Below are 71,035 nucleotides of genomic sequence, written 5' to 3' on the forward strand. Positions count from 1 at the left end.
TTCCTCCTCGGCAGCAAAGCCGTCCTGCCCGTGCCGCCCCTTGTAGTCCCCGCACCAGCCCGGGAGGTGCTGCCTCGCCTGGGCTGGTCCCTGCTGCTGGCTGGTGTGGTCCTGTCCCCTGCCCACATCCCCCGCTGGTGACCCCAGCACAACGTGCTGTGGCTTCACATCCTCTAGATAAAGCTTGTCGGGGAACGCAGCACCTACAGAGTAAAAAGCGTAATTGTAGTTCCGCTATCTCCCGTGCACGTGCAAACGTGAGTGCCTAAAGGTGAGCCATTGCCAGCTCCCACCCCAGGACAGCAGGATGGGACCGCGTCCCAGCGAGGAAGGATTTTCCCTTGTTTGCTTTGAGTGCCAATGTGTTTTACCGTTGCAGATACCGACCTTGCAGCAACGACTTTGTAACCAAATAAAATGACTCGGCAAATGCCAAAATAGCTGCAGTTCACCCAGAGGCTGGAGGCAGCCTAAAATACAGCCTTCCCGTCGCCCTGGGCAGTGGCAATGAAAGTGTACCTCTCTTCAAAGATGAGTGTAGGTGCTTTGGGTTTGTTTTTTTTTTCTTTTTCTTTTTTGGAGATACTAATGGTAGGGAAAAAGTGTTTTTCTACCCAACAGGCCTCCTGGCTTAGTGCAGACTGGTGATTTGAGTAATTTTTATGGCCCTGCCTAAAAGGAGTTTGGAAGTCTGTGAGCAGTCTTCAGAGAGTGATTGTCCCTCTCCAAAAGCCCCCATAAAAATGAGTCAAATGTCTGTTTAAAGGATGCCCTTGAGACCATTAGCTGTGCTTAGGAACTGCAGTCCTAACCCATTAAGATAAAAATAAATAGCGCTTATTTTAGGAAGAGGGAAGTGGGAACCAGCCCAAGCACCAGTGAGCCACCGCAAGCACAGTGCAGATGTGTTAAGGTTGGGGTTTTTTTTTTCTTTTGTCTCATGCACTTTCTAATTCAAAGTGAAATTCAGCAACCTTTTTGACTTGCTACAGTTGGCTCCTGCCTAGGTATCTAATAACACAGTTAGACAAGAAAAGACTCTTCTGAAAATGCCTTGTATTTCCCAAAATACAAAAAAACTCCAGCCCCACTTCTGGAGTCTGTAGCAGCAGCAATCCCAGTACCTGGGGACAGAGGCAGCACTTGCCCAAGCCAGGAAAGCCGGCTGCAAATGTCACTTACCCGTGTCACAGTGCAGTGCCTCTAGCCTTCAGGGCAAAGCAGCAGCCCCCAGAGACAAGTGAAAAATTACTTCCATTGCGTGCGAGCAGTGACAGTCTGTGCAGATAGTGACAGCTACAGATAAAATCCTCTCTCCTGCTGCCGCTTTCCAAGCAGAGAATTTTGCATCAGAGCTGGCTTTTCTGTTCTCAGAGAATTGGTAATTTGCTAAAAATGGTCTTTCAGCTATTCCTAGAATATTGAGAAAATATTAATGTATCAGCAGAATACGCTGTGGGGCTGTGCTGCCTCTCTGGTGTCAAAACCTGCAGCCCAGTGCTTTTGCTTCTGCACATGCTCAGAGTGAGACTTGTTAAAGCAAGAAGGGACAGCCAGGCAAAACCAGAAGCCAGCTGAAGGCACCATTTTCCTCCCCCGGCTTGGGTCTCATGCAGCCCAGAGGCCGATGGCATAACCCCTTCCCAACCAGGATGTGCAGAACCAGGAGCAATGCCAGCGCGAGGGAACTCCTCCTTCACCCGTGCTGCTGTAACAGCCGCCTTGCTAACGGGGCACTACAGCAGGCGACTTCAACCTCAGGCCTTGTGCTCCAGCATCCACTTCCCTGATGCGCTGCTAGCATACGTCGTAGCAGCTTGTGAATAAAGAGCAGCAATGGGATAAAACTCTGCTGTGAGGTGGTGTTGGAGCCAAATCTGTAGTTCTTAGCTGTGTATTAAAAATCAAGAACAAATTCATGTGCAAATGTGCTACTGGAGTAAATGCATCCGAAAAAAAGTCCCACTCTTAAGAGGTGTGGTGGGAGATTATAGAGCAACGGGCCAAGGACTGTGCTTAGATCCAAATGCAGCGCAAATGCAGCGGCTGAGGGAACTGGGGTTGTTCAGCCTGGAGAAAAGGAGGCTGAGGGGAGACCTCATCGCTCTCTACAACTACCTGAAAGGAGGTTGTAGCGAGGTGGGGTCGGTCTCTTCTCCCAAGTAACAAGCGATGGGACGAGAGGAAATGGCCTCAAGTTGCGCCAGGGGAGGTTTAGATTGGACGTGAGGAAAAATGTCTTTACTGAAAGAGTGGTGAAACATTGGACCAGGCTGCCCAGGGAAGTGGTTGAGTCCCCATCCCTGGAGGTATTTAAAAGACGAGTAGATGAGGCGCTTAGGGACATGGTTTAGTGGGCATGGTGGTGTTGGGTCGACGGTTGGACTTGATGATCTTAGAGGTCTTTTCCAACCTTAATGATTCTATTCTACGAGTGGCTGGGTGGAGGCTGTTTCTAAAATGCTTTGGAATTACTGGACTTACTTTTAAGACTTTGTAGCTTAGAAATTTTGGGTTTGATAATCTGTCCGCTGAGCAAGGTTTTCTTAGGCAAAGTGAATTTTTTCTCTGTTCCACTGAGGTCTGAAATGCATTTTGCAGAAGCAAAAATCATCACTACCTACCACCCCGGTGAGTTTCTGCTTGGGTCATCTAAGAGAAGTGAACAAATTTGTTTTATGTAAAATAACTAGTCTAAGTTAGAATGACATTTCTGTCTCTTCCTTTGTTGCATCCGGCAAAATGAATGCAAACAGGAGTGCTAACAGAACAACGAGGAGTTGCCTGCACGTGGTTCAGGCCGTGGTGTTTTGGCCTGAACAGAGTAAAGTTCTACCCAAAAGTGGTACGGAAAACTGCAGTTATTGGGTTGCACTAGTGGGCACAGAAAATCCTGTCTCTTCTGTTGTTTTTTCTTTTTCCTGAAAGTTGAACTCCATTTCATCCTTAACTAATTGCTATCATTCCTGCTTCTTTCTGATCCCTCAACAGCCTAAAACAATTATGCTCGCGTAGAACAGTGCATCTCCCTCGTTAACCCACTCAGGAAAGCTATAAAGATCCAATTACAGAGAAATGTGGAGACAGTAAAGAACTACCTTCTGGCGTGTCTTGAAAGATAACACAGAATGCTAAACTTTTCAACAAAAACATAAAGAATGTTTTAATCTACACGTTTTAAAAATGCAAATGTCTTCAAATCAGCTGGCTAGTGCAGAGTTTGCAGACTGAGCGTGCCTCCAGACAACCAGTACTCAACAGGATGAAAAATGAGGCAATCGAAGCAAGTGTTGAAAAGGGAGTTAGTTAAGAAAAGAGTTTTTGAGCTTTGTCAAGGGCAAGATTCGGCGAAAGCTGCCCTGACTGTGCTGGGAGGGCCTGCCTTGTACTACCATTTGAGAATTTGACTAGTCTGTGTGACCAGGCTAAGGAATTTCCTCTCGCCTCGCTTCTGTCTTTGTGCATGCAAGAAACTTCAGCTGCCTCTGCTAGAGTATGCTCATTTCATTATATGTTTATTTTTGTCCAAGCTAGCCTACAAACTTGTTTCAACCTCATTTTAGAAAGGAAAAATTCTTCTTGTGCAATAGGAAGCTGTCTTTGGATACGGGCAGTTACATTGCATGCCAAATCCAAGGGGAAGCAGATGGAGGAAAATTAATCCTCGTGATCAGATCCACAATGTTCTTTAACATTTAACCTTTATGACATAAATAGGACAACGTGTTTTAAGCTTTATTTGTCCTTTAACTGTTAAGACTGATCCAGATGAGATCTACTCTGCATCATTCACAGGCTCACGGAACTGTATTTGGAATAAAACATGCTTTTTACCCTGGAGCTGCCTTTCTGCTTCAACAGAGGAAACTGGTCCCTCTTCCCCATAGGCTCTCTCTTAGCAGAGCGAGACAGGGCATGCCAGAAAGTAAGTTACAGTCATGTCTTCAGGTATTGAAAAGAAAATCCGTCCACATGAGTATGCTTAAGGTGGAATTCAGTATGTTTATTCGTAATAAACTCTCTCTCTCTCTAGCACTGAGCACGTTATATTGGCTTCTATAATACATGCACCTTTAACTCCCCATTTTTCTCTTGAATGTAAGAAAAATACTCACTAAATGAGTTTAAATCTGAACTTTACGGGCTGCCTAGACTGGTGAATTACCTGTTCTTCATTCTGAATTGTTCTTTTCAGTGTTATTTCTGAATTGCCTCCTTTACTCTATAAAGAATCAAGTCTCCAGCTACTTTTGAAAGGTATCTAAATAGCTCAAGGAACTGATAACATGGACCCTCCTGACATCTCATCCTCCTTCAAATTGAACTTGGCACTGACTAAGACAACAGCAGTTGGTATCTCTGCAGCTGGAGGTATGCTGGCCAGAACTTCAGATGTTACAGCCCTGAGAAGAATAATAGTTTACAGTTCAGCTAATTCAGAAAAATCCTCCAAGGACAGTTTGCATTCAGGTCATGCCAGAGGATCTCTGGAACACAGCAAATACTCAACCTAAAATTTTGATCATCAATGAGAGTATCGCAGATAGTTTTAATATAGAACTACATTGCAGATTAATGCAGAATTTCCATTATTAGCATTTCTGTATGCTAAATTAAAATATTCAATCCTCAAAGCGGCTGTGAAATCACACACGAGACTTAAATGTATGTTTATTGTATGTAATTACTCGTGGAAAAGAGCAGTTTTCCCTTGAAATTATCCATAACCTAGAAAGGTCAAGACATGAGCTGATGTGGAAACCTAAAACATGAGTCACTAGTATAGCAGAAGGAAAACTGTATCCCTAATATTTTTCCCCTTCTGACAGTCTAAATCCACATTGTTTGTGGAAACATAAAAGCAATTTCTGCAAAAGCTGATTTCTACTCTGAAGTTTTTCCTTCCTGGTACTTGGTTATATTAACAATTCCACCCCCAGATCTTTGATCTCACTAGTTGGTTATATTTTTTTGCAAGTGCTAGGAGGATTTTAAAATCCAAGGTTTATAAAATAAAAGTCCGCAGTCAGATTTATAAGTCTTATAAAATAAAGTCTGCATTCAGAATTAGTATTTCTGTAACAAAAATAAAGGGGAAGCAGACTTGGAGAAAACCTAATAGAAAAAATGGAAACCAGCTTTACAGGTGGAAATGACAAGTACAACATGTTACAGGCATAACATACTGTTTCATTTTCTTCCCGTAACTTTAACTTCCTTCATTGTTTACAAAGCAGAAATTGTAATCAGGTTCCTAATTTTAAGAAAAGCCAGGATTACGGAGTCTTCCTTGTCCTACCATTAATATAACCACATTTAATGTGGTTATAAAAGCCATGTTTAATAAGACAGTTTAAGCCATAACAGAAATAATTCTCGAGCCTCTCAACTCTAAAGTCACGCTGTGAAGTTTTTCACCCATTTCTTCAACTTTTAATAGTTAAAGGGGAAAACTCTCAGTTTAAGGACTAATATTGCCAAACACAAAGCAGATGCTGCTTCACATTATCACAAGGTATTAGAGCCTGACACTTGGTATTACACCATGTAACAGGATTCTGAAATTATAAGGGTAAGATGAATACTGTTATCAAACAGAAAACCAAAGAACTCAGATCTTTGCAACTGAAATTTATATGTTAACATCTGCAGAAACAGAATTAGAATTTAAAAGTTCCACAGTCAGCTTCTCCTAAGCTCTTCATTAAAAAGGCTGGACAGCATTTAAGACCTTTATATTAATTTAACCAAAACTGTACAAAGCAATCAATTTTTACATTTCCAAAGTACTTACTACAAAGCGATCAAGAAACTATTTCTCCTTTTAAAGCCATGTGACAGGCACCTGCCTTTACAAAGAAGAGGCTTCAGTAGCTGTATCAATTTTTTTTCAACAATTGTTCTGTATTAAGTGACACCTGCTGACCGTTTTGAGTAGTCAGTTTTACTGAATGTATCATGACTTTATGCATATATTAGTTGGCCAAACGAACCTAGAATTCCAGCCAGTATCGGATCTTTTCCAATAAAGAATTTACAGAGTAGGTATATCTATTTCATATGTACATATGATTTTATATATATATGTGTATACATATATTTGTGACTTTGTATGTGTATACACACATATAAAAAACTGCTGTAAGCGTTGGACTGCTTAAGCCTGCCAAAAGAAGTTTTCACCAACGTCGTTGGTGCAAAAAAAGGTCTCTGCTATTTCTGCCACATATTAGACACGTGGAAGGTAAGCAAGTGTCTACAGAGTTGTAAACAAGTATAAAAAAAAGTCTTGTGTATTGGAATGATTTTCACCATGACTACTGTCCAAGAAAAGAGGCCATGGGATCATCAGGTCTCTGACGTTTCATTCTATAGGCTTCCATCTCCTCTTCTGTTGGCTCCCTGGTTTCATACACGCTGATGTATGGTCTCTTCCTCTCATCTAACTGCATGATTTCTTTAACGTGGAGAAGACGAGCCTCTTCTGCATTTAGTGCCTGAAATGAAAGCAAATTAAAAAAAAAAAAATCAAACCCATGATGAAAATTAAGCAAAAAAAACCCCAATGAAAGTTTGTATTAGCAGCAGGCAGAATGGTGGGATAAGCAATGCACGTCTGTCCGGCCTGCCTACAGCACACTTCATTTAATGCTCATTTTTTAGTGTTTAATGTAAAATGATGGTAAAATGATATTTAGCAAACAAGATACTTTAATCTCTTTCCAATTGCCCAAATCAAGTAAGAAACTCCTTGGCTTTACCTAAAATGTAATCGTGATCCAGCAAGTACAAAAGCAGATAAGCAAGCACGTGATCTTAGGGGTCTGGGTTTGTTTGTTGGTTTTGGTTTTTTTTTTTTCCCAGTCAGGGTGCGTTGTTTTTTTTTTTTTTTTAAATGCTTTTTGAAATACATGTTATCCCATTCCTCAAACTACTACTATTGCTCCTTCTTGCTACTGAAAAGAAGTTGCATTTGTACAATACTTTGATTAACCACAGTTTAACATTAGTTTCACACTCTGAATATCCAGAGGCAGGCTGCTGTGCTTGTGGAAGGGCTGTTCAGCCGCAGTCAGTAGATAGCTTGGTGGATGGATTTATTCCATCAACTGTGAGACTGGGCCCAAGTCTGGGACAAAAAGTGCTAAATTAAGCTTTGACAGTGCCTTTGATCTCTCCATCTTTCTTCAATACCCAAATCATTGTGTTCTGCAATGTCTTTTATAGACTACAGCTGTAATAGGTGCCTAGAAAGGAAGTGTTCTAAATCTTCTAAACTATGTCTTCCAAAACTGAATATTTATTGCATGTTTGCCTGAGAAATAGGGCATGTACTTTAGAACATCTACCAGCATTTTAAATTTGCTTTTGTTCAAAATCAGCATCAAAGAACATCCCACAGAATACCACAAGAACTGCATTACAGGCTTCATAAAACTGACACCGCTGTAAAATATATTTCAAGATCTTTTTGCCACAAAACCACTGAAGAATATAGTGCACCTTTTTAAGTTTCTCTTGCTTCTTTTTCTCTTCACCCTCACTATCTGAATTTGAGCTCTTCTTGTGCTTCTTCTTTTTCTTCTCTTTCTGTTTCTCTTGGTGGATCTGTAAGGTGGAAAACCAGCTACTGTTAAGATTCAGCTTGCAAACATTAGTAATGTTTAAGCCATTAAATCCCAAGTGTCTATTAATGCTATTTGAGAGCTCAGTTTTCAGTAGAGATGTTAATGATCTAATAATGCAGCCTAATAACTTTCAGACTCATTATGACTTACATAATTTTGTAGTTATATGTTATCTTTCCATCTCTTAAAATGCTGAGGAAAAAAGATCTGCCTTCTTGAGAAAGGGAAACAACCTACCTCCATCAGTGTTTTGGGTTTTGTCATGTGTTCTTCCTCCCCGGGCTGCTCTTCCAGTAAGCTTGCTTCAGTATTCTATACGATAGACAAGAAGAAGGATACCCATTTACTAAGCACATTTGAAAGGGGAAGGACAAAAAAAACCCCCAAAACCCACAAACCCCCAAAAAACCAAAACCCCCAAAAAAACAAAACGGTCTAAAACTTAGGTAGGAAGATGAATGCTTTTTAGCTCTTTCCAAGTGACTAAATAAGACAATACTTACAGCAATTTCTTTCCCAGCTTCTCCTGTACAGTATGAGTACTTGACAAATGAGTGGCAGCATTTGTAACCCCACTTGCCTTCTTTCCAGTATGAACCCCAAATGCACTGCAAGAGAAGATACCATAGCAGTTATGTCCACAACGATACTCCCGTAAGAGGCAGGCTGCAATTTATTCTTGAGGTTATATCCTGATAAGTAAATTATTCAAACAATCCAGAAGGGAAAGTTATGAGAAATACTTTTGCAATTTTACATTAGCCTTACAGGTACAGTTTCAAAAAAGAGAAAAGCAACAGGATGTGGCCAACTCATATTCAAAGTCGAAGGGAAATACAGTAACTCCCCGTTCAGTTTAAGATTGCCATCGCTACTCCTCAAATTGACATCGCAACCATGACAACTTGAAATTCATCCTTAGTAGGAAAGGGAGTGTCACATTTGAGACAGGAGAAACTTATTTGCTGTATTAATTATATTGTACTGTATCCTACCATTCCTCATTCCCTTCCAATGGGAAGGAATCTCTTTTTTTTATAATTTTTACATAAGCTAGGGCTTACTGTATGGTTGTTGATCTTTACATCCTCTTCATATTTAGAGCAAGCAATAGCTTTCTCTTGTCCTTTGATGACTGTTCCATGTCTAGAGTACTCCACGTAATCTTCTGTTTGAGCTAACAGCAGTTCAGCTGGTGGGGCATCTAGATGTTCTTGTCCTCCATACTAAAATGCATATAGAAATGACATATAACAGCCTTGCAAAAACCCCCACCTTTTATGTAGTTAAGCATACATTTCAAAACCTTCACCTTCAGCACCTTCTGAAGAAGACACAAAAGAAGTGGATGGAGACAGTTTAATCTTTAGTGAACAGTTAAGAGAGAAATACATCTCCTCCTATGGCCACTGTGGTGGTTTTTGGTGGGGTTTTTTGTTTGTTTGTGTTTTGTTTTTTTTTTTAAAATGCTGGAGGGTTACAACAGTGATATTCCTCACTCAAAGCAGGAAAACTTTTCAGACCAAACCAAAAGGCTCTGGTATAACCAGAGCAGTACTTCCTGTCCATCTCCAAACTTGAATGTTGACAAGGTTAGAATCTGAATGGATTATTTAGTTCTTTATCAGTTGTCCAAGAAACCAGTAGCAAAATATGAAATAAATATTTATTTACAAGACTGCACCCAAAACTCGAGCCTGAAAATTCTGCTTTTCACATTTAAGAGAAAAGAAAAATTCAGAAATAATTTTGGGAGACAGTTACTTGGGTATTTTACAAAAGATACCACTTTTAAACAGCAAAAGAATTTTTTCAGCCATTTGTATTATTAAAAAAAAAAAAAAAAATCTAAATTCTCACTCCTCCTACGTACTGCTGTCAGATTTTTCACTTGAGAAATTCTGACAGTTAAGAGCTCCCAATAATCCAAAGAAATGCCAGCAGATCTTCAAAGGTTCCTATATTAAATAACATAATGAATCCAATTGATGAGATAGTGTGTATAGATAGAAAAATCTCTTTATAAATCCAAGCTGCTGAGAACAGCTGATGCATTTTCACACAGCATTAGTAGTCTTATTTGTTCCCCAAGACCCAGACTTCAAACTCAAGAGAATTCTTATTAAATAAAACCAAATGTCTATTACCTTCTCTAGGATGCTTTCTTTCTGCTGTGCCTTGAAATCTTCTTTTTTCACTTTGAAGGATTTGTAAAGTAGCTCTAATTTTGTAGGGTCTGCTTGAAGATGAACTTCAGAGCCTTTGTCATAAGCCTCCCAAGCAAACACTGTGTACACAAGAGTTTTCACTCGATATTTATTCTAAAACTGACATGTGCATTCAAATTACGATCTTTAATTCTATAGTAATTTGAAAGAAAGCCTCAATCTAAAAAGATTTATTTCTCTTTTGCGAGAAAGAAGTATTGTTCACTTAAGTCTTTTAAGTTCATTTCCTTAAAAAAAAGCAAAACCCACTTACACTGAGTCTGTGCCATTGAAATGGTATCTCCAGTGTAGCGAACAAAGTTGTCACCTGCGTAACCAACTCTGCAGAAAAGAACAATACGATTCTTAGTGTTCAAGTAATGTGATCTCCTCTTAAATACAATCATAGAACACCAACAGGAAAGTAAAAATAATTCTTTGTGCCCTGAGAGTTAAGAATGGAGGGAGGGGAAAGCACATTCAAGTCAACACACGAAATGAAAGTCTAGGCTCCCCATAGTCATGAAAATACTAGATAGACATCAAGTATTCCGAGTTGCTATGTTTATATGGAAACATCTTATGACACAGACCTGCAGCTCTGTCTGGGATACCAAGCGCCATGAGTCAAGCTTGGATCTAATTGCACAATAAATACGCATGAATGGTAGGTGATATTCTAGCATAGTGATTCTCAGCTTTTGGATTTGTGAATCTCTCCTCCCACCCAGACCCAGTGTGTTTTACTGGGTTAAAGCCTGGTAATAGCTTTACTGCTCTCAGTTACCTTTTGCACACCCCTTGAAGAGATTCACAATGAGTGTATGAAACACAGGTTGAAAATCAAATAATGTTAACAATCCAATTTCCCACGCTTTTCATCCCTGCTGGAAAATTTACAGTCTGCAATGCTGTGGCAGAAACATAGATACAACAAAGGTCAAATTATGACTCTGGAGAGAAGTGAAAGCATCTGCATCTAAAAAAAAGAACTGACTGGCATTATTCTAGCTGGGGGCAAGGAGAGGTGGAAAGAGCATTATTTGCTAGCATTTAGCCACTGCCATTCTATTTCAGGCAGCGAGCTAATCCAATTACTCTACTCTAAATAAACGTTTCTGCTCACAGCCTGTCTATTCTGTATGTCCACAGCACTACACAGGTCACGGCAGGGTGACAGCTCAAGTGCCTGACTTGGGTTTTAAGCGAGACAGCCTTATGTGCAGCCAAAAGCCAGCCTATGGCATTCTTTAATTAAGTTGTCTATCTAGACAATGCCAAAGCTTTCAGACCTTTTCTATGCAGACTCCATTAATATATGAGGAGCTTTTGCTCCTAATTCAGGCATTTAGTTAGGTACCACAGATACTCCATGCTAGTCTCCAGTGCTGAATGCCTCCCGACAAACAAGGGATGAAGTTTAAGATTTGGTTACTGAAATACTTTACATAAATATCATTACTGTTTACAGGTTATCACCTCTAGATACAGCAGAGTGTTCTAACCCTTGTACATACCATTACACTAAACGGTGGTCCGCATATCCCTGAAGATTAAGGGCCAGTATTACTAAAATACTACTTTTATATACTAAACCAAAAAGTGCTGCTAAAAAAACCCAATTTTTCCATGTTTACTACTACTTCTATCCATAACTAACTAGAGATTCATTAGTAAAAGGACATACAGGTAAAAGAAAATACAAAACTGTTAATCTCATTTTTAACAGAGTTTTGTTGGATACACAAGCATGACCCTGTTTTAACTTACTCATCTGGATTCTTGCCTGTATTGGCATACGGGTTCTCCCTCATAGCTCTTGTTTTGGGATCATAATAAGCAGAGTTTGGATCTAGATTCCTCAAGTACTAGGGAAAGAAAACAGCATACAAGATATTTGATATTTATGATTCTAAAAGAACTGAAGTTACTACTGTATCCCCCAGCTTAGACATTTTAAAAAGGTGTATCTATGTAAAAGGATGACCTTGACGAAGTCATAACATGAGCAAGAATAGAACTGAGAACAGACCTTAACCTCCGAACCCCAAGACCCATACGCAAACATTAATAACTGAGCCTACAATTTTTTGAAATTAACTCTCATGAATACAAAAGAATATCTGTAAAGAATTCTTTACTCACTTTTGCAATATCTTCCCGAATACGTAAATTTCGAACTGTGATACGTCTTTTAGAGTCAAAGTTCTGCCCAGGCATATCAATGTCATCTGCGTATTTATCTTCATCTTCATCTTCACTGTTATGATCTCTTTCCTGAGGAGAGATGGGAAACTTCTAAATAAAAGAGGACATTCACTCCAGAGACAAGTACGAGAATCTGGTTTTAGTGGTTTCATTAAAAACTCTGCAATCCTTGTAGTTAAAAGTTAGCATCATTTACTTGGGCTTAAGCGTGCTGTCATGCTAGTAACATGCTAATCTAACATTCAACCGTTTTCAGAAATACTCTCGTTAAAGGGTTTCCACTTCCTCATATGGAAACAGTTACAAAATTATAACTGTGATGATATTAAGAAAACCGTTATCTTGGGCAAAATACCACATATTAAAAACTAGTTATTTGCTTGCATCTCTAAGGTTTGACAACACGCAGGAGTTAAAACAAAACCAAAAACCCCTCTATGAAACCCAACAACCTCTGCCCAAAAGAATAGGCAGCCAGTGGCATGAACACAACATTGAAACCCTTATGCCACCCTTGTTTCACTGTTCCACTAACTACCGGTCCTTTTTCCTGCCCATGGTGTGATGCAGTGGGTAATCATCTTACTGTCTGTGAATTTGGTTCCTCTTCTCCCCACTGGTGTCTTGGGGAGTTCTGCAGCAAACAAAGAGCACATCAGCAGAGAAGACAAGATAGCGGAGAGAGGAAAGATGGCAGGGAGATAAAGAGCAATCAAAGCAGAGCTTTGATGCCGGATATACAAAATACAATTTACCTGTGGCACAAAATGCACAGACTGCTATATTTTGAACGTTCTAGGAAAGAGATTTTAAGTGTCTCTATTATAGACGCACGTTGGAGACCTTTTCACTGTATTCCCAACTAAATTTCTAAGCCTTTGCAAGAAGGGCAAATTCTAGAACTGTCACTGTTATTTAGAGCTTGCTATGCCTTTGAACACTAATGGTTTAGACTAGAATATTTCATATCATGCAAATATAACCAAGATTAAACTCTGAAGGCTTAAAAAAAATAATTAAGAAGATATGCATATGTAAGTATTTAGTTAGGATTGACAGGAATACTGAGCATGAATCAGAAGCCATAATTTAATCTGGAGAAACATAGCCAGAATTTATTTTTTTAACCTGCTTAGCCTCTAACTTGAGAATACTTGCTGCGGTAAAGATGGAAACAACTATGAGTCCTGGAAGACTGACCAGGAAATTGGCCAGCACTGACTATGCAAATTGGCATCAGTCTTGGTCCTCTCCATCAGAGATAGTTCTTATGTTTCAAACATACTTTTCTTCTTTCAGCTCCATTTTGTAAGGACTAAGTATATGAAACCAACAATGTTGCCTTGTGGTGAAAACAGGCATCCAAAAGAGAAAGAATCTTTTCTATCGGGAAGGTCGGAACGCTGTAGTTTGTGTTGGGTTGGAGCTTAAGTTCACTCCGCCATCTAGTGACAAAATGCAACGTGACAACCTCTGGAAAATGGAGGCCCGATTGTATGTAGTCTTTTGCTTGGTGTTTTCTTTCTTACCACATTGATTAAAAAAAAACTACTTCTGACCAGTCTCTACTTTTTCCCCATTTTATAAACTTAGCATATTATCAGAAATGCCTTTTACAATTAGAATTTTATAAGAGGAGCTTGTAGAAGTTAGTGGAAGATGCAAACTCTGCGGAGTAGTTATAAGCCAGAGGGAAATACATATGCTCAGCCTTCAAATAACCAGAGACACTGCAAATAGTCATAGCAATGACTGCAGAAGAAACAAGTTTGGTTTTAAGAGAAAGAAAATACCTTCCTATTCCAACTTATACTAAGCATTACTAAAACAATCCACAGTCACATAATAGTCACTACCTCAACACTAGTCAGATGTAACAATCTTTAAATACAAAAAAGCATTTCAGTACATAAACAAAACTACTACATAGAAAACAAGTTTTTCTGACTGAAAAATCCCTGTCATTAGTTAGCAAGAATATAATGACAGAGAATTTTTGCCCATAAGGGGAAAACAAAGCCACTGTCATTTGAAAGAAGATGCTTCAAATTCTTGAATGTGACACAGAATATGCTGGTGCTAGGAAAATCTTTAAATTACTGAAGGGCATAAAAAACAACAGCAGACCCTGTATAGAGAATAAAAGCACCAGAGAGCAAAAGTAACCTGTTGCATTTTTATTTGTCCTAAACAAAAATAAATTAGGGTTTAGTTTACTTACCACTTGCTCCAGCTTTCCTGATGCTAACTCTTCCTGAAGCTTCTGGGCTTTCAGTGTACGTTTGGCCTGCGTTATCATGAAAATGCATTTGTTTTAGTATTTCTTTTTAACAGCAGGTGTGTAGTAAGACTTATCATAAGCATCTCTTGTGACTGCTGTCATTTAAATTATATTCCTTATTACAAAAAACTAAGGTTTTAATTCTCTGGGTGCTTGTAAAAAAATCATCAGCCTAGAGCTTCTCTCCTCCACTCCTATGCTTTACCACATTGTTTTTTGAGCTTCAAGGAAAGGAAGCTATATATATATACTAACCATTTTACTATTTTATATTATACTGTTAAATAAAACAGTTTACTAGAGCTTATGAAGCTATACCATTACTACATGCATCCTAATTTAAGAAAGAGAGAGCTTATTTTAGTTCAGTAGTGTTTAAAAGCAAATGTTTTATTATTGTGTCCTCATAATCTAGTTAGGAACTTCAGTGCTTAAGGTTCTTCATGACTAATGCTGCAAGCATTTATGTTTCATCCCAGAAGCACCCAAAGTCTAGCATCTAAAGTGAGATTCTAAAGCAGCATGGAGTGAATTTTTGCATGTGTTTGACATCATAGAACCACAGAACAGTTGATGTTGGAGGTATCCCTGGAGACCACCAAGGACAATCCCCCTGCTCAAAGCAGGTTTGCCTACAACAGGTTGCCCAGGACCGTGTCTATGCAAGTTTTGATTACTCCAAGAATGGAGACTCCCCAGCCTTACTGGGCAAGCTGTTCCGCTCTTTGATCACCCTTACAGTAGAACATTTTTTTCTTCTGTTTAAACAGAATTTCTTGTATTTCAGTTTGTGCCCACTGCTTCTTGTCCTGTCACTAGATACTACTGAGAAGAGTCTGGCTCTGCCTTTAAACACTCCCATTAGACATTTATACACACTGATTAGATCACGTTTAGCATTAGCTTTCCCATGCACTACAGAAAAATACCGAGGACCAGGCACCGGAGGGAGTTAGTTAGGCACCTAACTACTTTTTGGAACTGGCCTAACATACAGTCAAGGTAGCCAACTATTTTTTTTTTTTTCTTCTAAAACTTTAATAGTGTCCACATGGATTTGGTGCATACAGATAGAAAGTTAACTGCAACAGCAAGGTGCCGATCTGCACAGAGACATGTACAAATAGTCCACTGCTCCATCATGGTAACAAAAAGGATTCGTAAGCAAAATAACATGAATGAGGCTACAAAATAGATATAGATTTATCGGCTCTAATACAGCCAGATAATAAATTCCTTTCTTGCCTGCAATTCCATCTGCATCTTGGGTAATAAATTCTAAGGCTTGTCTATTAAAAAGTAAGCAATCTGGAGAGACACTTCATTTATTGTGCAGACCCCTCAGTTGCCAGTTCTGATCTTAATTTTCAGTTCAAGCAAAGTTTGCTATCAAACACAGAATCCACCTCGCTTTTTCATTATGAATACAGCACAAGGTCTAAAGTTAACAGTGCACATAACAAACGTTCCTCCTCCCAGTCAAGCCAAACACCGAAGCTTTTCCCCAGTAAAACATAGCACCTACGTACCAAATCAACCTTGGAATATTCCTCTACAATCTTCATGTGCTCTTCTGGGTTATAACCATTCCAACGATCTCGCTTTCCATCATAATCAAACATCAGCTGAGGCTGCACATGTTCATCTGGTGCAATATTCATGCCTGTATATTTTGCTCCAACTTTCCTGGGTCTCTGAAAGGAAAAAAAATGGTTGGGTCAGTCCATTAGACTTATATATATGTATACACACACACACACTCAGATATCCCTTTAAAAACAGTATCAATTGAGCTCTTCTAAAGCCAGTTAAATTCAGCACTATAAGCCTGTGAATTGTGAATAAATGCAAGTAGTTAATTTCTGTATTTTAAAATAGTGCAACTGACTCCAAACCCCATCAATTTCTAACTCTATTTTCCACAATTAAGAAAGCAATTAAAACACAGTTTCTGGGGATGGCTTCTAGCTGACATGAAACAGAAAGACAGGCACAGCAGCACTTGAGTTAAAGCAAATTAACACGAAGAGCTAAATATTTTCACCTATTATTGCGGTGCTTATCACAAACAGAACTGATGAGCAAAACCCTGAATAGTAACGTTTTTTCCCTTCATTTTTCCTATATAACAATTTCTTTAGAAATTTCCAAGCCACCTTTCCATACTTGTAACCTTTTTCAAAGCTAGTAATTTTTATCTCTAGCTATTTTTCACTAAAATTAGAATTCACGTTGTTTTCAAAACCATTAAAACATCAACAAAAGTCAAGTTTACCTCCATGCAGTCTTTCTTTTTGTGTGTCAATGCACCACAGTTCTCGCAAGCTCCTTTACGATATCTAGTTGCTATAGCATGCTAAACAACAAAAAAAGAGTGTTGTACAAACTTGTGGCAAGATTCATACACACGTCCCCAATAACTAATTCATTTTTTTCAATACGACTAAAGTGTGCGTGGTCTACCCAAACCCAAAACACGTATTTTGATTATTACCAAATACTGTGACTTGCCTGCTGAGTAAGAATTCCCAGCTCCTGTCCCTCTCAAAAACATGTAACCAGAGTTAGGTCTTTATAGGGAGTCAATGTCTCTTTTCTTATTTCCTCACAAAATCAAACCAAATCTTTATTTTATGACAAAACGATTTTGCATACCTCTTGAACTCCTCGTTTGTACCAATCTCCAGAGGAGCTATACTGTTTCTGCTTCTCTGGCTGAGGTCTCTGATGCTTTAGTGTAGGTCTTTTAGAGGGATCTATGTACCATGGTACTGAGGATATGTACTGAGGAATATGAGGATTGATATCTCTGTAAAAGATGTTGTGTAATAAATACACGGCATAGGGAAAAAAAACCCACCACAACTTAGCCTAACAAATAACTCTCACATTAAAGTTCAGTGCTTTAGGAGTGATAATAAAATAATGAAGTTGTTACAATGCATTGCAAAATAAGCTCTAATTTAACTAGATAAACGCAAACTTCCGTTGAGATTTTGTTGCCATCTAATGCACCTAAAATCCTGACTCCAAATCAAATACCTTATTCTATGCAATGTCACTGAGCACAAAAATAGCAACATTTCTCTTCTCAGAAACAACAAGCCTTGCAGAAGCAAGAGAGAGGGAACAGGTGAGGTATGCAGTAAAGTTCCCCAGTACTGTGTTTTGGTCACTTTTAAAATACCACTTGTAATTAGCCGCATAGATGGGACTTTTTAGCAGCACCGTCAGCAGACCACAGTAGATAAACACTGAACCTACATTTTTTTGAAAAATATCTATTTTCTGAGGACAACTGGAATGTTAAAAGCAAATTCACAAAGTTCAACTATTTACTTCTACAATGACTCATGTAGAAATCATGTATCACCCTCATGATTATTCTGTAATCACAACAGGAAAAAAGACATTTTTAACCAGTAGCTTTATAATAACCATAGCTTTACTAAAACTTACTTTCCTTCTTCATCCACTTCAGCAGGTGCATTTCCTAGTTTTCTTTGTTCTTCTAATTCCTTCTTTTTCCTCCAGTCTTCCCTCGTCATCTTCTTTGGCTCCTCCAGGCTCACATCATTTGACCCTCCTGAAGAAGTGGCGCTTGTTACCGTCCCTGATGCCATTTTGTTTTTTCCCCTGCAACAGGAAAAAAAAAAAAAGAAAAATCTGACTATTTGACAAAAGATCAAGACCATTTCACAGCACAGTTCTTCACCGTGATTTTGTATCATTGAGTTAAACCATAACGCTGTATCATGCATTCTTGACGTACGTCTCTTCACAAAAATAAGTACCAGTGCCGAAAAAAGCATTATTGGCGTTTCCGTTCTCTAACTAACGCGGGGGACGAACGGCAGCAGCTCTGCACACAGCCTCGGGACACCCACTACCGGGCCTCCCCCGCCCGCGCGGAGGGGACACGGACTCGCCCACTGCCGCACGGGCGGGCAGGGCCCGCCGACACGCCGGGGCCGCCGGAAGGCCCCGCCAGCCCGCCGGGGCCCCGCACAGCGCGCAAGCCCGGGCCTACGCGCGCCCCGAAGGCGAGGCACGAGAGCGACTGCGAGGCAGCAGGGCCCGGGCCCGGGCCGCGGATACTTCCTCGGCGCCCAAAGCGGCTGCCCAGCGGCCGCCCCCCGCTCAGGCAGGCGACCCCCGCCGCCCTCCCGGACACCCCCTACCTCCGCCGCCCTTGTTTACCAGCGAGGCCGCACCGCCGCCCCACAATGCACCGCGGCCCCGCCCCCAGCTGTGCTCCGTCAGTGCCGGGGCGGTGCCACGCCGTCACCACGGTAACGCGGCGCCGGGGCCTGCGGGGCGGTTGCAAGCTTACCCCTGCCCGGGCCTGCCCCGCCCCCGGAACGCAGGGGGTGGAGCCGCGGGCGGAGCCGCTGAGGCGGCGCGGAAGCGGCGCTGCTGAGCCAATCGGCTGCTGAGCGTTAGTCGAAGCAGCCAATGGACGACGCGGAGACGGTTTAAAAGCTGCCGGCGGTCGGGGCGCGGGGCACTGCGGCTTTGCTTTCCGGGGGGGTGTCTGCGGCTCGGCCCACCCTCTGCGCGACCTGAAAGGAGCCTGGCCCGCTTCCCTGCGGGCGCTGCCGCCCTGCCCGAGCGCTCGGCGCTGCCGGTACTTCTTGAGGTGAGCCCGCGGCTGGGTAAGCGTGGCTGGTCGCGGGGGGGCTGGGAGGGCGGTTGGTGTTACCTGGTTAAAGCCGGGGTCTCCCCTGAGTGGGGGCGGAGAGGGCTTCTGGAGCTGTGACCAGAAGGTGGCTTAAACAAGGGAAGCGCTGAGATCTGTGGCTGTAAGTCTCTCGCTTTGACTCTGCTTAAGCTTTTGACTTCAAGCTGTGCCAATCAAAAGCAGCTTTTTCTGCAGACTCCTCTTGAGTGGGGAATCGCTTGCCCACCCGTGTAATGGCAGCGATAAGCTCCAGGTGGGAGCTGCCTGGCTGTTCGACAGTGCAAGGGAGGGCTCTTGCCTGTTGTCTCAGATAAGGCTGAAACAGTAGTGAAGTAATCTATTTGTATGGGGTGTCCTCTAATGGCTTCTTTTTCTGGTGAAAAGATGTCTCTGCTAGTAAAATAACTGGCATTACTCTTGGCTGTTCAAGTGCTACAAGCTGAGCTAAGGACTGGATTGCTAAGCTAGGAGATGTACTCTTTTCTTGTGCTGAGGAAACAGTTAAACACTACAAAGAAGTGACAAAGCAAACCAAAGGTATTAGATCTTTCTGTGTAGGATTGCTAGTGAGACCTTGCTACTTTCCCAAACTCATACAAGCTCCTTTAGGACTATGAACCTACTGCATGGACTAATAATGCCTTCAAACATAAGGGTCTGTAGCTAAACTACTATGAAATAGCGTGAAGTACGGGTTTGTTCCCCCTCCTCTAGGGACCAGCACATGGCAGCTATGTTGTCTTTAATGTGGTTTGTTTAAAAAGTGTGCTCTGGTGGAAGAAATGACAAGAATTATTTTCTCTTTTTTCTGTATGGACTTTCCAGAGTGGTCTCATCAACCTGAAGATGGCAACACTAATCTTTATTGATAAGGAGAATGGTGATGTTGGTGCTACTAGGAATCAGCTAAGACTCCCTTCAGGATCTTGTGCGTATATGCTGCCCTAAGCCAGTAGGGGATCAAGTGAAGTGCATAAACCATGTTTTGTTATTCACTGTTTTGAACAGTAATAGTTTTCTATTCTCATCTACTTATCTAACCAGTTCTGCTAAGCTCATCAATTACTATAAAAAAATGTGCTTTTGTCATAGATGGGGCTTATGCTCCTGAGTTATAAATGGTGAACAATGTTTTTTGACAACTAGTTTTCCAGGACATGCGCTTACCAAAGCAAGCTTTAGGGTTGATACGGTGCTAAAGTTAAAGCTTTTTTTCTTCCCCCCACTCTCCAGCAAAAGTCTTATCTGAAAGAACACAAGTTAACACTCCACTTCCTAAAAAAGCAATCAGTACATCTCCAGCCACATCTCACTCTGTCAGAAAGGCTCTTGGAAATGTGAATAGAACTGAAGAAGTCATGAGCAAGATGGAAAAGATAAGACAGAAAAATCAGCCTTGCAATGCAAACAAAGTGAGTACAACACACTTCTGTGGGGTGGGAATGCAGAGTTGTGGCTTAATCCTGTCAGGCAGCTAAGCACCACACAGCTGCTTGCTCACTCCCCCCTCAGTGGGATGGGGGAGAGAATTGCAAGGGTAAAAGTGAGAAACTCATGGGTTGAGGTTAAGACAATTTAATTATTAAAAATCTCAAAGAAAAACAAACCCAATTTCTCACCACGAGCTGGCTGACTGCCTTGCCAGTCCCTGAGCAATGACAGCCCTGGCAAACTTCCCCACCAGTTTTCATTCCTTAGCATGATGTCATATGGTGTGGAATATCCCTGTGGTCAGTCAGGGTCAGCTGTCCTGGCTGTGTCCCCTCCCAGCTTCTTGTGCCTCCCCAGCCTGCTCGCTGGTGGGGTGGGGTGAGAAGCAGAAAAGGCCTTGACTCTGTGTAAGCACTGCTCAGCAGTAATGAAAACATCCCTGTACTATCAACACTGTTTTCAGCATAAATCCAAAACATGGCATCATATGAGCTACTAGGAAGAAAAAGAACCCTATCCTAGCCAAAACCAGTACACCTACATAGGCGCATAGGAGTACAACAGCATAGTGGGTACCTAATGGCAAAGAAGTGGCTCTAGAGAAAATAGTCTGAGCTAATGTCTTGTTCACATGTTAAGTATCAGGAATTTAATATTATGAGCGTAAACGTTCTAGTGCAGTGATTTGTTGCCACCATATATGGTACTGCACTACATAAACTCAACTGAAGCATTTGTCCATCTCCAGCTTATTTGTGTTGAAGGTATTGAATTTAGGCATAACTGAGCACTGTATGGCAGGTGTTCTTGTCTGTAGACCTGTATAGCACAGGAAAGCCACTACAAAGGTACTATAATGGGAAACTACAGTAGCTCAAATAATGTGACTTTCTCCTTTTAAGATTACTGAAAGGACTGCTGGATTAGAAAGCTGTGATGCAGTGGCTGAAGAAGACTGGCCAGAAATAGAAAATTTGTTTCCTTTTGATCCTCAAGGTGAGAACTATTGGTGTAATTATTAAAATGAACAATTAGGCTTTCACGAGTGTTGATATTGCTGTAAGACTTTGGCCAAGTTATTGTGGCAAACAAGCTAGCATTGCATTTCTCCGGAGTCCTTTCATAAACGTAAGGGTGCTTGCTACTTCTGAAATACTATCTCAGTCTTGTTTAAATATTTCTAACTGCAATAGCTATGCTCCAGATATGTAGTAGTCTGAGTCCATTATTATGGTGGCAGGAAACTAGTTCCAAATAACCATGCTATAGCCTCTTAATTCATTAAATGGCAACTAGTAGACAAGTATTCAAAAGAATGCTTAAGCAGTACTGAAGAGTAGACTTCTTTTAAGAGTGTATGCCAAGATGGTAATTTCTAACTGAAGAGATTCCTGCTACTGTAGGATATAATAGTCGAAGATGAAACTTCTAAAGCTGTTCTTAGAATATCTGCAATGGGCTGTGCTATCTCAGTCCTTCAAAGTGTGTCCTTAAACCATCCAGTTTGTGTGGAAGTGAGTGTGCAAAAACTGCTGTACCAAAGATGACTACAGTGTTGGTGAAACATATATGCTGTGCTTGATGAAGTTGACTTAGTATAGTGATTGGGAAGAAATTACTAAAAGCTCCTGCTTTACATTAGCAGTTATGTTATGCAGTCTAGTCTTTTGATAAGTGTGAGTGTATGGGATTTTATGGACAACTAAGGTGTAACTGCAAATAAATACCTCATAAGAGGGGACTGTTGGCTTGTGTTGTTTTGGACCTGCTCCCACTTCATTTAATCTAGGAGAATTTGCAGCTTCCTACTGCTACTGTACACTGTTACTAAACTACAGTGTGTCTCTCAAACAGACTTTGAGAGTTTTGATCTTCCTGAAGAGCACAAAGTAAGCAATATCAACCTGTGTGGTGTTCCCCTCATGATATTTGAAAGGACATATGACAGATGTGTGAACATGGTTCCTTCACCTGTGAAGATCGAAGAGATTTCATGGGAGTCTAGTAAGTGGAAACTTAGCATGAGTTTCAGTACATACAGTGCTCATTAGTGGTTTGGGAGGGAAGCTAGTTGGCTGCAGTAGTGAACTGGCACTGCTGTCTAATTACCAGAATAGCACACTAGTATCAAACAGCTTTTGGTGTGTGATCAAGCTGAATTTAACTGGTCAACCCTACTAGTACAGTAGTGGTCTCAAAGTGATATTGCTGAGCCATCTCCTGCAGTGCATTGCTAACTGATTGGTTAGGTGGAATTGGCTTATGCAGTCAAACAGTATTTCCCTTAGTCATTCAAAAGGCTTATGCTAATCCACTGGGAGCTAGCTTATGTTAGAGTATAAATTCTGGGTTTCATAAGAAACTGATTTGCTCTATTTCTAACTTTCAGACTTGATACAATCAACTGCTGACTTCCTTGCTACCCTGGATGAGATCATTGACATGCCACCTCCAAATTATGACCTTTAATGCATATTCTGCAGCTTCTATTGAGTTCAAATTTCATGTAGTTCTGTATTTTAATAAAGGCTAATCTAACCTTTGTAATGCTGGACTTGTCTATTTTTAGTAGGCCCAAGATGTAGGTTGTAAAATAGTGCTTTGAAAAGGCGGCTATCTGACAAGCAATTAAAGCAGAGCCTGGATAAGCTTCTAAGCAAGACTATAATTCACTGTTGTGAACCATGTCCAGGAGTTAGCACCTGCTGACTAGACTGTGTGGTCATGATAGGCTGAGAGGCCCTTATGACCTCACTGTTTACATAACTTTATCCATTGAACATGAAAGGGTTAAAACTAATCTGTATATCTAGTGTAAATTAAGTACTAGAGCTAGTACTCACCTGGCAGTTTTCCTTTCCTGAACTTGTTAGCTCTTCAGTGCTTGTCTAAGATGGTATATGTTGGATTTTTATGCAGCTGTAGACTACTACTTTTAATTGTCACAGCATTATGTGGTGCTCACTGCTGGGTACTGTCTGTGCTCTGAGGAAAGGCTGGTGGAACCCCATCCTTGAAATGATAAGCACATAGGTTCAATAATCTTTTCTCTTGCACTGTAATGGCCTCAACTCCAGTTCTTCATAGCATAAGACAAGTCAGTTGTGGAAGTGGTCAGCCTTCACTTAAGTTAAACTGCTTTATAGTTCCTGGGCAGTACTCTGACCTTGTCAGATTACAGCAGCCTGAGCTGCCTTCAGCTTTTAGCTCATCCTTAACATGAATAGCAATGCTGTGCCTGTGTTCTGGGTCATCTGCTAAGGTAGAAGGCCTTTCTGTTCTTCCATGATGCACCTGAGCTCTGAACAGGAGGAATTGCCATGTCAGATTTATAAGTACACTGTGGCACTACATAACTGCAAGCAGTGGTAAGACCAGCTTTTCAGTGCACGCTTACAGTAGCGTCTGAAGTAACAAGAAATATGCTTTAATGATTGCAAGTTGACTAAAAGATGAAAATGCTCTAGCTAAGGACGGGTTAATCTGGTGTGGGTCAGTGCTGCATCCCACAGTTCTGCTTCTTGGAGGCATACTGTGGCTGCAACCTGACTGCACGTGAAGATGAGATGTGAATGTGTAACCATATGCCTTTCATGCCATCGTTTCTGGGAAACCTAAAAATGCAGGCAGCAAAGGAGCCCTTGTGTTTTCCTATAGGTTGTCTGGTTTGCAGGTGCTGCAGGGAATGCATTTGCCCTGCTGTGATGACATAAGTAATGAAGGCTCCCTTTAGCCTTGAAAAGGATACCAGGCAGAGCAGAGAATACTTATTTTCACTGTTTCCTGGTTTTGGATGTTTTCCTCAAGACATGTTTCACTTCCTTAATGCTTTTTACTCATCAGAAGGTAGCTGGACGTTTTGGGAATTGTCCTATTGCAAATTCTGACCTTCAATCCGTTAGGACTAGAAACTTGCTGTTGCTGCTTCTGAATTATCAGTCATCTGATGAAGTGAAAACAGACATTCTGTTTCTTCCTCAAACTTGTCAGGGTATCAGCCAAAGCGTTAAATTGTAATGAATTCTACAATAGCTGGTCTTTATCTTCAGTTTCTTGTCTTTGGCTTGAAACTTCAAAGAATTCAGAGGAATATCAAACTAAACAGGAAAAAAAAGATACAATTAAGGAGATTCTGTATAGAGATTTCAAGTTTTGGCTGATCCTTAATTGCATTTTAATAGTTTTTGATTCTGAAATAATTTGGCCATCTCAGCTGAGATTGAAGTTTGGGTATAGTCTACCAGCCACAGGAGTTAAGCTGTAGTAACTAGAAAAGGAAATGACAACAAAGACCTTTTGTCTTTACCAGCTCAAATGAGCTGGGAGAAAACAGTCTAAGCCCAATTTTACAGGAAAATGCCTGTAACTAAGGCGCTGAAACTGGTTACACAGTGCCATCATGTGGCTGCTTGTTATGCAGCCACGTAGGTAAAAACAGTCATTGGTATGCAAAACACCAGATAACGTGGTATGAAATACCATAAGGATGTGACACTGAATCAACATAAATGTAGGTTGTTACTTTTTGTATGTACAAACACATCTCATCTGGAGAGAGACACTAGTGCTTTGTATGTGTTATGGAAGTTAATAATGGTAAAAATAATTCTTTTTTGTTGATTTAAAATATTCACTGTGATCAAGCACCTAGATCTATTATTTGAACCTCCAGAAATGAGCTTTTTGTGACATGCCCACATGTGTGTATACATGCACACACGTCAAAACATTTAAAACATGCTTGCTAGTTGTAGGATTTCATACCAAAATGGATGAGCATTGGTATAATGTTTGTAAAGGTGATAATTAAATGATTCAGATAGGTCTCTTGGTACTGATAGACTTTGATCTTGAAGCCCAAAATCTTGTTACTTGTGGGGACAGTGGAATGGGTGTGCACAGCGTGAGTCAGAGATTTGGGAATATTGCTGGGCTGTCTGCATGAGAATGAATGCTGCTGCAGTGTAGAACATAAGGTAATAATGCTAGAATAAACTAAATGAGTTCACACTTGTGTTATCTTATTTGACTTAAATTTTTAAATCCTTTCAAAGTCTAAGGAAAAAGAAACAGTCATAGGTTTTGTGTCCTTTTCTTCGTGTACCCCCAATTTTCTTTTTTTCCATAAAATTATGAAAGGGTGTTTTGGCTGCAGAGGAACATCTTATGTAGGATTCTTTTTTGGGTGTTTCATCCAATTTTCTACAAATACTGTCTCTTATAGCTGCTGGCAAGCAACACAAGCCAGTCAAAATAAGAAGCAAGCAAGGTTTTCAAGATTTTTGTCTGTAAATAGTTGAGATCAAAAAGGTATGTTTCATCATGTAGTCTGTCTCTGAGCCAAAACAGGAGTGTTGCTAGGAATCTTGTGTATGGGATATAAATCTGTATTCAGCAACACAATGCAAAAATCAGTTTTCTTTATACTACCACTATAGCTAATTAATATTTAGTGTTTAAAGATTGATTTGCTTTTTAAAATGTTGGCCATGATCCTTTTGGTTTAAAAGATTAAATAAATGCTCATGTCTGATTTCAAACACATCCATGACAAAACCCAGAGGTAAGAAGTCTCTATAGCAGAAGAATAATGAAGTTAACTTCAATTTTGGTTAGATGTTAATTCTCAGCACCAAATTTTAGGTGACTGGGAATATTTTTCTTTCCTGCAGTAGCGTACCTCATCTGGGGCTTTCTGTTCTCGTTGGGATTTCTGGTTAATGCAGGTCCAAGTTTTTGCTTTTACAAAGCTTTACTTTGTAAACATTCATCAGAAAGATCCATTTGTTTCAGCTGGCTTTTATTTTTCCTATTTCATGTACTTTTCAACTCAGCTGGCCGGGGTTGTATGTTCCTGTGACTTGCACGAGAACAAAGCTGTGACGAGACTCAATCTGTGGATTGAGCTTCCTGTTTGCAGCGACTGGAGGAGATCACAGTCACAAAAGCGCAGTCTGCTATTTAGAAAATGTCAGCTGTCTTAGCCTCAGAGCTGCAAAACTAGCCGGTGTCAGCCCATGAAGTGCTGGCTTCCTGAGACGCAGGGAGCCTGGTCGCTGGGAATTTTGCACTGCTTCATGCCATTTCAGTTAGGCCTTAACATTGACTTCTGGTGACTGAAAAACCAACTTCCTTAACTGTTTTAATGTTGATATAACATACGCAGCTTTTTATACTTATAAAGTTTTATTTTCTGTTGGGGTGTTGTCAGGAATAGATGCAACTTGAGTTCAAAATGGTGTCTGAGCACTACCCTGCATAACAAAAGTCCTATTTAAAACTGCTTGTGATGTTTTGGTTTACTTGCTTGATCAGTTTACGCTTCCTGCAAAGATCTGAGATAATTGGGATTTTAAATGTATGGCTGTGATGAAAACGAATTCTTGCTTGGCTTGTTCTCAGTTTGAATGAGCCTTCATAGGCCAGTGTAACTGTGTACCGTGATTGGGAAACCTGGATTGTAACCAAGTACGCAGAGCAGGTACCTTTTTAGTTGGTTATCACTCTGTAAAGCATCTTCTTTGACGGCGTTCTGGCTGTGAGAATCACTTTAAATCCTTACCTGAATTTCTGTAAGGAGAACTTGGAGATTCATATAAAAATAATCTCTTAGCAGGCTGAGTAAAATTACTTCAGTGCACACCAGATAATTCATCCTATTTGTAATGTTCTGGCAGCGGGTGGCACCATGGTAACAGCATGTATTACGGCTTCTCACTCCCGCAACCTGACAGCTGTGGTGTGATGATGTTTGCCTTTGGTACATCATGCACAGTACAGGCATCTGTAATGGGTTTCATTGCTTCATTAATGTGAAATGGAGGATAAGAGTCAGCACTAAGGAATTCAGTGTGCCTTTACCCTGTGACTACAGGGAATAGTATATCAGCCAAGGGCATTTTTATCTTTCGTTGTTTAAAAAGAACAGAAGTTAGAAGCCTGGAGGCAATTGGTCTCTCTAGGGTTAGCAAAGCCATTAATCTTGTAACTTTTAGTTTCACTGTAGTTTTATTAGTGTTAGCGAAGTACTGTATAGAAACGCAATAACGTCCCTCTAAGTAGCCCCCAAGTGGTACTCAGTGTGCTCCAAGAGACACAGGCACTGATCAGATCAACATGTCTATAATGAGGTTTATATACAGTTTCTATACACAATATATATTTAGTAACTCGTTGTTTGGGATCTGACTCTGCAAGCATGTGTTTTTGCATATAACTTTGCAAAGCATGTAAGAAAAGCATAATTGATAAATTTACCTCTAACTGCAGTTTGGGAGAAGTTAAAAGCATGGTGGGCCCGTTGTGCTTGAATGATCTACAAAATTAGAGGGAAAAGTTGAAAAAATGGCCCTAATGTGCATTTTCTTGCAGTCAGATTATGAATAATGCCAGGATGAAAAAGGAGTATGCAAACAACTTACTGGTGTGGGTGTTTTGTGCTTTTCTAACAGGTGAGGTAATCTCTCCCAGTTAATGAAGTTGGAGTGAGGTTCATGGAGCTGAAGGCATACTTCTAGCTCTAGATACCGTGTTTGGTTTTTTGTGCTAGCCAAATTATTTCCGTAAGCCATATGGAAGGTGGAACCTTTGGAGGCCTTCAGGTGTTGGTCTTCAGTGGGTCAGGCTGGGCTTCCTTTGAGCACTTCTGCTCAAAATACGTAGCCAATGGGTAAAAGCATCTTGTAAATCCCTCTGTATCACATAGCCAGTTTAAGTGAATTGCTACAGGCTCCAGTAGAAGTGATTCCCCTTTCTATTAGTCAAGGGACAAAATTGAGATTATTATACACAGGGAGAACATGTAAGGACTGGAAGAGGGGAGAGCTTGGAGTCTATAATATATATATTTGCTTCGAAAACTGTTCCGAGTCAGTATTTTTCCTGCAGATCTGAATTCTTTGCTTAAGGGCATTTATCAGGTATGTCCTTCATGTGTTTGATATCACCATCTGAAGTGACCTGAACCCATCCCAAACGCTAACTTTGGAAAAGCTTAAACTAGGAACAAGATCAGACTTTGTTTGATCTCATTATGACTAGTAATGATGATTTACATAGCACTGAAAAAGATCTAAGATCCAGTCTGCAAGGATATCACTAACTGAGGTGCTAAACTTGTCTTAAGAGGTGCTGAGGGCCTTTAAGATCAAGTAAGATGGAGGTACTATTTTGGTGATGGAGATTCTTTTTCTCATATCATTTTTCTGTTACTTAAAGCGGAATTAGACATGCTTCCTTTGAGATGATATAATGATTGGTGTAGCTATACACAAAGGGATTTGAATGAGGGGAAGGAATGCTTTTTTGCATGGGACACTGAAGATTCAAAGAATAGCCAGAATGAGGCAGGGTGATAGACAAGATGTGTGCAGAGGGAGAACCTTCTTGGTGACGTTTCCCTCATTGTATCTTAAATTCAATTTCTAGCTCCAGCATGGCCTTACCCACAGCCACAGTCCCTTCAGAAGTAAACCTCCTCCAACATGGCCTTACCTATGGCTGCAGTCCCTCCAGGGGTGTACCTGCTCTGTCGTGGGCTTATCCATGGCCACGCGCTTTGAGGTGCTTTAGCACAACCTTGTGCACAGCCATTGATGCTTCAAGGTGATCCTGCTGCAGCACAGACTTATCCACAGCCACAGATACTTCAAGGTGTACCTTCTCCAGTGTGGACTTCCCTTGGGCCACAATCCCTTCAGAGGTATACCTGCTGTGGCACAGACATAACCATGGCCACAGATGCTTCAAGATGTACCTGCTCTGGTGTGGATTTATTCACAGCCACAGATGCTTCGGGGTGTCCTCCGCCCACGTGGGCTCATCCACGGGTCCCAGTCCAGTACAGCAGCACAGAAACAGCAGCGATGCCCTGGCCATCTGCCAGCCCAGGCGCATCGCCATTGCTGTTATCAAAACATTCCCAGGCACAGTAGAGTAAGATGACAAGCAACACAGCAAGCAGCAAAAGCAAAAAGCAGCCACTAACGAGCACTAGACTCTAATACACAGTGAGGCAAGCAAGCCCCATGGCAAGCACAGGAGCCTGTTGATTAATAGCTAAACAGCAATAACAGCTAAAAATTCGATCTAGCACATTCCAAATAAATCTGTTATCTCGAACCCTTTGAGCCCCATGTTGGGTGCCAAAAAGGATTGCCGTGGTTTAACCCCAGCTGGCAACTGAGCACCACACAGCTGCTTGCTCACTCCTCCCCAGTGGTGGGGTAAGGTGAAAAGCAGAAAAGGCCTTGACTCTGTGTCAGCACTGCCCAGCAGTAACTAAAACATCCCTGTGTTGTCAACACTGTTTTCAGCACAAATCCAAACCATAGCCCCATACTAGCTACTGTGAAGAAAATTAACTCTATCCCAGCCAAAACCAGCACAGTAAGCTTCATAGATCTTAAAACAGCCAACAGAATGTCCCAGAAAACACTGATTTCTGACCTGAGAAAAACCTTTATTACCTTGCCATACCATTGAGGCATGTTCTGGCAGCAGTGCCCAGTTTAGATGGCACTCACGCTTCGGCTCACAACCGTGGTATTTTGGGCTGAATATTTTCCTCAGGAAGCCAACTCCTGGAGAAAATCCCTGACAAACAGCTGTTTTTTGAGCTATTTAAACATTTAGGAAAGAACGTTTTACATTCAGGCATTCAGTTTGGCTTCAAGTATATGCGTTTCGTTTCATTTTCACAATTAACCCTGAGCCTCCTTGATAAAAAAGTCTTTTGGAGCTGAACTGTCAGACAGCCTCTCTTGTGGCAAGAGCGTATTTCCAACTTGAGAAAAGGTCCTGCAGAAAAAAATAAAAGCGTGGTTGGGGCAGCTCTGGAGATAAATTTGACCTCATTTCCTCTGCCCAGCAGTTCAGAGGTAAAACACCAGCATAATTAAAAATGACCCTTGGGGTGCATGCTGTAAATCCAGCCTTTTATAGCACTGCAGCCTTGGCTGAGCCCTACATTCACGTGAGTGCTCAACAACCCTGTGGGATCTGCTCCAGTGTTTCCTAGAGACCAGATCCTGCATCTCCTGCTCTTTCCTAATTCAGACAAAATTTCTGTGAGCGAAACTTCCAGGGAGCACTGAGCAAAACCAGTCAGGAATTTCAAAAGTGCTGCAGGCAGGAGGGGGTAATTGCAGCGTATGTGGACACATCCAAGCTCCCTTTTGCCTCCCTCTAGACCTGTTGAGCCTCGTGGCTTACACACCATAGTCCTCTGGCTCTTCTCCCTCGCTGCGGAGCCTGCGCTGTCTGGCCTTTTTGCCCCTCGCCGACTGCAAGTGCTGGAGGTGAGCGCTGCCGGCGCAGGGCCCCTGCCAGCTCTCCGGGGGAGAGGCTGTGGGCTGGGCAGCACCTGCCTCAGCACAGCTCCTGGCTGAGGCTTCCTGACGGCGTGTGGAGCTGGGAGAAGCCGGGAGGCTGCGGTGGTGGTGGGGTCTGGGTGGCTGCGCCAGCGGCAACATGGCGCCAGGGTGTTTCTTCTGGGACTGTGGCCTCAGCGTTGTCGGTACCTGTGAGGTGTGTTGCACTCATGTGGGATTTTGGATTCTCCTGAATTGTCCTCTAGCATCACTTTGGGAATCCTACCTTTAGTCCTGGCCTTTTCTTCACAAAGTAGTGAAACTGGCATGTTTCAAAAACCAAACTGCTGTACAAAGTCTCTGCAGAGCGAGTGTAGCTAAGCAGTACTCGTGGGAGCTGCCATTTTCCTGGTGCCTTTTTCCCATGTTGCCTGCTGTGGGTTGAAAACTAGTCGAAATTCTCAGGTTTGGTACTGCATGTGTGGTAGGAAAGCCCATGGGGTGAACTTCATGCGTGGAGGCAGAATTGGATGTCACCACACTAACAGCAAGGGGCCATGCCAGGGCTGGCACAGGCAGCCCCTCACCACACCTGGAAAGTGGACAAACTGGGGAGGTGGGACTGGGAGAACTGGGCTGTCCTCACCACAGCCACGAGGTGGGAGCTCCTGATGCTGGCAGGAGAGACAGACCTCATCCCTTCTGCATGGGCGGCCCTTTGCTGTGGTGGCACGAAGGACAAAGCTGCCTTTCTGGAGGAAAGACCCCTCCTGCCAGACTGCTGCCTGTGGGAAAAGCTGGGCCATTTTTATTGCAGTGATGATCATGAGCTCAGTGTTGTGTAAGACCAGTCTTCATCCGTGACTATAGGAGCTAATATGAATTTAAATATGGGCATGTTTGTATGTACTTATTGCAAAGATAATTGTTCATAATTCTTATAATGCCATGACTATGTGCATTGACACAGGAGTCACAAGGCAGGGCATTTGCTGTCTGGCACGGTGTTGAACTTGCTGCTTTGCCATTCAAATGAGTCTCCAGCGGATGGCAGAGCCAGACCCTGAGTAAAAATGGAAAAGTCAGGGTGGGAGCTTTGAAGGATGAGGACAAAAGGCTGATGACATGATTTGGGTTGCTTGAGGGTAACATATTTCACCGGTGAGAGAGGGTGTTATCACTGTGAATGATCACACAGGATGACTGTGGAAGGATCCAGAGACCTCGGTAATGGCATCTGAGGGGCTTCAGCGTGGGTGCTGTGCAAAGACAAGAGGAGAGGGGTAACGACATGGCTGACAGCTCTTGGTGTGAGGAGGGGTAAAGTGGGCTAAAGGAGCCGGGGATAGGAAGCGACACCCCTGTACCGAGCCCAGGGGGTGAGCAGGTGGCAGGAGGGGATGCGGGGAGGCTGAGGATGAGGCTTTTGGCAGCCAGGGATTCCCTGGCTGTCAGCCAGCCGTTCCTGGCAAGCTGAGCCACTGGAGGGAGCCCCTGCTGCCGGATAGCAGGAAAAGGACAGAAAGCAGCTTTTCCTAAATCCCTCTTGTTGTGGGGCTGTATCTCTGAGGCCGCAGCCCCAGCCTCACTGCAGGATGCAGCTGCAGCGCAGGGATCAGCGCTGAGAGAGGCAGGGCAGGGGCAGAGCCTCTGCCTTACGGCTTCTGCGTACATTGCTGCTCCACGTGCTTTGCCAGCCATGCAACCACAGCTCGCAGCCGGGCTTCCCTGTGTTTCCCATTGCCATTTCTTTCCATGGCCACAGCAGTCTGTGCATGTGACGTGGATCCCAATAAGAAGGAGAATTCTCCTTGATCCTGAATTATAAACCCTTGTCTTCCCGGAGGGCAGAGGTTGACCCTTTCTTCAAAAAGCAAACAAACGTATTTTCTTGTGAACTGTGACAGTGTGATTGCTGTGTAACAACGGAGAGTGCCTTTTAATATTTCTCTGTCACTTTTCTCTCCACTGCTGCTGCTCAAATTTCTTCTGACATCTAAGCAAGATGCTGCTGTTAATCTTCTGTAAATAGCCAGCTGGCATACTGGATATTAGTGGGTTTAAGCAAAAATCCCTGGAAACATTCACATTCCCCACAGTGTTTTTTTCCAGCTGCAGCGTGAGCGTGCACCTCAGAAGATGGAAAGAAGATGAGCTGTGCCTCAGCGGGAGCGCAGGGGAGAACGAGCAGAGTTCCTGGGGACATGAAGTGCAAGTCATCCTGTTCTTCCTTCTCTGGTAAACTCCCAGCTATCCACAGAGACACAAAACCAACGTATGCCTGTCCCTGCAGCGAGGGATGTCCCTGGGACTGTTGCAGGGAAATCCCAACCGCAGGGCCCTGCAGGTCCTTACTGCTCTCCAGAGCAATATGCAGTTCTCCGGCCTGTGGGGTGAATAACGTGGCCAGCCTTCCTTCTGAAGCAGCTTGGGCAGGTGTGAGAAGTCTGTGTGGTGAACAGGTCCCTGTTGGGATCTGAAGAGCGGCACCAAATACTTCTGCAGGGCAGCTTTAAAATGGCTGCTCCACACGCTGGTGAATCATCTGGCTCGAGAGGGACGGGCTGCGGCACGCGGCAGATCTCAGCAGGCACAAACACTCTCTGCGCTGGGATGTCCCCATCAGGGGATAGCAGCTTTCAGCGGAACTGTTTCCTCAACAAGAATATTTTCTTTGGCTGTTGTCTCTATGACTCAGTTTTGGAACGAGGGAAAAAACAACAAAAACAAGCTTGAATCAGTTATTGTTTGGCTTCAGTTTTCTGTAAGCCAGGTGAGCAAAGCCATTACAGCTCCAGGAATCAATAAACTAACATCATGTTTAGCTAACCTAGCATCTTGTTCCTTAATCAAATACAAAGTGCTGCCGGAATTTATTAGTTCAGAGGGTTTTGCATTTCATTCAGCATGGTAGCAACCTCCTTTTAAAAATCCGATTAGCCAGAATTGGGGTTCTCTGTACCTGCTGCTTGTGGAAACTCCAGGCAGGAGAAATAAGTTGTGATTCTCTCTGATGGATTCTGTTTATTTTCAGGGAATGTACCAAGTCTGTTCATCTAAACATATGCATCAGAAAACAGTGAGTAACGGTTTCTTTGTTTTGAACCTCTTTTCAGCTTGAAAGCTTTGTCCATACAATTTTCTTCCTAAGGCTGTTTAGGTCTAGTCTGTAAGGCCTAGTCCTTGCCAATCACCTTCATTCTTAAAAAATACACGACCCTTGAGAGCTGTTTTTAGCAGCTGCCTGATCCTCTGCTTGGAGTAGAGCCTATTATGTTTCATCTCCTGGATTTTGTGAAGGAGCTTATAAATTCTTTTTAGGTATTTTAAATTGTCAGTTAAAGTGTCCCATTCTTATGAAACCAAGACTTCTAATTCCAAAGCTGACTTACAAAATCTTACTCTGTAAAACTTAGGAATGAAACTTCATGTTTTAAATGCAATGTCCCCTGGTTCCAGAAGCATGCTGACCTATCAAAGCACGCGTGAGAGAAAAAAATCAAAATGAAAATAAAAACTGAAACATTCCTGTGGGAAGTTGATTCCAACAGCACAGCACTTTTCTAAGAATAATTATTCCACTGGAAGATGTTCAAAACTTGCAAGTTGCAACCAGGTACTGGATTTTGCTTTTTACCTTCTACCCAGTCTTGCCCCAGCCTTTTTTCCAGATAAGAAATTCTCAACAGCTTCTTTCAGTGTTAGTAAACCTTCCTCTGAAGTGTTTTGTTCTTCCGTGCCCATCTTCCCACGCCTTATTCTGAGTTTCTTTTGAAACAAGGAAGGATCTGGAAATGCTTTACATTGCATTCTAATTGCCTCGAGGAAGCTCATATTCTACTTCAGTTGTGTCCTGGTTCCCCAACCTGGTGTATGTGACCATGCTGTGACTCTTAAGTCTTTTGCTACAGTGGTTTGCTGCTTTATAGAAAATTATTCTTGGAAGAAGCAGAGGGGCAAGGGCCTTTTCTAGTGCTGGAACTCAGCCAGTTCTGTCTGTCCTCCAGATTATTTTTTTTTTCAGTTGGAACTAGCATCCTATTTTTCTGATTAATACATAGAACAAAAAATGATTTGTTCTCCTAATAGCTTCAACAGTATGCTTGAAACAGAGGCCAACATGTTAGGAACCTGATGCACTACCTGTGGAACAGCTAATTCTTTAACTATTTTGCCCTATTTAGGAGCCTGAAAAAGTTGGTGGGTGTTTGTTACCAATCTAGGGTCTTGGTGCTTGTGTGACTGTCCAGGCTTAAGGGCTGGGTGTCACTTCCTGGTACTGCAACCGGGAATGCAACGTTTTTGTGTGATGGGCAATACTGTCAAATATCGAGTATAATTTTCAAAGCTGTCTGTGTGACTTCAGAACGCAGGTTCTATTTTTAGATGTAATTTGTGTGCCTGGAGGTGTGTACCTACAAAAGGACGTGGGCCTCTTTTGTACCTATCCCCAAAATGCAGATCCTGAGAACTCCTGCCATAATGTTGCTGAGCTGCAGTGGCACTGACGGCTTATGGCTCTTCTGCTTACTCCAGATGAATTCTCTGATAAGCATTTGTTTCTAGGCAAGCAGCTAGAGTCTCGTTTATGCCTAAACCCTGCTAAGATGTTCCTTGGCCTCCTTGTTCTGTGGAGGCTGATGTGACAGTGTTTTCAGAGCAATTTCTTCTCATGTGGGACGTGGGCAGAGTGGGATGGCAACTGAGGAGGACGTGTTGGTGTTTCTATTTCCAATAGCACAGTACTCATCTGAGTGTGTGAGAGGCCAGCATTCAAATTTCAAGATGCTCGAGGGGACTTGAAATCCCGATCCCAACTGAGTTATTCTGGAAGACTCTTCTCAGCCGCTCCTCCTGAGCAGAACTGCGCAGGAGGCTTTGGTGTGCCAGGCCAGGGAGGGGATGAGCTGGTGGTTTGGTGGTTAGGCTGCTTCTACAAGGAGGAGGAAAACTGGTTAGAAGACAGTTCTCTGCATGAAGAAAATCTTCTCCCCGTTGGGCTGTGGTTGGTGAAGAAGGGTCCCTTTTCCTCTCCGTTCCTGCCCTGCTGGCGCTCTCTGCTCTGAGGTTCATTCACTCCGGTTCTGGATGTCCGTGTCCATGTCCTGTGGCTGGGTGTCTGCGGTGGAAGGGGTTGCTGTTTGCTGTCCCTCCTGCTCAGGGCTGACTCACTTCCTGCCTTTGTAACTCGTTTGAAACCTTCCTGTTTTCTTTAACTTCTGACTGTAAAGCATCTAGTGAAGCCATCTATGAAGCTTGTTACAGAAATTGTCTGTGCTGCCTGTTACTACTTTGCATCATTTCTTTTCACTCAAGCTGGCTGATAGGGCAGCAGTAGGGGTTTTTTACCCATTGAAATGCTGCATTCATCTTAGCGAGAGCCATTTGTCACAAGTGCAGGGTGCATACAAGGCCAGGGCTTATCACAGGCAGCAGCTTTCAGGCAGGAGCGAGGCAGCAGAGGTGCTGCAGGACAGGATTGATGTGCGGCGGCAGATCTGTGGGTGCACTGTAGTTTGTGTGGGGTCTGACTGCGTTGTGCAGGCTCTTGCGGTCTTGCTTTCAGAGATGTTAAAGCCAGTCACAGCAAAATAATTAAGAGAATGATAAACCTGAGTAGAATAACTCTGGCAGGGTTTAAGACACTCGGACGGATAATCTGGCTGTTGTGGGGGACCCTGCAAAGCTGCAGGGGTTGCGGGCCATTCAGGTAACATCCAAGCCCTCTGTGCAACTACGGAGCAAAATTCTTCCTTTAGGATAAGAAATATGTGCATGTACTTGCACTCACGTACACAAACAGACTCTGGGGGGAAGGTTAATGCCTCTGTATGAATCTCTGCAGGCATTTCCTACTGGGAACGCTTCCCAGTTTAGAAAAACATGTCATGGAGGGTAGCTGCAGCTCTTCTGTCTTGGCATGTTCCTCCCTCTTTTGTGAGCCCTGTCCACAAGCAGAGCTCTGTGGCTTCTGGAGGCTGCACAGGTCATCAGGAGTACGCAGAAGGGCTGTTTACCATCCCCTCTTGACTCTGCTGCCCAAGCATGCCTGACATAGCTCTTCACTGCTTGCGTAAGAGGTGGGAGCACCGTGTCCTAATTTATACGCCCATCACAGTGCAAAATAAGAATTGGCTAATCAAATCCTACCTGGCTTGTGATATGACTGTAGCCTTTGTAAATGTGCAAAGTGGTCTATGAAAGGTGCATGATTTATAAAGCATTTCCTAGGTTTCTCTGGCAGCCCAGTCTCTTTTGAATCAGTTGTACTGGATATTAAAGCAACGAGACAGAAATCAGTAGGAGAGCTCATAAAATTTGTAAGTCAGTTCAGCTTAACGAAACCTGACAACTAGATGCACAAAAGTAGAAAATTATATATATATTTGTATAAGGCTCTCTATCATAGAAAAAGACCCACAGAACTCATCTCTCAAGGGAAACCAAATGAAAATTTGCTTTTAACAGTATTGAGGGAGAAATTGCAGTTTCTTCAAAAGTAATGTGGATTTTGCCATAGTTTTCAATGGGACCAAGTTCCAACTCCTCTTGGAATTCGTAACTCACAGTATCATCTCACTGTCTGTCACAAAGAAATACTATAAGCAGGGATGGAAGATTTATGAAATCATGCAAGAAGTAACTGTATGTCTACTGTGCTTTCTGAAGGCTATATTTTTGTGAAAGATATTTTATGTACAGGACCTGATTTGTCTCTGATGCCTGCATGTTTTATACTGCTGTAAAGATTTTAACTAGCTTGGGGGAGATCCTCCCTTCTGGGAGGACCTTCCTCCCCAGTGAAAGAAGGAAGTCAGCCCTTTATATTTATACAAAATATAGCGAATAGCAGTAAATAAAGCAGAGAAGCTGGAACTACCTGGTGGTGATGATACCGGCACCTGGGCTGTGATTTAATGCCTTTAGAAAGTACTGCATGACCATGCATTGTGTTTCTGATAGTGCTGCACTCAGGACTGTAGTGTTGTCTTGTTTGGTCTAACATAATATTGCCTCAAGAAATTCCAGCCACTGAATTAGGGTAAGATCTAAACGTCCTGTCAAAAACCAAATTCAGTTAGTCAAAACTTTCCAGATGAGATGCTATGATGATAATAACCATCCTGACTGATGTCAGCTGTCAAGAGCGGTGCACAGTATATTGTCTGTCTCTTCCCTTTTCAGCCACTGTGTACAACTTTCTTTTTTTTACCCCTTTAGTCTTTGCTTTTGTTTCACAAAGCAAAGTGGAGAGCCTGTCCTGTCATCTTTCCTTTCTAAAGGCCTCTGTAAATGTTTAGGCTTTACTGGTCACTTTTCTGCTTTCGCTTGGAAGATGTGCCGAGGACTGAGGAATGCGATTCTCTCACCATGGGACTCAGGTTGTGCTTAGCTACTTTCTGCTTCAGGTTATCCAGCTGTGACACACGCACATGATGAAACCTACCTTTTGGGACCCAGGAAACTTGAATAATCTCTACTTAAAGAAACAGCAAGGATGTATTGGTCTGCAGGGAACAGTTTAATTTAGTTCAGTGTCTTTTACAAAGAGGTTTTTAAACCTGGGGCTGGAGCGAGGATGCCTTTTGAAAGTTGTACCAGCGAGCACTGCAAATACAGCTGAATCCCAGCCTAAAATATGGCTGTTCCTCTCTTCCTGCGCAACGACTCATGCAAATTCATTTAAGCATCCTTATTGATAAGTCCTACTCGGGCCTTTGCTTCTCTGTGCCCAAACTTGACCCAGGGCAGCATCTGAGAGCTCAGACACGGTATTTTATTGGCCAACACCAGGTCTCTCATGCTGCTGAAAACCAAAATCCCAGTTCCAGATGCTTTTGAAACTTTGGGATTATTTCCCATTTGGATCTGGACTCAGTGTCAATGGATCTGCCTTCCAGTGTTAATTACTGTTGTTGTATATTTTAACATGGGTATTAAAATGATGTATTCAGTTTTGTGTCTGAAACCTCTGCTCTTGTGAAATGTATCTTGTGTATTAGCCTTGTTGGAGATCTGTAAACCAGATTTTAGGATGAAACAAAAGATGGTACACACTTTTGCCCTGAGTATGGACAACCTGGGCCTTTGCACTGACTCAGAGCAATGTGGTTATTAACAATAAATATCTTCCCAATTTTCCTCTTCTCCAAAGTAGCTGGTCCATACATGAGCTTGTTTTTGTGGTAACCCTCAGGGTGAGTGCAGCAGAAAACATCAGAGCTCTCATGAAAAGCGTTTGATATGTTTTATGCTCTGCGAGTGGAAAGTAGATTAAGCCCTGACTGCTTGCAGACCTGCAATACTTGGGAAAATGTTCCTAGTTGCTTCCAGACTCGTAGATGGAGTAAGTTTCTCCAAGATCTTCAGAAGTTGTGTGTGAAGGAGAACCTCCTGGAATGTACCCTAGAAAAACTCCCTGGCCTGGCTGAGATGAAGGAGACTAGTGGAGTGGGAGTGATTTCCTGTGGGCGAATCCCAATTCAGTACCCATCTGAACTGGAAAATGTTGGGGGTTCAGACTGTAGCGGTGGAGATTTACTCTTCCAGGGCTAAATCCACAGATCAAAGAGTAGAGCCTGCTGTTAGCCTGTGACGAGTGGCTGTGAAATGGGTTTGGAAACATCTGTCTAATGCCTGGTAAACAAGTGTCTACATTGAACAAAACAAGGATTGCCACACTTGCCAGCTTTGCCGAAGAAGCCTGTGGGGTGAGTGGGCCCCAGAGTTACAAGCAATCCCTCTCTCTCTGAAACAATCTGCCTCAAGTCAATGGTGAACAATGTCGGGATGGAGTAAGCAATCCGTGCTGCTGCTTCTGCTGCATTATTTATTTGTGGATAAATAAAGGCATTTAATTAACGAGACATATAATTCCACTCCTTTTTAATAAGCTTGAATTACACACACTGAGCATCTTGATGCAGGTATGGAAAAGTAGGTTTTTTTATGCCAGTTTTAAACATCAGTTACATTATTTTGGATACCGGTGATGTTAGACTGCAAGTCTAATGTCTTCTCCATTAGGGTCTCGCTTTTTATTTAGATTTTAAAACTATATTCAAATGAGGTTTTGACCGAAACTGAATCACTATGTACTTGAAAGCTAAAGAGCTTATCAGGCATCTGATAGTGTTTTCAGGATTTCCCCAGATTAGACCGCGGAGTGTACAGACAGGAAGCTGAAGTACTGAGCGCCTGACCAGAGCTTCCTCCTGCGCAAGAGTGGGCGTTTCTCTGACTCGAATCTTTTGCTCTACATGCATGGTCTGAGCCTTGAAATCTAAAGGCTAAAAAGCACCCAAATCTCCCCGTTGGGTCCCTCGAGCAAGGCGAACGGAGCGCTTCATTTATGCCCCGCTTGCAAGGTCAGCAAAAGAGTTCTCACCTCTCCCCACTGTTGCGTTACCTTTCTGGCTCTTTATCAACCAGGGAGTCAGAAAGGGACTTTCCAGAGCTATAAACGTGTGAGCTGAATAGATGGAATGAACCCGTATGCAAATGAGTTTTGATTCCCTTCCCTTTATAAAGTTAAAATGTTTTTGAGAGAGAAACAGATCCTCCAGAATGTGGGTGTCCGAGATTGTTACTTTGGACTGGCTGTACCTCTCTCCCTGCTGTCTGTCTGTCTGCCTGCCTGCCTCTCTTTCTGCTGGTCTGTCTTTCCATTGTAGAGAACAAAGCGGAGTGATGTAAAATAGAAAATGAGAAATGCAAACCTGTGGTGACTGAAGAGGAGGAAAGAAAATGAAAGAGAAAAAGCTGAAGAGTGGGAAAAAGATAAAATAAAATGAGTTTTGGGGATTCCACTGTGAGTAAGAGCTGAAAAAAATGTAAGCTGATTTATTACATGCTTATCTTCTGCCTGAGAGCCAGTACGCTTTGTATACGTGAAAGGTAAATTGCACATTAAAGATTGAATCAAAACACCAAATTCTTCCTCAATTCCTCCAGCTTTAAACCAGAGTAATTCTGTCAGCTTCAATAGATTTATGTTTTGTAAACAGTAGCAGAATCAAGATCAAGTGTTTTAAGTCATTTTGAGTTATATCTATGCGAAAGCGATGAGAAATTTAGAATGACTTTTAAATACTGTTGTGTCAGGGAAGCTGCACATTTTCTAACGCTTCTCTTCACCGGGCAGGAATTTTTTGCTATTGTCCTTCCAGCGCTGTTATGACTTTATTTTGAATCCAATGACAATTCAGAAACAAAGGATGGTGGTAGCGTTATGTGCATTAATAGTTTCCTTGCATTATGATTTATGTATGTTTAGTTTTTCTTTTAAATCTGTATCTTAACCCACTTAAATAACAACTATTTAAACAGGGCGAGGATGTGAGTTAGTTGGTGTACGTATTTCTTTCTCTCTCTCTCCATCAAATGCCACTGATTTTGAAAGTACAATGTTTGATTGCAGCCGAGGGGTTTGACTGGCTATACCTGGTTTTCTTTCACATTGATCCTTTGCTTTTTTGAAGATGATTTATTTATTTTTTCCTCTATGTGCTCTGAGCTTATCTAGGCATCCAAAAGTTCATTTTACAGTATGGAAAAAAGGGATGGAGGAAATGCCACAGTTTTCCGTGGTGGAATTTCCAACAAATTCCCCGTTGGCTTGGAAAGGTGCAGAGATGGGTTTCTGGAGTCTGCGGGATAAGGCAGCTCCCATCCCTCCATCTATTAGCCTGATTAGAGACAGGCAGTTACTTTTTTCTTTTTCTGAATAGTTTGCGTGCTGAAAAATGCAGTTTTGAATGAACTGAAATTATTTACAATGCTCAACTGAGTGCAGCAAATAGTATTGGGTAAATAATCAAAAAGTAAAAATATTTTAACATTTTCAGAATTAAACCTTAATTTTTTTCTTTTAAAATACTGTTTTCAATTTCTTAATTGCCCTCATGCAATAATAGTAACAGCAAAAAAGAAACAAAGTTTTTTGGTTTAGGCCAAAAAATACCTTGTAATATACCTAAAATGAATGTGTTTTTTCTTCAGAAAATAATTTTTAAAAAAAATCATTCCAGGTTCAGCCAAATGACATTTTTCTTTTGCCTTATTTTTCTTCTTTTTGGCTAGTGGATGAAAAAATTGCTAATTGCCATAGCTTTGGTGCACACCATTATTGGGACCAGCTATATTTCACAGTCATCTGGGAGAGTGTTCAGATTTTATTTTCTGTGGGAAATGGTGATGAAAATTTGAATTATTTTGATGATAAAAATATCTTTTTATTGGTCAAATTAAACACATTAACCATCTTTTCCCATAATTAAAAAAGAAAGGAGAAAAGTAAATTTTCATTATTGAAATAGTTTTTGTGTATGATCTTTGAACCAATTCCCTAATGTTGCGAGCAAGGCTTCAGCTACTGTCTCTTCTGCAGCTTTTCGGGTATCCGTACTCCATCTCAATTTGCGCTGGGGACAGGGCTTCACAGGCGCTTAAAACAGTTTTGTTGTTGGATAAGCAGGGCCTGGAGCTCCTGGGGGGAGCGTGAGTTTGAGGATTGCCGTGATGGCAGGACAAGGGCCTGAGGTTGCAATGGGGACTCTTTGGCAAGAAAGAGGTTTCAAATATGTCAATGACTACCTGTGACCTTCTTGGGAGGATTCATTAAGGAGAAGTCTGAAAAAATGGATTCAAAGCTGCATTTAATCCTTCAGTGGATACTGGATATCCAAGTCGCTACTGGTAACTCTAGTGATCTTATGTTAAAAGTCTGTGCGTGCGTCAAAGAATGTCTTTGCTTTTCACTGTCATCATTAGTTGTAGGCAACATACTTGACTGAATAGTCTAGATGTCATTATGTTGAATCTAAATAGCACCTAAAATTATTTTCTTTAAAATCAGATCTGGTGAGCTCAAGGGGAACAAGATAGATTTAAAATCCTGAACAGGAGGGGAGCATATCCCAGAGGAAGGCAGCGTCAGGTCCCCGCAGGCTGGCTGTGTCAGCGTTTCTCAGCCTTTTCTAATGGAGCCCCTTTGAAACAAAAGTCTTGGACCATTTCAACGTGCCCGAAAAGGAGCTGTCTGCACCTGCAGGCAGTCCCTGGCAGCGTCCAGAAACTGGCTCCCAACTCTGTCTGCCAGCACTTGTGCATCGCTGCCAACAGCGTGGGGATAGATGTGCATTTTTTTATCTTCTAAATGAGATTGTTCATGGACCAGTTTCTGGTGTCTGACAGCAGTGGTCCACAGCCCACAGGCTGAGTAACGCTATCTGAATAGCTTGCAGTGGTTAGGGTGCCCTAACTGGGTCACAATTCATTGCTCTCAGACTACTTTATTAACCGTCGTGTACCTTTGTCTGAATTAACTACGGCCAGTTTCCACAGTACTTGAGCTGTTTCATTATTCTAATATTACACTGGTTTATTTCAGTGAATTAATATTGAAGCAGACCACGTATGTATTGAAAGTTTGTTTGCTATTCATAGACTACTTTATTTTCAATAACTACAGGATAGTTACAATATAAAATATTTATATTATATATATTTTATATTTATATATAAATATATAAATATTTTATTTTTATATATAAAATATAATCTTTTATATTTCAAGTATTTATATATTGAACCTGTTTGAAGGAAAATAAATCTCTGGCTTCTAATGGGTTGCTAACATTACAGTTATTTATTACAATGTGCTTTTCCAAATAAACTCCTTGCTGGCTGATCGTCACATTCCTTTTTTAAACAATGGGAGGGTTACAAAAAGGTGATTAATTGATGTTTGCCTGGTTGGTTTTTAACTGCTTATACAGAGCCTAACTGTTTGGGGTTAGTAATATGTAGTGTAGTAGTTATGCAGTGACAAATACTGTAAATACCTGTGTACTTTCAGCAATTGAAACATTGCCAATTCTTTTGAATTATTAAAAATGTGGAAATTGGAACGGAACAAGAAATGGCCATCTACTCTCTCCTGTTTACTTTTTTCCCTCTTCCTATATTTTTGGGCATTTAGATGGCGTCTGAAAAATATGGATTGACCAGTCATTTCGAGCTCACTCCGTTCCACTACATTTATCAGGAATTGATTCAGAGGAACAGTTCATCTCACCACTCTGCCTGCCTTTTCACGGGCTGGGAGACAGCACGTGTGTCACCTCCAGCATCTGCCGTGGGTACGGTGATCAGATATCCTGACCAAGGGAGGAGGTATTGCTGGGTTTGGAGGCAGCTCCATGTCCGAAGAGGTAGGTAGGCCTTTTCCTTCATCTTCATTATTAGTCAGCTGGTGTGAAACTTCTTGTTTGTTTAGAGTAAAAATTTATTGCTGAAATTATAAAGAATAGATAGAGATGGAGTTTCACAGAGTCGCAAGGGCTTTTAACTTCTCGGTTCTCATTACCCTTATTAGCACACTGAAAACTGGCTTTCCAGCTACCCCTCCTGTTTCTTACAACACCTGGGCACTGTTAGTACAGCTGCTACTGCAGTTGTGTCAACGTGCAAAATACGTGTTTTAGACTGTTTACATTCCTCTACACTGTGTTTCATCCTGTCATCTGAGAATATATTAAAAAAAAAATTATGGAGCCCATAAATGTTTGTATTTTTCAACACAAGAAACTTGCTGAAATTGTCTCCAGGGCTGTGACATATTATGGCTTACTGTGCGTATAACTGAAACTATACTATATTGTAACTGTACTGTAAGTATATGCTATAGAGATTACTAAAAATAATACTTAGTATTAGAAGCCTTTATTATTAATCCTGATGGCCAGAACTTTTAAAAAATACAAAATAACATTTTCATTATGCAATTTTCCATATTACTGTTTTAACCAGCTGCAATGTATATAGATGGCTGACTAGGTGTAAATATATATTTTTCCTAGTGATTTATGCCTGGTATGTATTTTGCCGTGTATTTTTTCTTTAAATTAGTGAAAAAATGCAAAAACCATCAGTAAGTTTTAGGTCAAAAAATGAAATGGAATATGCAATCATTTTTATCTTTCATGAAGGAAAATGGTCTGTTGCACAAAGTACTGTGTTGTTGGAAAAAGTGATTAAAATGGAGACAACAGAACTGAACTCCAGATAAGCAGAGCGGAATAATTCTACAGGAGAGGAAATTGAATGTTTGTTATTCGTGACAGAGATGTTGGCAGTAGAAATACAACTACCGCTTGAAATTAAAAATGCATCCAGGAAATAACTGGGAGTTTCAGAAAGCATATTGGGAACAAATGCACTTGCTTCTGCCAAGCCCAAAATATGTGCTTGAGCTAATACCGATTCATCATGAGATGTGATTTTTTTTTTTTAAATACAAACTAACTATTCAGATTTTTTTTTTTAACTTTTTTTCTTTAGTTTTTGGTGGGGGGACAATGAAAGTGTCTGTGTAGTTGCTAGGCTGAAGGCATTATGCACCTGATGCATTTGACATCTTGAAGGGTTCAGGAGAAGGAATACCTACAGGCAGTTCCTCATCTGACATTGGTGATCGTCATCGCTGAGACTGATGGTCTCTCCCAGGTGAGAGCCTGGGGTGTAATCTTGGAGCAGGGTGCGCTTAGCACCAGCGTATCTATGTCTGATGTGAACTGTTGGATACTGGCAGAGTTTAGCTGAAGAGCAAAACTTGGGTGTGCTTTTTCTTTAAGCTTGTACTGAAACTTTGGTCTTGGATTTTTCAGTGGTGAACATGATTTTTATAGAGCACAGAAAGATTAATAGCTTCTCTGCATGTACTCTTTGCATGTACTCAAAATAGCACTCTTTGCCTGTAAACGTGCATACTAGCTTTACTGAAAGGGATTAACAATATTTAAGGTGTGTTAAGATATTGGCAGTGTTTGCTTTGTACCTAAGCAATGGTGTCAAGACTTCCTTGTTGATCCTTAATCCATGAGCAGAGCTGCTCCGCTGTCGGTAGGAGTGATGGAAGAAGACCTGGTCAGTGTAGAAAGGGCTTGACTGTTTTTGGTGTGGTGTGGTGCGGTGCAACCCTGAGTGGGGGCAAGGCAGGCTCCCCAAGGCCCAGCACACCATGCAGCTCCTATAGAGCAGTGAGTCGGGGAAGAAATTTGAATTACTGCGGAGAGCAAGGGAGGCTGCCTGCTCCGGGCTGAGCGGGGACAGCCGGGGCCAGGGCGAGTAGCCAGCCCGGCTGGGGGACGTGGGGATGCTTCCTCTGCGGGAAAGTTCAAGAAACACGGGAGAGAGGGAAAGTTGAAAAACTGGGATTTTTTAATCCTGGAGAAGACCGGAAAGACCAGGTAAGGGTTTTAAAGGTTGATGGTCTGGGTTTTAAATATTGAGGTCCGGGTTCATCACACTGAGCAGAAGTTTCTCACTGAGCAGTGCCCTACCACCAAAAGCGCAGGCGGGGGTGAGGCCGGTCTGCAGCTGCACCTGGCAGTGCTGTCACAGGGGATGAATGAGATCTGCCCAGCAAGCCAAATGCCCCACTGCTCTGCAGAGCATGCAGCCCACGGCCCCGCTTCCAAACCCCTCAGCTCTCGCCCTGCGGCACAGCGGGCCAGTTTTAACCTGAGAGCTTCTGCTGAGTTCGAGTATATGGCTGCCTCTGGTGTCACTGTGGTCCTTTCTGGCTGCGAGTTTTCCTTTTTTTTTAACTCAAGACCTCTAGAATGACTTCATCTTCCATTTTGCCCTCTTGTTTCAACTAACCAGATGTCGGTGTAGCTGTGAGATATGTATTTCTCCACTAGCTGTGGGGAAAATGTATTTAACTAAATAAGGGTGAAGAAGATACATTATGCTCCTAATGAAATGTGACCATATTAATATTTTATTTCAAGTTCCCCATCGGTGCTAATTAATTACCACCCATGATGAGCTCATTTGAATAGTATCTGGATTTCCTGTGAAGCTGCAGTAGATCATTGACTGGTTAAGAAGCATTAAAATCTCACTCTTTGGTTGTATGTTCAGACAAACGTAGATGTTGTATTAAAAAGAAAGGTAGTAATGGCAACATAGAAAATAAAAGTATGGGATGATAAGGAAAATGCAGAGAATTTACACATTCCATTAACTTGATGGCTTTAGAATCTTTATGTTTTTTTCCTGTTCAAACATATTTAATTCAAAAGGAAACTTATGGAAGAATAGTCTTCGGGCACTTAACATTACTTAATCACTCTAAAACGGTTTGCCTTTTGGTGTAGCAGTAAAACTTTATGTGATGATTGCCTATTAAGTGCCTGTCCTGTAGGAATAGTTAATTCTGGTGTAATAAGATCTCCAAGCTATGAGGTACTAAGTGACCTTGCTGGAATAGGAAAAAATAATGTTTTTTTAAAAAGTAGATTTATGGCCTGTTGAAAAGACTCATCTCCTCACTGCTCTTGCAAAGGCAGAACAATATAATTTTATGGGCTGTCTTCTTGTTTGCAAATGCATGAATTTAATCCTTGAGTAAACGAGTTCTCAGAGGGAGGGGGGCACTCCAGGAATGACACTGAAAGGATAGAGGATGGCACACGTGAAGTTGATAAAGGGTCAAAGCAGAACGTGGCTGAAATCAGCATAGTGGTTTTTTAACATCAGAAGGAACTAATGCACTGCGACATTAAACTCAGCAGGCAAATTGAGAGAGAGAGTTTGACCTTTTCTCGTGCTTAGTTAAAAAAACTCTAAAGCCAACTTACCTTGAAAATGACTGTGGAATTATGAGGAGGCACCAGTCCCTACCTGCCCTTTAGGGACTTCACTAAAACGCCGGCTGTGCTGGTAGAGAGCTCAGCTGGGCTGTCCTCCCCAGGGAGACCTTTGGGACAGGTCCATCCCAGAGCTCTGGGAGGGAGCGGAGCTGCCCGCCGCAGCGGGTGCTGCAGGTCCCCAAGTCTGAGATAGAGACGCAGATGAATGTGCTTTAAGATTACTTTCTTGGGGATGTCTGCTCTCCATGCTCATCTCCCTGGAAGGCGGCAGCTCTGCAGGCGCTCGCCCAGCAAGTGGGAGAGGGGGGTTTAGCTTCCCGTGGGCACAGGGCTGGGGAGCACCCCACGCTGCACCCCAGTGCTCAGCTGCCCTTCTGGCCTGGGTGGGGGCTGCCGTGGTAGGGCCACCAGAAGTGCCCAAGCTAGCTAGCTTAGAGCTACTGCAGGTCCATTTACTGTGTTTCGTGGAGGGGCATTTAATATTTTTCCTTGTCGTTAGTGTGCCTGATTGTGCAATGCAAATGAGTGCCAAAGTTAGGTGTCCCCAGCTGTGCGTGCTGACCATGCTGGTGCCCAGGTAGTGCCAGCTCCTCCCAGGTACTCTATAGAAATGCCGTGCACTTAACGCAGGCGGGGGGACTGTCTCAAGGGCTGGGCACCTCCATCCTTTATTCTTCCTGACCCTTTCTCTGTTTTACCATGTTATGTTTTCATTGATGATAATTTCATTTTTTTTCCTGCTTGTGACTGGAAGCGTGATTACCACAGAAGGGCCGGGCTGCTGGCGAACGTCTTGCCTAACATCAACGATGATCTTCTTTGCAAGCAGTACTCCAGTGACCCATCAGAAAGATCAGACAAGCAAAACCTATTGCTATGGTATCCTATTTCAAAGTTGCAGATAAAGTTGCGTCTTATTTGAGGGCCTTAACAAGATGTTACTTTTGTTAATTTGTTTTTTCTTTCCTGTAGCAGAAGTCTCACAGAGTCAACTGACGGATCGGTGGGACTGAACAGGGCTGTGGGTACCACGAGAATGTTACTTTGCAAAAATGTTTGTTCAGAGGTTTCCCTCCCAGCAAGAGTAAGAGTTAAAGAAGCATATTTTTAATTTCTGTTGTTTGGTTGACCGGTTAACAGCCTAAGAAAACAATTACAGCTGCAAAGACATGGGCACACTGTTGGATACCGCAGCAGCGGAGCTGTTGGATATCCTGCCAAACAACACGCTCTGTGCTGAGCCTCTGCTGATTTGGCTGCACGTGCCGCTAATTTAGCTGAAAAAGTGACACTGGGTGTTATCAAGAATTGTTCACTGCAATTTTCTCAGACGTTTGTTGTTCATTTGAGATGAAGGTTTTAGAGATAAATTTAAGAGTGTGTTCCTAGTTAAATTAAATGATTTAGAAAGCCAGACAGTAATTGCTCTAGGACGGGCTGTACAAAGAATAAGGTTTTCATATCCACGCAGTGCTGGCTGCACAGTCACTGGTACCCGTGTCTTCACCTTGACTAGTGAGCTTTACTGGGGGAGCTTTGAACTCCTGCCAGGGCTGGACAAAATTTTTGGTTGGAATAAGTTGGGCTTTTTATAGTAAAAAAATTGGAAATATTTTGCAGCTTTGAATCAAATTACTTTCTTAGGGAAAAGCTAGAAACTCCTTGATGCTTTTTAATTTTCATTCAACATTTTTATTTCAAAAAAATTAATTCTTATTTATAATTTTAAAAAAGCAATACTAAACCAAAATAATTCATTCTCTTTAAACCATTCTGTTAAGTAAATTTACTTAAATTTAGTTTTTAATGCTAAAAGATTTAATCTGAAATCCCCTTGACCTCCAAATATTTTATTACAGACCAAATATTTCTTTTCATTGAACCCAAAGGGATTTTTTTGTGATGCTTCATCCCATTGGAACATAAAGGAATGTGTTTAAAATGTTCCAAATAAATCTGATTTTTTTTAATAACTAAACCAACACTGTTTATACATGGTGCTATGCAGACATAACATCTAATTTACAGATGCATGCATCATCCAACATCTTATCCAATCTTTTTTTCCTCAAAAATTCCAAGTTTGGGGTATGAAGTTTAATGAAACTTGTGACTTCTTTTAGGTTTGTCAGAAGCGACGAGGTATTTCCTGTCTGAGATGTCAGCTTTGGTCTTCAGCGCGTTTATCTGTAGTCCAAAACTCCTGCGTTTGGGTGAGATTGTCACCCTGGGATGAGGTTGTCACATCAGACAAAATTGTGTCAGGGCACAACCATGCAGTTATAACACTGAACGCTTCTGCTTGCCTTTTTGCCACCCAGACTCTGGCAACTCTGAAGGGCTGCACCAGTGCCAGATTTCCTTCTTTTGAGCTTCTGGATGGATTATTTTGTTAACAAAGATTGCTGTGTGACTCTGGAAGATTTTGCCTCTGTGTCGTCGTATTAAAAAAAAAGGGAAGGAAATTTATAATTTACCTCTTTGAAATTCTCAAAGGCTTCCAGAAAAGTGCAAAATGTTATACTGTTATACTCCTTGGCTATAAATTTCATTTTTTATTACTAAGAATTCTGCCATGTTAGGGCACGTTCCGTCTATGTGTGTGGCCACTTCTGGTGCCAAAAGAAAACATAAAATAGCCTATTTTTTCAATATATATGTCCTCGAGCCATTATTCTGCATCTGACCTACAGTCTGGGTAGAGTTGCTTTGGCTGCAGTGAAGGTTTCACTCTTCTGTTTTACAGCACCTGGAAGAAGGCCAGGCACTGGAGAGAGCAAGCAGGAGTATGAGATACTACTGCGCGTCAGGACAGTCTTAAAATGAATGTCGTGTATTCTCAGCTTTGAGAACTGAATTCCATGGGTTGTAATTGAATCCGCTGTCAGACCCATGAGGCTCAGTTCTTCAGCTTGGATATTTCTGTCTTCACATACACAGGAGATCAAAGAAGCACTTGATCATTTGCTGACTCTTCCGGATGGTGATAGCAGCAAGTAGGAGGGAAAGAATAACTGATGTGAATCATTTTAACAGGGAGGTTTCATTGCAAAGGCCAGGCTCTCTCATGTTAAATAGCTATATAGTGATTGAATCTTTTCTTAGCCGATAGGCTCTGTGCTGCTGCTCACTGTTTAATTCTCTGTTCTTTCCTCTCGGTTTTATCAAGGTTACATATAAATCCCTGAGATATTGTTGATTGAATGACGGTCCCCAAATATTGCAAAGTGGTGCAGTGCTCCTAACAGCAGCTATGGTGAGCTGCACTAGAGCAGTGAATCCTTGGACCTCCCCGGTCTGAATGCCAAGTTTGCCAGCTGATAATCTGCTGTAACCTCCTCTGTCCGGTACTGCTGCAGTAGTTATTGTTTCTTTTGCTTTGTCTTATGCCAAATACCCATTTTCAGCAAAAAAAAAATCTCAGTTGTGACTGTAAAGCATATGCATTTGCACCAGCCACCAGCACCCTTACATAAACACAGATTTACTTTCCTGAAGATGATACTGTGCTCCCAAAGTGTTTGGATTAGGGAGCTTCTAGCGTAATCAGTGGTGGCAATGTGTGTGCTGTTTGAAGGCTCGGCAGCACAAACATCCCCTTATAGGGGGATTCATTCAAGTCACAGGCTGATGTTTTTTTTCTTGGAGGATCTATGTTCAAATTTTTTGTTCAGGCATCAGGAAAATAATATTTGTGGTCTTTAAGCATGTAAAGAGTTATCATTACCAATGAGCTTTCCACCTCTTTCCTGCAATAATAACACCTTCCTAAATTACATTTTTCCAACTCAGTAAAGTGGATCATGCACTGATCTTATCCCTGTGGTGCAATGCTCTTAAAAGCATAGAAATATTAAAATCCCACAGGTGCAGGAGCAGTGTGTTCAGCTAAGTAGCTTAAAACTGTCATGAGTCTTTTATTCTGAAAATGTATTTACACTAAAAATAATCAGATATAATCACTGTTGCCTGTGGATACAGATGTACCTTCATACTGATGTGCTTTTCATATAAATTTTTATTCTAGGGGTTGAAGAGTTTCTTTGTGGCTGTCTGAAATGTATCGTGCTCACCAGTCTAGAAACTATAGTTCTTGTAAGAGCTCGCCAATTCCACCAGCTCCTGCTGTGGGAATATCCACTAAACAAGAGGGAGAAACGCAAAAAGCGAAGGACGATATTGAAATTTCATTTTTTTCATTTCCTCTATCATCCCTGTCAGAAAGAGGAAATGAAATTTGAGGTCAGAGTTAGCAAAATCTGCAAAAGAAGAGGGAGCAACGGGACAGTTTTACAGGATGTCTAATGCAGGCAGTGTGGTGGGTATTAGATGGCTGAAGGCACAAAACTTCATCACCTTCCTTCACTATGAAGCCCAGCCTCCAGGCAGTGATGCAGCAGAGTAGATGATGTGTGTATGGTGGTAACCACACAAGGCCACTGATGACATCAAGATGGTCTTTGGTACAGGAGACTTCGCAGTCCCATCTCTTTGAGGGCAGTCCTCAAAATGTGGTGTAAGTAATGCTTTTTTTTTTCTCAAAAGTCTACAGTAAGTCGTGAACTAATAATAGCACTATTGATGTTACCTCAAATTAAGCTTAAGTAGTTAAAACATGGAGGGGTGAACAAGTCACCATCGTGTAAGTGAGGGAACAGATACAGGGCTGTTGTTACTCTGATAATGGCTCACGCCTGTGATCGTACTGGCAGGAAGGGCAAGGGGGTTCCCGTGGTGGGCCAGAGCCGTGCGAGAGTATCCCCAGAGTGCGGTTCCTCGCTCCCTAGAAATTCACACACCAGATTACCACCTTCGGTGAACTGCAAATGGGATATCACTAGCAAATATTTGGTAGCTACGTCTGCACGGCGCTGCACCTCCCCAAGTGCCAAGTGTCTGTGTCCAGGTGAAAGTCATGAAACTGCTGTCTAGCTCCTGAGCTCCAGCTCTCCATGGATGTTGGGCTTGCATGTAGGAAAACAGTCGCACAGCCCATGTGTAATGAAAAAGTAGTTGGTATTTGTGTCCTGAACAAGTACATGTTCTGATCGTAGCTGTTCTTGTGAAAAATGGTGAAGGAAAGAGCTGTTCCCAGAGTTTGTTATTCTCAAGCCTTTTTTCTCTCAAAGCTGCCTCGGTGTTTTCTGGGCTTTACAATTGCTGCTGGGTGAGAGAGAACAGATTAAAACAATTAGGCACAGAGCTACTTTGAAAGAGGAACAAGCCTGCCTTTCAGCCCTGCAGTGACTGAGCATTCAGTGTGTTTTTCCTTTGCTACGGGCTCCTGTAGTTACTTTTGAACCATGCTTGCCCTGGATGAGAAGGCATCTTCTTTTTGGATATTCTTGGGATCTTTAAACGAGATAAGTTTTCAAGTCCCAGACTGTCCTAATGACAGTGGTGTGTCTTTCCAGCAGAATAGAAAGTATTTTTAGCATGTGGTTTCAAACCAATGTACCTTCTGTCTGTCTAATTATGCTGCCTCGCAGTATAATTACATTTATTCTATGTCACTGTAGCCAGGGCAGTCCTCAGGATGCCCCAGCCTGTAGCTCACACCCCAGCCAGCCTGCACGGGGTATGTGCCTCTCAGCACAGTGAAGTAATGCAGTCTCACAGTGCCAAAGGTAAAGGGACTCAGTGACTCATTTCCTGACGCTCTGTCAGATGTACGACGTGTTAAGGGAATTAATTGATACAAGTCCTTGCTTAATTCACCAGCTTTGTGCACAGGCACCAGAAGTGAAAGCATCACAACTCTGATGACTGCATCTCTTCTGAAGGATTTTCTCATCTTCTCCTGTTCCCTGACTTACAGAACTGATCTCTTTAATCTGGTCCTGTAAATGTTTCATTTTGGAGTGAAAATTCTCATTTTTCATTGTACTTTTTTTCCGCTTGACAGAATCATTCAGGTGAATTCAGCTATATTTGTTAGTGCTGCTCTTGATTTGAAACTTGATTTTGGGGCAAGTAAAGCATTTGCTAGAAAGATATTCCCTCTCTATATCTTTTTCAAGCCGATCTATGCCACCTTCTGGCGCTTATTCACAGATCTTACTCTGTTTATTTTGTTCTGAATAAATCAATGGGCTGAATCCCCCCGGCACGGCTCTGGCAGACCAGCAAGGCTACCTACATTTTGCAGATGAATAAACTGAGAGTCCAAACACTTAAAATGGAGAAGCAGCCCTGAAGTCTGCTGCATGCTTGTTGCTCTTCGCTTGTGGCTTTCTGCTTACTATTCACAACAAACAAATGAGGACAAACACCTACACCCTTCTTCTGGTATGAGCGTGCCCCAGTGTCACCCACTGCCACTGTTTGTGCGGTTTGCTGCCTCCCCCTCCCTGGCTGATGTTCTGTCCCCACTTCTTGGTCCTTGATCCCTCCTTGCCTCACTCGGGGCATCTCTCTTTTGGTTTTTTGGCTTTTCTCCCCTGTATATTGTGGGATTGTCTCTTTTTCTTTTCCTTTTTCTTTCCTTTTTTTTTTTTTTTTTGTAGCTCATCCCCCAGGACCCTTTTCTCCCTGCTTCAAGATAGTGCTTGAATCTGGTGAAAAAAAGCAAACCTCATGAGTGCTGGAGGGGCTTGTGCACTACTTCAAAAGCAGAATGGAAATAAATGGTGAAACAGCACAGAGAGGGGAGCGGACAGAGGCAGAGAGAGAGGAGCTGCCCCAGCAGTAACAGGTCTGTAGGTGTTTGCATGTTTTGCATTGCAGGTAAGGTGAGAAAAGTGCCCTGTGGCATTAAGCACTGCTCCCTTTTGCTGCCTCCCACCCATCATCTTCTCCTTAAGCCTCTGCATTTCTTTTTTATACTCTATGTGCCTTGTCCAGTGAATGCTGGTGAGAGGCATTAGTGCAGGCTGCAGACAGGCATTTATTCTCAGCAAATGATCTTAGGCCTTTTCAAATGAGTGGTTGCGCATTGCACGCTCCTCTAGAGATGGCTCTGCGTTTGCTGCCCTTTGGTACCCCAAGACAAGATAGCTGTTGCTGACTGTGGCTTATCTTTTTGGCTAGCATCCCTTTTTGCTTCCAGGAAAATGATGAGTTTATGTCAGGTTCAGTAATCCTGATGTCTGCACAGTTGAGAGAAATAGCACTTTAATGTGAGAGTGAGTGTGCATGTGTATATATGGAAACTACAGCTTTGACAAGCCTCTCATCTGCCTTGGAAAAGAAACAGCAGGGCTTAAAAGCTATGGAGTCGCAATATGCTGACTAAGGTCACTAGTTTTCAGTGACTCACAATCTGTTTTTCTGGCAGCCCAACCATACAGCAGGTTGTGCTTTTTTTTCCTTCTGTTTCTTTCCTTTAAAAAAGCTCTACATCAGAAAAGTTAATGCCTGAAGATATCCTGGAAGGTCTGTCCCTTTGACAGGATACATGCACTCAAGTATAGAAATATCTGTTCATTGGCATCCCTCCCTCACTCTGCTGTACTAGCCTATTTTTGCACTGGCAAAGAGACACTTTTAAAATTTACATTAGGTTAAAGTTATTACGAAAAATATTTGCTAGGTTGTCTTTCTGGTGGTCATCCTTATTTTCCATTTTCTGACCGCTGACGTGGAGAGGAGTGTTGGGCAAAGCCAGCTGAAGCAGGCTGCGCCGTTATCTCACTGAGGCACCGAGATGTTTCTGGCTGCCATTAAGTATCTAGTTTCTAAAATGAGGGACTTTTCCACTTTTTTTTTCTTTTCTGTGCTAAAGATAGGACGTAACGCTGCCTCAGCACTTATGGATTATAGACTCACAGAATCATAAAATGGTTTGGGTTGGAAGGGACCCTAAAGATCATCTAGTTCCAACTCCCCTGCCATGGGCCAGGGACACCTTCCACTAGATCAGGTTGCTCAAAACCCCATCCAGCCTGGCCTTGAACACTTCCTTGAATACTTGGAATTAGTCAAAGAATGTCATTTGTTAGAAGAATCTGCCAAGACAGGACTTTTTTACTTTCATTTTTATAGTTTTTTTTAAGGTTTTCTCTGACTTCCTCCCTTTTGTGTTCCTCTTTCTTTTACCCCGCAAAAATTTTGTTGTCTACTACCTGTTGAAAAAACTATCAATTTTGGAACAAACAAACATACAGTCATCGGGAAAGAAAGCTGTTTCATTTCAAGATGTGAAGGAAATTTTAAAATCAGACTTGAAATAAAAATACGTTGCCCAGGAGATTTGTCTGTTTGGATTAATATCTGTTGCTTGCCTGTAAACTCTGCTGCTGTGCAGGTGATGGCAGAGCACCACAAGCCTTCATGCATTGCCGCCGAAGTACCAGGCAGCACTTCCATTGTGCTGGGGAGGTACCTCTCAGAAGCAGGCCATAGATAAATGAACCAATTTGTATAAAAATAATCATCACTGGGATGATTCTTTCAGAGTCATAATAGTGTATTAAATAATGATCATTAATTTGTTGTTTAGAAAAAAAAACGAACCCAGCCAAGCATTTCCACTTTCTATAGATAGCAATTCAATTACTATTGTGCTGGAGTTAAATCTCTTGGTATTCCTGTGAGAAATTTTGTTCTTTATTTATTCTCATTTTATAGACTGGGACACAGGGACATACTTGGCTGAGGACACAAAATGAATCTATTTGAAGTTTTCTAGGAATTTTGCCATAGTTAATATCACTGGTTGAAAGGCTTGAGTATAAAAGAGGCTGTCAGTGTTGTCCGTAGCCTAGCCCTCCTCTGAACAGATGCCCACAGTGCAGAAATGTCCATTTTCTGCTTGCACTGTTGCTCGGAAAGTTGCTCTGCCTATTCCTGCCGGGGAGAGATCTTACAGGAGAGGAAAATGCCTCCCGATGCCCACGAATCACCGAACACCATCGGAGGCAGGACCACCTAAATCACAGCCCCACTTCAAAAGCCGCCTGCTAATATTTTACAGCTTCACTTGTTTTTCACATTTCCTCCTTTCTGTGTTTTCCTGTGCAAGCTCAGGCAAGGAAGATTTTTTCCTGGATACAGAAATCTGTGGCCCTTGTGACATTTTTAGGCACATTGCTGCCAATCAACCGGTTCATGCAGAAAGCCCTTCAGAGTGGACCCGAGGCCACAGCACATCCTTCAGTGCCTGGGCACTTGCACCATGGTAGGGGCTTAGCAGTGGAAATTTTTATCTTTTCCAGCATGAAAACAAAGCTCTTCTCTTGACTGAGATCTCACGCAGCGCTGACAGCATTTGCTGGGGTGCTGCCAAATAACAAAGAGCAATATTTTCTTTAAAAAGCAGAAAGTGTATTAAAAGTTTCTAAACTGTTTGTGAAAATCTTGGAGTCACTTGATTAGGAGCTTGAAGTTGGTCAGACTCCTTCCAGCTTCCCCACTTCACCCTCGTTTCTGCGTGATACTGCAGCTGCTCTGATGAAAAACAGTTATTTAAAAATTTGCTTGTAGCTATGGCAACCTTCATGCACTGTATTTCAATTGAAACTCTAAAACAGCAGCAGAAGTTTCTTAATAGGATATTTATGAAGATTTTAGTCTTTGTATATTTTAAAATGGAAATATTCCATTTTTAAAGGGGGGTTATCAAAATCTCATTAATTTTGGAACTGCATTTTTGTTGTGAGAGCTGCTGCTTAGCTCTTTTTCTGTGGGTTTTTGTTTTGTTTTGTTTTGTTTTGTTTTTGTTTAAGATTCCTCTGGTTGCTTTAACTCTTCAGAGCCTAAGACCTGGGGCACTTTCCAAATGCCTGCTCCTCCTGTCTGCGCCTGGCCTCCTGCTCTCTCTAGCAGACGGCTGGTTTTGTAGTGGCACGGTGGAGGGACAGGGCAACCAGTTGTGTTGGGATTAGGCTGGCGGGGCTGGACCATTGTCAGGGATCTCAGACTTTGCCTTCCCGCAGTAAGTAACCCAGGTGGTTTATTTAGCCCTTTGCCCATGCAGTTGCCAGGTGTCTGCCTGCTCCGAGAGAAGCAAATAGATGTGCTTGCAGTTAGATTATTTAGTGCCTCCATGATATTTCAATGTTTCTTCTCAAAGGCACAAACTTTCAGGGTGTGTACTCAGTTTGTCTAGGTACAATCACAGTAGGTTTTAACCTCACAGACAGCTCAGTGTGCTCACGGCACCTCGGTAGAGTTAAATTTGCAAAACTGCTATTTTTCTTTTGTTTTCTTCCCTCTTCTTTTCCTCTGTGCATTCATACCTTCAAAATCGTGAGGATAAAATTAAGGAAGCCTTGCTGAGACATACGCTCTGCTGCCCTAAACCCCCTCAAGCCGTGATGGTATGTTCTGGTGCCTCCAAAGCGTGGATTAGGTCTAATATGGTTTCTTGATCAATGGTTTTGACACAAATGCATCGAAACGATTTAGGTAATTACAGCTGTAACAGCAAGGGCTTTTTGCTAGGAAGCTCCCAGTGCTGCAGCGGGGAAGTTTGCTCCTAGTGATGGGGTTTTTGGCCTCCAGCCACTGTGGTTGCGTGACTGCCCCATCACTCTTGTTTGGTTTTTTTTGCCTGGGCAGGTTTGAAATTACTGGTTTGCACTGGAAGATGCCTGAGGTGTGGACAGACACATTCCTCGGCTAGCACAAGTTTGTATAACTCAGCATTGGCACCTTTTGCCCGTACCAACAGGATTATTCCTGACCTATACGGTGAAATGTTCATTTTTGGAAATGCCTCACAATAGGTTATAATGAGCCAGCTGAGGAGGTGTTATCAAGGTATTCGAAGAGGATTTTTGCGTTTCTTTATTCTAATCTGTAGGAAAAAAGTTGAATTGATCACGTTTCTTACAATACATCTAAGAGAAAACGTGCAAGGGATGTGAAACATTCAACACCCTCTAGCCCTCCCATTCTGCATTTCGGATGACTGACATTGTCTCCACCCTCCTCCCGACACAACGGACGTCCAGTGTCTAATCCATATGCCACGTCTGTGCTGTGATCAGACGAGACAGGAGCAGGACACAGAAGAATATACACCTATTAGATAGGCAGGGCTCTAGAAGGGGAATTGCACTACTGCAAAAGAGATTAAATTAAATGATGAAACTTTGCAGTCCATTGACTGCGCTAAACCAACTACACTTTATTCAGGGTTGTGAAGCTCTAACGGAGATTGGAAAAGCTGCCAAAGGGGCTGGAATTATATCTGTATTGGAATGGGAAGTTTCTGGTTCGATAAGAAATTAGAAGGGTCAAAGAAAATAAGGCTGGGTGGGATCTTAAGGAATCCTCTAGCCTAGACAATGCAATATGCTGAGAGGCATTAATAGACATCAAGGAGATGCAGGGCTTGGGTTCAGCGCTGGACCTAGGCTTTAGCAGTTTTATGTTGTAAAATTTCCCTATCGCAGTACAACCACATATCAAAGGATTTGCACAGCCCTGCATGCCTTTGGCATGGAGGTGAACGCACAGGAATAAGGAGAGCTGAGGTGTGCCCATCCTTCGCTGAGTGCCAGCGAGGTCTTTTATAAACCAGCACAGCATGAAAGAGGCTGGTGGTACAGGGCTGCAGACACATCATCCAGTCACGTCCGTCCTCTCTTCCACTGGATCTTATGCAGAGGATAACTTGGTCAGCCCGAGGATTAAAGCTCTTCTGCCTTTTTTGGAAAGTGCCACGTGTAGCATGCAGACACGCAGGGCTTCACTGCATCGCCAGCCGTATGCTGCGGATATGGCAGGATCAACGCCAAACTGTGGATTAAAATAGCATTAACACCATCCACTTCGGGACATTGTACTGAGGCAGTCGTACCATGAGCCAAATATTTCTGACTTAAGAAAAAAATATTGTCTTCAGTTTGCATAGAGGCAGTCCAGAAGCTCTGTTAGAAGCTATAGCATACCTTGTTATGTTTTCCTGTTTTGTTTGTTGGTTTTAAAGTCAAATTGGCTTCTTTCAGCAGTTGGAGAAAGTGAACACAATTAGAAGGCCAAAGACAGGGAATGATGCTGGGATAATTTGCTTCAGTAGGATTTGTCCCCTATATAAGTTAACTTGCAGCTGAAGATCCACCTTTGCTTAGATTTCATTTTAATTGGAATTTTCTCAGTCACTTTTTATGGTGAGAAGATGTAGATAGATCTAACTCTTTTCAGCAATTCAGTGCTTTTAGCTGCAAAACTATAATGGAATGAAAAATGCAATTTGGAAAGGAACCAACAATGTTTGTTTTGTTCTGTAGTTTCCCACTGAAAAAGAGGAGTTTTTTTCCCCCGCTACTCAAAACATGGGAACAAATTCTAACAACAGCTCATAACTGGAAGGAATTAACTAAGTAAATACATGAGCTACAACTTATGAAAGCTGTTTTCAAAAACTCTTTGAAGGAACCACTGAATCACTGCACCTCCTCAGCACTCACCAGGTCATGCTGCTGCTGCCGGTGCAGCTTGTGGCTGCTTGCGTTGCTCTGACCTGCCGCACCAATGGCCCGGTGGAGCTGCCAGGACAAGCTCTTGCAGGTTACCTTGCATTGAAACAAATGTACAAATATTTATAGGAGCCTTTAGAAATCTGCCTGTCACCCATCTGGCTTCCTTTATTCAGGTACAATGCGATGTTTCCAACATATCTAGTCCTTCTCTAATTTAATAGATTAAGAGTTTTAAGACCCACTACTCTCCATTTCATAGGAGCTCTCCAGCTAAATCTGGTGGGTCGGTAACTTTGAAATTAGTCTCCATCATTTTCTTAGCGTTTAAAGTTTCATTACTCCGTCCTGGCTGGACACATGGCAAGCTCTGGCCTCATATTTCTACTGTTTGGTTTTACTTTCCTTCAGGGATTTTCCTCTTTCCTTGCAGCTCGCGTCCTTGGGGGGGGGCGGAGGGAGAAGTGCTCTGAACCTCTAGTTAAATAAAACCTTCTCGTATAAACCTCTTTTGAGGTCCCAGAAATCTTGTGATAAAGCCTAGTCCTCTGATGCAAACTCCTCAAAATTGGCTGAGAAACTGAAAACGTGCATATTTATTTGAGCAGAACAAATATTTATAGGAGCCTTCTAAGCTCTGTCTCCTGCCATCTGGCTCTGCTGCTTCGGAGGCGCTGAAGCCTTCCCGGCGTGTTTGGCCCTCGCCTACATCTGCGGGGGGGAGCGGGGCAGAGCCGCAGCTAGACTGGGAAGAATGAAACGTATTCAGTATTTCGGGGCTTTTCCTCCCTTTCCTCAGAATAGCGAGAAAAGTTGCGAAGATCGTTTCACCCATTAGAGGGCAGAAATGTAACAGCAAAGACCGTGCAGAGCGCGGTGGGGGAGCGCCCGCGGCGCGAAGCGGCGCCGGGCTCCCCGGCCGGGCAGGGCGCGGCGGCGGCCCGCACCGCACCGCACCGCCGCACCGCACCGCACCGCACCGCCCCGCACCGCCGCACCGCCGCACCGCACCGCGCCGCACCCCTGCACCGCACCGCACCGCACCGCACCGCACCGCGCCGCACCGCTGCACCGCACCGCACCGCACTGCACCGCACCGCTGCACCGCACCGGCCCGGCAAACCCGGGCGCTCCAGCGACCCCTGTGTAGTCTGGGTTGGGATCCGTGTTAATGCACTCCTATTTTTCAGAAAAAATAAGGCTCTTGGTTTCAGAAGGGGAAGGGAAGGGGAAGGGGTGCAAACTGGAGTGTGGGCATCTAGTGAAACAGGCTGCTAAGTGTCTGTCAAGCATTTTAGGGGGGAAAACAGAATGAACCTTTGCCAGTTAATTCTATAGGTAGAGGTTGTGAAAGAGAAGGTGTTTTGGTTTAAGAACATTAGTTTTAGCAAAGAATTTACAGGTGGTATTGGAACAAGGGGTAAAGTCAGTAAGGGGGTGTTCTCAAAACCGTTACTTCCACTAACTGGCACTGGGAATTTGTCCCATTCCTTTCCTGGACTCTGCGGGAGAACAAATTCAGTGATCCCAGGCTTGTTTAATCAAAAGAGCTCTGCAGTTGCCTTTGCTTCAGGGGTTGTCTGTTTGCACAGAAGATTGCTCATCTGAACCTCAGAAACACTTGCTTCATCTCCTTCCCCCTTCCCCGAAGATGCCCAGTTCGCAGCCGTGTGTAGCTCCCTTTTGTCAAGCTGCCTGCGGAGCTACTTGGGAAGCCAAACACAGCTCTCCAGATTTATTAAAATGCATTGCTTGCTTTTTGTCAGCAGTGCTGATGTCAGTAAGAACAACAGGGCAAACACCTTAATAGGCAAGCCGAGAGCCTGTGTAGTGTTTATCTCACACGCACACGAAGTGGATATGGCTCAGCTACTGCATTACAGGCAGTGGTGGTATTAGTTTCGAATGGTGTTGGAATTAAGTACAACTGGGCCTGTGTTGAAGCCTAGATAGCTGCTGAGCTTAACGCTGAGCTGCAGAGCCGATTGCCTCCAGGGCTGTAGTCTGAACCCAGACCCAGTGCAGAGCATCCTTATGGGTGCAGATCTTTGGGGGCAGTATTACGGCAAAAGAAAGCTTTTAGCTGGCTCAGACTGGACACAGAGGCTGAAAAACCCTGTCACCATGGAGGTATGGAGTGCTGTAAGGGCTGCTACTGCGTGGCTGCCACTCTCCATCCACACTGATGAAATAAAAAAGAAAGAGGCAGCTCTTCAGGTGCTTTGCTAGGAGAGCATATTACAGAAATAGAAACAATTCACACGGCACTGCCCTCCCGTGGGTAGAGCCGCCTTTCCACAATGCACAGAAGCATCAAAAATGCTCCTTCTCCATGCACAGGAGAGAGAATAGTCTCCTCTGCTGCCAGTGCTGCAGAACTACTCCAATTAGTTAATAATTTTAATGGTAGGGGTATTTTTTGGATCTGAAAAGCTATGGCCGCTGTCCAAATCATCTAGGTCTTTTTTATGTGAATAAATATTACAAATATATGACAGAGAAATATAGAGCCTCACTGAATAGTTGCACAAAGAGGCTGAAGGATAGCATTGAATTGCTGAAATAAAAATGCATCAGTGGATGTAGACGGATCTCACTTGTGAGAATTGAAGTCCCTTTTGTCTGAATGTCTGGTTGTGACCAACTGGGGTTTGCATCCCGTCTTGAAAGGTAAAGCCATTTGTTTAAAATGCTTAGCCTTTGTTTAAGAGTTGCTTCAGTAATGACTCACGGAGGAGACTGCAGGTAATTGAATCACTACTCAAATTGTCTACTGTGCGAAGAATTTAGTTGCAGAAAAAAGATTAGTGAAAAACCTCTAAGGTCTAAGGCGATCACAGCCCAAACTGCTGTAATAATTTTAACTTGCTAACTGCTGCAGTCTGGGCTCAGCCTCACTGCTGACAGCATTTTCCACTGCAAGATTGTTCTCCTACTTTTTTTTGGATTATGTTGGTATTGCCCAATGTCCAAATATAGAGTAACTCAATGTTTCTATTCAGTGCTTTTGTATTTAAAATGTGTTAATCTGTTCTAAGCAGCAGAGCATCTTCTATAAGCTGATATTTTGGCACCTCTTTGGTCTGTAGCTCTTTCAACTTTCCTGAGCTGTTTGAAGGGGAAATGTGTCCTGGCACAGAAAGAAGAGCTGCGGCGGTCCCGCTGCTTAAAGGCGCTGGGGTATCTTCAGCTGGTGGGACTCTTCTGCCAAAGGAGTCCAGGCCTACACGGACATGCCGAAATTGTGGTGGTAACATTGCAGATGTGTTTTCCTGTGTCAAAAGGAGGTACTTTGTTCCTAGCAGGTCAAGGACTGGATCAGAAAGGCGAGGACTTTCTGAGGAGGTTGCTGTTTTAGTCTTTAAGCAGAACAGCTACTATGGAGAAGCTGGTCCTAAGGATGCCTGTGAGCAGTCTCAACAGAGGGTATCCAAGATATCGGCGACTCCAATAAGCCATATAGGCAGTCCTGCTCCTTTCTGCGCTGTTGAGTAAGCCGGTTCTCAGCTCTCTGCCCAGCAGAACTCACACAGCCTCCAGCAGCAGAGCAAACAGCCTCCAACACCTCCATTTGTACCCAAAGAGAGGAGCTGCCTTGGAAGTTGTGAGGGAGGAAGGGAATCAGCAGCCAGCTCTGTCTGCTGTAGGCAGAGCTGCCTGGTACAGCTCATGTCCTGCAATCCTCTCGGCCTGTGCCGATCGCCGGCTGTGGGAAGGACCTGCGCAAAAGGCAGGGCTGCCTCGCTGTCGTATTTCATCACCTATCCTTGCTCATAATTGACTGAGTGTTGGACATCTAATCTTGATTCAAGCCAGAGAGAGTCTTGCAGCTCCAAAGTAACTAAGTGGAGAGACCAAGCATTTCATGGGAATTTGAGTAACCTGTTGGATGGCGGGGGGCCACAAAACCTCAATTTCCCACAGTGAGTGATGAAATAATTACATCATAACTGACAAAGCTGCTGATTTAAGAAGGATAAATTTCACAAGGGCAATACTAAGATGACAAGCTTTCAGCTCTGGTGTGTCATTTACTGCTTTTCCTTGTGTTGATTTTTTACAGTGGTTTCTGTGGAGCAAGTGGCTACTCAGCAAAATTAATGTGGCAGAATGAGACCCTCAGATGGGGTCTAGGATTTCATCACTGAGCTTTTCACATATTTCAAAAAACATATTGATGTTAGGAGAGACCATTTATCAATTACTTACTAGTTTGCTTCCCAGCCCACACCACAAAAATTTCACCCAGGGGTTCTTGCAGTGCTCTCAGGAGTTATTGGCAGAAGCAGCTCCCTGGAGCTAAAGTGGAAGAGACAATTTAATGTGACTAAAGTTTTAAAAAATGCTTCTCTCTAATACGAATTATCTGTGATGAATTATCACTCCTCCTAGGGTTAGAATATAAGCCCAACAACTTATACCTGGCAACCCTTAATAGCTGTGCATATGCAGCCTCTTTGCTCTGTGACCCAGAAGAATGGCTTCTTAATACTCCTCTTAAAGACTTAGTGTTTGTGTTGGGTTTCCTGTAAATTCATAGTGTTTCATTTGCAGCCAAACTGCAACAAAGCCCACATAACTATTAGGAAGCCTTGCACGTAGATACAGAAAATGCAGTCACAAGATTGCTAAATAGAAATTGCTCTATCTTTAAATGATCAGGAGCTGTCAGCTGTTCCTTTGTTTGGATTATTATAGAGACACATAAAACATTTGATTGAATGCTCAAGTTTTCACCAGCTAGAATCCAGACGGATGTCTGATAAAATAACAAACACACCCCACTCCACCCCTCCTCAAAATCCCCTTCCTGCTTCGGCTGAATTTCTCCCTGTATTGAAGCCAGTATTTCATGGACTAAATTGGACAAAGCAAGCAAACAACCTCCTTCGCATTGATTTCCAAATCAAATCATTGTTAATCACATCAATATTCCCAGCCGATTCAACAGTCTTGGAGGCCGGCTTTCTGGCTCAAACAAGCTCCTCTGCATGGATGCCACGGAGCCCTCTGTGTGTGCCGCCCAGATTTGCTATTAATTATTGTTGGAAACATTCAGGTCTGATTCTCTCACCTCTTCTCCCCCCCCCCCCCTTTCCCCTCACACAACAAGGAAGAAACAGAAATACCATTCTTCACTTGACATTGGATTTCTAACCTCTCTCAGTGATGTGAAAGGGGCAGCTGCCTAGTGCTAAAATACAGATCCAGGACACCACTGGCTTACCTGTAAGCAACCACAATACCTCAGCCGCTGGGAAGCGTGGCAGACATTTCAGTGTGGTGAGCTGCGATTTCTTTTGTGCTACAATTCTGATGGGGGGTGGGACAGCTTAGGGGGTAACAGGGCCTGCCTCCTCAGGGTGTGCTGACTGTGGAGCAGAAGCCTGCTCCTGCAGACATTTGTCCAAAGGATTAATTTCAAATCCATGTGCATCTCTTTGTTTGGTGAGATGCCTCTCCTGCTTTAACCTAAGCAAGTGCCTGTGCTTTGAGAGGACGGCAAACAGGGCAGAAACAGTGGAGCTGTGGTCTGACTGTGGCAGGAGCAGCACTGGCGTTGGCAGCCCGGTGTGGGAAGGGATGCTGGCAGGACCCGGGAGGAACTCGAAATCAGCTCCTGTCCCCCCAGCAGCTCTGCCTGAGGTCAGGTCCCACCGCAGGCAGTGAACAACTCCTTCCCTCCTTTGCAGAAGAGGGAGCAGAAAGGAAGAAAAGGTGGCAGACTCAAACATGACTGTTTCCAGCAATAACAAGAAACCCCAGCAGTGTGCACACACACAGGCAAAGAAGCACACACACACACCACACACACACACACACAGAGCACATCACGGTCCAGTGTAGAGGAGCCTGTCTGAGACCAGTTTAATGGTCAGTCTGAAAAGGAGAGGATGAGCCTTGGAGGCTGAAATACCTTCTCCTGGTTAGACACAGCTCATGGGAACTCTGTGCACGTGTGGGTATGTAGCTGGCTGGGAAAGCATATGCTGCCTATTTGACATGTAATAAATTTACCCTGTCAATAAGCAAGACTTCAGGACTATATCTGTAGCATCTATTAGGAACGGCAAATTAATTAAAAGTATGAACTAATTAACCTCCCTGCTCTCTGCCTCTTCCTTTGCCAAGGCAGTGAGGCTCATCCTGCCGTAAGCCCTGCAGCAGCCTGCGCTGTGTCCTGGGCAGCCCTGGTTTTGCTAATGGGCCACGCGCTGCTCCCTATGCATCTGGGGACTGAGGTGCCCTCTGCTTAATGAGGCCACTGACAGTTTGATGATGCTTTCTGTAAAAGTGTTCTCCCCTATGCCTTTACTGAAATTGTCTGTGGACTGGTTATAATATGGCCTTAGGCCAGCGTGTGAGCTGTAGAGTAGGGTTGCCAGGAGAGTCTGAGACTGGAACAGGGTTTCGAAGAGTCTCTGCCTTAGAAGTGGAAACCTGATGAGGCGAAGAGGGCTCTAGAAAGAGACACAAACTTTTCTTAAGAGGGTCGAGATGAATTTAGGGAGTGTTGGTGTAACATACAGCCCTTTGAACTATCCCTTAGCAGAGTAGGCTTTGTATAGCCTCAAGGAAGCTTTAGCCAAGGGAAAATTGAGGCTAACTTCATATCTGTTGTGGTTAACCTGCTAGAGACCACTGCGTCCTCTGCAAATGGCAGAGACTGAGCACAAGCTGGTGAGCAGAGCAGGAGGCTCTGCAGTGGCTGCACAATCAGCCCACGTCAGCGCTACAGGTGGCGTCACCTCGTGAGAGCTAGTCTTTATTCTCTTGCTGTCGCATTTTCCTACTGCTCACTTGTAAATCAAATTGCCACGTTCTCTGATGATAATGTTTTACTCCTCTGAAAGCTACTGTTTGCACAGTGGCATCTGTACGATGCTATTTTCCCCTCTGAATAATCATTTTCATAATCTGAAACTGAAAAGAAAACCCAAACAACTACCGTGGAAGAAAAGAAAATTCTCACGGAATAAATCTCCATAGACTCCGTTAAATTTCCCCGTAAGTGCATATTACTTCTGGAGCTTCCCATGAAGGCAGCAATGAGGAGAATTATTCTGCTCAGTTTTTGCCTACTGACCCTACCAAATACTTTCCTCAGCATGCTATCAGAGGTGTTGTAGAGCTGATGCATTCGCTATTTTGTGTTTAATAGAGCTAGTATTCAAATCGAGTGATGTCCCTTGTCACAAATATAATTTCATCCTTCTACTGCACTTGCCAAGAACAATGCAATGGCCTCGCTGTTAGATACTGTGCTTGGTTCATTACTTTAAAATATGTTAGCACTTTGTTCATAATAGGTTTGATGGCTTAAACAATATAGGTGCTGAATTTTTAATGGTAACAATAAGGTACTTATTTTATTTGTATTTGAAGAAGGAGCAGGAAGCACAAGTACCTTGTGAGAAAGCTTGTTTTGTGAGACTAAGTCCAGTTTTGCAGCCGTGCTGGATCATGCCAGCACCCTTTTTTCAGGTGACCCTGAAAAAGTTGCAATTACTACAGGTGATTTGTCATTTAAGGGTGTTATGAAAAATACTTCAGGGGCTCTCGCAGCACATGGGTGAGTTTTACCTTTATCCTCACAGCCCAGCAGAGAGGGTCCGGCCAGCCATAGGGTCTGAGCTGTGTGTAGAGGGAGAAAATCTTGCCTGTGCTCAAAGCATCTTTAAATCAGTGGCAGAGATGTTTCCTGTGGGGGTGCTAAATTTGACATTGGAGCACAGGCATGGGTTGGGGTTTCAACACCATGTGGCCATGGGCACCATCTCCCCTATTTCCCTCTGGTCTATTGAGTGCTATGTTCAGGTCTAATGTGTCCGATTAATAGCGAGATTGAAACCTTACCGAGTGTCCCAAAATTATCCTGCAAGGAGCAGAGCATGAAGCTGCAGCAGGGTAGGAGGGAGGGGACCAGCTGTGGATCCTCATGGGGTGGAGCAGCTCACAGCATCCCATGCTGCCAAGGTGCTGTGCTGGCTGGCTCTTACCAAGGAGTTTGGAGGTACAGCCAGTGATAACTAGCATTACTGAATGCTTTATGCATAAAACATCACTGCCTTGAAGGGACACCAGACTTCCTGGGGAGAAGCACGGTGGCATTTCTGGATGTGGCGGTCAGCCCCTCTGCTCATGGTGGGCTTCAGCTCCCCCTGCACGGCTGCTGCCCCTTCTCCTCCTGGCCTGTCCCACCAGCCCCTTTCCTCAGGGCAACTGCATGTTCCTGTTGACATGCCCACAAATGGCTTCATCGGTCTTTCCCCTGCTCAGAAAGAGGTTAAGAGGCTGCACAGAATTTCCATATCGCAACAGGAATCTGAGGGTTCCCCTGGGCAGGACTCCCCAGTGGCGTGTGGGGAAGAGAGGCAACGTTTTAAGGAAGGAACATTTGACAGTACTTCTGCAAAAACCAGAAAACATTTTATTTTTAAAGCCATGTGCACAAAATTTGGCTTCCTCTGAAACTGGAAATTGTTTCACAGCAACATATGCTAATTCATTAGATGAATTTCATTTATTGAAATGAGAACTAGAGTAATTTCTTCCTACTTTTGAATGCAAATTGCAATTCAGCCTTATTCCCATTATACAGGATTGAAGAATGTCTATAATATTTACTTTACTCTTGCTTTTAACTTAGCAAAATCTTTTCTCTCAATAAGCTTCATCTCATCCCACAGGAGCCTTTTGTGCTGTTCCTCACGTTCAGTTTTGCATCGAGGGGTCGGCTCAGCCCGTCCGGCTAACAGCACCGCCCGGGCGGTAAGCCTCCTGGACACCTGGGGGGACCAGAAAGGACATACTGTGACTTACAGTTCTCTTCTTGTTTCATTCCTGATGGGAACTGGGTCTGTCCAACCTGCAGCAGCCTAATACTGACAGAGCAGGGGCCTGCTGAGGCATAGCCAATATCTGGCGTATTTTCACTTTGATTTAAATGAGCAATTAGTTAATTAATAAATAGAAGAATTTGCTTCTATTTTGATTTGTGATTTGAATTAATGATTCTTCCAGCAAAAATAAACTACCCCAATAATAGCATCTTTATAACCTCAAGGCTTCTCTTTGGACTGCTTATGAAAATGCTGCATAACCTCCATAGGTACTGAACTCGTACTGAGCATCATAAGCATTGAAAGAAAGAAGAGGAATAGCAAGAGGGAGAGGGAGAGAGAATGAAGTTTGCTTCCTCCCATACATTAGATTGTTTCTTAAAAATTGTTTTGATAACTTTTTTCTGCTCATAATAGACTTGCCTGTGTATTTATGTGTGTTATTCTCTCTGTATGAGGCTAATGACTGCCTGAAATCATTCACTGAAAGCAATTGTTTAGACATCTCTCCATGTACTCTAAAAGGTGATAAAATGTAAGTTTTTCATTATTGTTCAGCTCTCGTCTGGAGTTGACTCCAGCGCGTGTCTGGCACGCCAAGTCAATAGCCTCACTCTATATTCCACCTGTGTCTTTTCCTTTTCTGACCTCATTCTGTCTGACTTGATACTGCTGGGTGGCGTAGTCACAGGAGGAACTGTGTGCGGGAGAGAGCACTCTGGTTTGTGGTAGGAAGCTGGTGTGGGGAATCAAAGCTTCTGTTGTGACAGAGATGGCAACAAAAGCAGAAAACTTCCCCATGCAGAAGGAAAAACCATCTTTGTGATAACTGAGACATTCAGAGGTGATACATGGGTATCGAGCAATGCCTTTCACACTAATTTCCAAAGTGCTGTTAATCTCAGCTTAGGTCAGGTCTTGAAGCTTCCTTGCCAAAGGCTGCTTGGTGAGGTTGCTTCCCACCGCTGCGGCTGGCTGACAGGATTTGTTCCCATCTACGCTTTAGCATAATGGACACGTAAAGTACAGCGAGGAGAAAACAAATCCTCTTTAATGCCCTCCCCTCCCATTCCAAAATCCTGGGGGTTTTGTGTGCTGGTTGCGCATAACAAGGAAAACCAACTCAAGCTTCCCCCTGGCAGGGGCCACCAGAGCCATACTGTGTGTCAGGCAGCGGGAGCTGCCCCTTAAACAACGTAATTTCCCCACCTATAACTTCATCGCTGCAACCTCCCACTGCCGTCACCCATCTCCGAAGGGCCGTTATTGCCTGGGCTGTAGATGCTTGGGGTAAGCAAATATCTCAAGCTGAGAAGTCTGGTATTGGTACATTACAGAAAATCCCTCAACCTTAAAATTGCTTATGGTAAAAAGCTCCATTCTGTAGATATCACTGTCTAACAGACCAAACCATCTCAGGAGTTTAAGAATAAACCTGGCGTACACTGGTGTGACTGGTTATGGGGTGAGGGAGGGAGGGAGGGAAGACTGGCATAAAATACAAAGCAGCTGTGTTTGAAGGAAAGGCATCTTAACAGTCTGTCTTAATCTTCACCTTTCAGTATTTAAGTCACAGTGCAGCTTCCTGCCATTATTAGAGCAATTAAAATGCAATTACTTTTTCATCTTTATTTCAGCTCTCGAATAATTAAAGCCACTTTACATCAAGGGTGATCCATAAAGGAAGGCATTTTGCATGTGAAAAGCTGCAAAGGGTGGAAGACTTTGGGGTCTCCGCAGTCAGCAGCGAGCAACTGAGATTGGTAATGCTACAGTAAGCCTCCTCCTTTGCGCAGCTCTACAGGATCATGGAAAGAGGCCAATTGCTGGATTTCTGTACTTTATCTTGATTAAACGGCTGTTTCAATTTGGTATTCACTCCTTTCATATTTGTAATCACTTTAAGATTTTCATTTTATAGTATTCACTTATTTAACTGCTTGTTTCCTGCCAAGTCTAAAAAAAGAAAGGCTTTTCCCTCCCTTCTCCTTTCCGAGCTGCAATAAAGGCAAGAGTTTACACAAAATTACTTCTATATTTGAAGTCTCCTGATGTAAATATCTCATTGCTTGAAATAGTCAGAGCTGGTAGATATTGCAAGTATTGGAGTGAAAGATCCTGAGCTGCTGGGGGACGCTGACAACTGCTGCAAGCGCGTAGGCAGGCTGACGGGCGTCCCTGGGGCACCTGTGCGGGTGCCACCCTTCCCCAGATCTTCTGGAAGATTTTGGGGATTGCTGTGATTCCTTTACAGGCGTGTGCTGCCTACCTGCCAAGGGGCTGTGCCCCCCCGAAGGCTCCTGCAGCGCTGTGGGGTTGGGAACAGGAGAGAGGAGGCTGCTGGAGGCTCTGTGGCGTGGGCGCTTCTCCAGAGATGCGGGAAGAGAAAAGCTCTCCCCACGGGGCTGCAGTGGTTACCA

General features: G+C 42.8%; 2 protein-coding genes across 5 annotated transcripts; one reads left to right on the forward strand and one right to left on the reverse strand.

Annotated features, from left to right (window-relative positions):
• Positions 1–4,641: 4,641 nt before the first annotated feature.
• SLU7 (spliceosome associated SLU7) lies at positions 4,642–18,566 on the reverse strand. 4 transcript variants are annotated; one of them, XM_076350412.1, is made up of 16 exons: positions 18,525–18,566; positions 17,784–17,960; positions 16,980–17,133; positions 16,600–16,680; positions 15,854–16,018; positions 14,265–14,330; positions 12,630–12,677; positions 11,981–12,112; positions 11,606–11,703; positions 10,110–10,177; positions 9,776–9,915; positions 8,693–8,854; positions 8,132–8,236; positions 7,866–7,940; positions 7,504–7,608; positions 4,642–6,497 (listed from the first exon to the last, which is right to left on the reverse strand). In XM_076350412.1, the coding sequence occupies exons 2-16, from the start codon at positions 17,945–17,947 to the stop codon at positions 6,318–6,320; spliced, it is 1,743 nt and encodes a 580-aa protein (XP_076206527.1). In that variant the 5' UTR covers positions 17,948–17,960; positions 18,525–18,566; the 3' UTR covers positions 4,642–6,317. The 4 variants fall into 4 exon arrangements, with proteins under 4 accessions (XP_076206527.1, XP_076206529.1, XP_076206531.1 ...); XM_076350414.1 differs by having other exon boundaries at positions 18,506–18,565; XM_076350416.1 differs by lacking the exon at positions 18,525–18,566 and adding an exon at positions 18,119–18,249.
• A 291-nt stretch (positions 18,567–18,857) lies between these two features.
• PTTG1 (PTTG1 regulator of sister chromatid separation, securin) lies at positions 18,858–22,983 on the forward strand. Its single transcript, XM_076349849.1, has 6 exons — positions 18,858–18,963; positions 19,831–19,933; positions 20,239–20,417; positions 21,339–21,432; positions 22,291–22,440; positions 22,826–22,983. The coding sequence occupies exons 2-6, from the start codon at positions 19,852–19,854 to the stop codon at positions 22,903–22,905; spliced, it is 585 nt and encodes a 194-aa protein (XP_076205964.1). The 5' UTR covers positions 18,858–18,963; positions 19,831–19,851; the 3' UTR covers positions 22,906–22,983.
• The last annotated feature ends 48,052 nt before the right edge of the window (positions 22,984–71,035 follow it).

Source organism: Aptenodytes patagonicus, chromosome 12 (genome assembly GCF_965638725.1).
Source record: "Aptenodytes patagonicus chromosome 12, bAptPat1.pri.cur, whole genome shotgun sequence".
NCBI classification, from domain to species: domain Eukaryota; kingdom Metazoa; phylum Chordata; class Aves; order Sphenisciformes; family Spheniscidae; genus Aptenodytes; species Aptenodytes patagonicus.

Excerpts from the sequence above, each read along its gene's own strand:
- SLU7 (XM_076350412.1), bottom strand. The coding sequence starts at position 17,947 with ATGGCATCAGGGACGGTAACAAGCGCCACTTCTTCAGGAGGGTCAAAT. Across the intron at positions 16,019-16,599 it reads AAAAGAAAGACTGCATGGAG|AGACCCAGGAAAGTTGGAGC; the intron begins GTAAACTTGACT and ends TTTTCCTTTCAG. Across the intron at positions 11,704-11,980 it reads TTCGGGAAGATATTGCAAAA|TACTTGAGGAATCTAGATCC; the intron begins GTGAGTAAAGAA and ends TTCTTTCCCTAG.
- PTTG1 (XM_076349849.1), top strand. The coding sequence starts at position 19,852 with ATGGCAACACTAATCTTTATTGATAAGGAGAATGGTGATGTTGGTGCT. Across the intron at positions 20,418-21,338 it reads AGCCTTGCAATGCAAACAAA|ATTACTGAAAGGACTGCTGG; the intron begins GTGAGTACAACA and ends TCTCCTTTTAAG. Across the intron at positions 22,441-22,825 it reads AGAGATTTCATGGGAGTCTA|ACTTGATACAATCAACTGCT; the intron begins GTAAGTGGAAAC and ends TCTAACTTTCAG.